Source organism: Zingiber officinale, chromosome 6A, assembly GCF_018446385.1.
Source record: "Zingiber officinale cultivar Zhangliang chromosome 6A, Zo_v1.1, whole genome shotgun sequence".
NCBI classification, from domain to species: domain Eukaryota; kingdom Viridiplantae; phylum Streptophyta; class Magnoliopsida; order Zingiberales; family Zingiberaceae; genus Zingiber; species Zingiber officinale.
The window spans coordinates 127914298-127984560 of record NC_055997.1 but is presented as its reverse complement, the minus strand read 5'-3'; the positions used below and the strand labels follow the sequence as shown (position 1 = coordinate 127984560).

At 45.2% G+C, this 70263-nt stretch overlaps 5 protein-coding genes across 5 annotated transcripts; 2 read left to right on the top strand and 3 right to left on the bottom strand.

The window, feature by feature from the left end:
• Positions 1-28002: 28002 nt before the first annotated feature.
• Positions 28003-31619, top strand: LOC121998002 (eukaryotic translation initiation factor 4B3-like). Its single transcript, XM_042552712.1, has 2 exons — positions 28003-29359; positions 31265-31619. The coding sequence occupies exons 1-2, from the start codon at positions 28044-28046 to the stop codon at positions 31293-31295; spliced, it is 1347 nt and encodes a 448-aa protein (XP_042408646.1). The 5' UTR covers positions 28003-28043; the 3' UTR covers positions 31296-31619.
• Positions 31620-31704: 85 nt separating this feature from the next.
• On the bottom strand, positions 31705-37345 carry LOC121995311 (kinesin-like protein KIN-14C). The gene is made up of 18 exons (XM_042549084.1): positions 37175-37345; positions 36982-37098; positions 36641-36905; positions 36432-36577; positions 36276-36359; positions 36112-36189; positions 35936-36028; positions 35808-35837; positions 35166-35507; positions 35008-35089; positions 34822-34917; positions 34555-34734; positions 34351-34457; positions 34079-34257; positions 33726-33890; positions 33394-33647; positions 33145-33308; positions 31705-32862 (listed from the first exon to the last, which is right to left on the bottom strand). The coding sequence occupies exons 1-18, from the start codon at positions 37343-37345 to the stop codon at positions 32401-32403; spliced, it is 3015 nt and encodes a 1004-aa protein (XP_042405018.1). The 3' UTR covers positions 31705-32400.
• A 1332-nt stretch (positions 37346-38677) lies between these two features.
• LOC121997998 (synaptotagmin-2-like) lies at positions 38678-43317 on the top strand. The gene is made up of 12 exons (XM_042552708.1): positions 38678-39058; positions 39767-39865; positions 39971-40021; positions 40117-40240; positions 40642-40760; positions 40867-40968; positions 41058-41132; positions 41690-41766; positions 41856-42102; positions 42183-42536; positions 42635-42763; positions 43031-43317. Exons 1-12 carry the CDS (start codon positions 38948-38950, stop codon positions 43157-43159), a joined length of 1617 nt encoding a protein of 538 aa, XP_042408642.1. The 5' UTR covers positions 38678-38947; the 3' UTR covers positions 43160-43317.
• Positions 43318-43669: 352 nt separating this feature from the next.
• Positions 43670-55945, bottom strand: LOC121998011 (expansin-A10-like). The gene is made up of 3 exons (XM_042552727.1): positions 55602-55945; positions 55169-55484; positions 43670-44079 (listed from the first exon to the last, which is right to left on the bottom strand). Exons 1-3 carry the CDS (start codon positions 55816-55818, stop codon positions 43770-43772), a joined length of 843 nt encoding a protein of 280 aa, XP_042408661.1. The 5' UTR covers positions 55819-55945; the 3' UTR covers positions 43670-43769.
• Positions 55946-56524: 579 nt separating this feature from the next.
• LOC121997992 (RNA demethylase ALKBH10B-like) lies at positions 56525-65051 on the bottom strand. The gene is made up of 8 exons (XM_042552700.1): positions 63885-65051; positions 63431-63556; positions 61431-61525; positions 61204-61321; positions 60041-60157; positions 59848-59960; positions 59622-59776; positions 56525-57413 (listed from the first exon to the last, which is right to left on the bottom strand). The coding sequence occupies exons 1-8, from the start codon at positions 64477-64479 to the stop codon at positions 56711-56713; spliced, it is 2022 nt and encodes a 673-aa protein (XP_042408634.1). The 5' UTR covers positions 64480-65051; the 3' UTR covers positions 56525-56710.
• Positions 65052-70263: the final 5212 nt, after the last annotated feature.

Sequence of the window (70263 nt, the reverse complement as noted above, 5' to 3'; positions counted from 1 at the left end):
CAATCCCAAATTACATTTTTGGGCTCCTTCTTATTATGAGTGTGTTAGTCTCCCTGTGTTTAAGATATCGAATGTCCACTAATTAAGTGAGTTACTGACAACTCATTTAATTAATATCTTAGTCCAAGAGTAGTATCACTCAACCTTATCGTCATGTCGGACTAAGTCCACCTGCAGGGTTTAACATGACAATCCTTATGAGCTCCTCTTGGGGACATTCTCAACCTAGTATCTCTAGGACACAGTTTCCTTCTATAATCAACAACACACACTATAAGTGATACCATTCCCCAACTTATCGGGCTTATTGATTCATCGAACTAAATCTCACCCATTGATAAATTAATGAAATAAATATCAAATATATGTGCTTGTTATTATATTAGGATTAAGAGCACACACTTCCATAATAACCGAGGTTTTTGTTTCTTTATAAAATCAGTATAAAAGAAACGACCTCAAATGGTCCTACTCAATACACTCTAAGTGTACTAGTGTAATTATACAGTCAAGATAAACTGATACCTAATTACACTACGACCTTCTAATGGTTTGTTCCTTTCCATTTTGGTCGTGAGCTACTGTTTATAATTTATAAGGTACTGATAACATTATCTTCTGCATATGACACCACATGCTATGTTATCTACAATATAAATTAATTGAACAACTACAAACAAATGTAGATAATTTGACCAAATGTGATTCTTTATTCAAGACAAATGTTTACAAAAGCTTAGGCTTTCAGTATACACTCCAACACTCTGACTAATGGTGAAAAAATAAAAGTGAATTTTAAAAAAAAATGGTGGGAAAAAACGAAAGATGCTCTTTAAACAAAAACGATATATAATTTTTTTTTTCAAAAGGAACCCCCAGCTCAATTGGTGGTTTCACCAATTCTGAGTGACCTAGCTATGATACCAATTATTAGGACCAAAAGATATTAGATATCTCTAAAATAGTATGATATTGTTCACTTTGGGCTTAAGCCCTCATGATTTTTCTCTTGGGATCTACCCAAAAGGTCTCATGCTAATAGAGATATCTTTTTCTTATAAATTTATGATCTTTTCCATGTATTTTCAATGTGAAACTTTATTTACAACCCTGCAATCCATCATTGAGAATCATTTCTTTACAAATACTCTAGAACACGTATCACTGGATAAATAAAAAGATAGTTATAAAATTATTAGATCTGGTCTCCCCCAAACGCATAACATTTAGTGAATGATAAGACAACTAACAGTTATCGTTTGGTACCTTTACTCGCTTATATGAAGAAGATAGAAGAACACACTCTATAATAATTGATGTGGAGATGCTCTCTTGATAATTATATAAATGCCCATGAAGATAATGGCAATGGATCCCTAATTTTAAATTCTAGACCATATGCTTTCCTTCTGCATCTATTTGTTTTTCCCATATATTACATCAAGTAAATCTTAACTTAAGTGTCAGAGTAGTTTGTGTAGGATCGATAATGTGCTAGAGAAGAAGGGGGTGAATAACACTTGTGACTTTTCCACTCGTTTCAGAAAATACAAAGTAAACGCAGCGAAAGATAGAAAGAAACAAGAGAACAATCGCTAACACTTTTGGTTACTTAGTTTGGAGCCTGTGCGACTGTAACGACCCGGCCCTTTTGGCCTCTTGGGTGGCCCTTGTGGTGGCCCAACTGGCGACCCTTATGTCGTCGGCCCATTTGGCGACCTCTCATGTCGTCGACCGACGACCCTTTGGTCGTGCCGTTACTCACTAGGACTTTCTACCTTTGGCCAGTGGATTTTTGCCTCCCCCGAGATTCGAACTCTAGACCTCCAGGCTTAAGTACTAGAGTTTATGAATCCTGGTAACCAAGTGAGATCATCTCACTTGGTTACCAGGATTCATAAACTCTAGTACTTAAGCCTGGAGAATCCGAGGCAAAATCAGCGGCAGTGAAAGTCTGGTGATGTAACGCGACAGGTCGTCGGCTGGCCAAGACGACAGGCCCGCCATGGTGCGGCCCATGCGAAAAGCAAAAGGTCGTCGTTCCAATAAAGCGCGTTTTATTATGTAACGGCCCTTTGGCCTCTTGGCGGCCCTTGCGGTGTGGCGGCGCCTTATCGTCGGCCCCATTTGGCGACCTCTCGTATGGTCGGCGACCCTTTGGCATGTCGTTACTCACTAGGACTTTCCACCCCAGGGTGAATTTTTGCCTCCCAGGATTCTAGACCTCCAGGCTTAAGTACTAGAGTTTATGAATCCTGGTAACCAAGTGAGATGATCTCACTTGGTTGCAGGATTCATAAACTTCAAATCCTGGGGAATGAAAAAATCCACTGGCCAGGGGTGAAAAGTCCTAGTGAGTAACGGCACGACCGACGGTCGACGATCGACGACCCGAGGGTCGCCAAATTGGCCGCCAAATGGGTCGGGTCGTTACAATAAAAAGGCACCTTTTTATTGTAACGACCTGACCCTTTGGCCTCTTGGGCGGCCCTTGCGGCGGTCCACTGGCGGCCCCTTATGTCGTCGGCCCATTTAGCGACCTCTCATGTCGTCGACCGACGACCCTTTGGCCATGGCGTTACTCACTAGGACTTTCCACCCCTGGCAGTGGATTTTTGCCTCCCCCAGGATTCGAACTCTAGACCTCCAGGCTTAAGTACTAGAGTTTATGAATCCTGATAACCAAGTGAGATCATCTGATCCCGCTTGGACGAAACGAAAGATATTGTCGATGAATAGAAGTACGTTTTGCTCATTAACATCCCGGAAATATTCCGCCATGGTTAGTGCAGTCAAACCGACTCTCATATGAGCTCCCGGCGGTTCATTCATTTGACCATAGACTAGAGCTACTTTGGATTCTGTAATATTTTTTTCATTAATTACTCCGGATTCTTTCATTTCTATGTAAAGATCATTTCCTTCACGAGTACGTTCGCCTACTCCGCCAAATACGGATACGCTTCCATGAGCTTTGGCAATGTTGTTGATCAATTCCATGATGAGTACTGTTTTACCTACTCCAGCTCATCTCACTTGGTTACCAGGATTCATAAACTCTAGTACTTAAGCCTGGAGGTCTAGAGTTCGAATCCTGGGGGAGGTAAAAATCCACTGGCCAGGGGTGGAAAGTCCTAGTGAGTAACGGTACGACCGACGGTCGACGGTCGACGACCCGAGGGTCGACGGTCGACGATCCGAGGGTCGCCAAATGGGTCGGGTCGTTACAATAAAAAGGTGTCTTTTATTGTAACGACCCGACCCTCTTGGCCCATTTGGCGACCTCTAATGTCGTCGACCCTTGCGTGTCGTTACTCACTGGGACTTTCCACCATGATCAATTTTGCCTCCCAATAGTCGAACTCTAAACCTCCAGGCTTAAGTATTAGAGTTTATGAATCCTGATAACCAAGTGAGATGATCTCACTTGGTTATCAGGATTCATAAACTCTAATACTTAAGCCTGGAGGTTTAGAGTTCGAATTCTGGGGGAGGCAAAAATCCACTGACCAGGGGTGGAAAGTCCTAGTGAGTAACGACACGGCCAAGGGTCGTCGGTCGACGACATTAGAGGTCGCCAAATGGGCCGACGACATAAGGGGCGACGGTCGACGACATGAGAGGTCGCCAAATGGGCCAAGAGGGTTGGGTCGTTACAGCGACTCCTACTCCAAGATCCGCGATCGTTGATCGCTTTCGTTGGACAATCACTATAGATCCGAAAAGTCTTTATAAAGAACAAGTACAAGTAAGAAGCTTTACAAATATTGAAATACAACTTGTTACCGACGACTTGGTGAAATCAATCTTCTAGCTTGGTCGTCGTGGAAGCAACGTTTAGACGTTTCCGGAGTGTGCACAAGAGCTCGAATTATTCTCAATTGATCATTCTGAATATGTTGTAAGTGTTGTCCGAAGCTGCTAGTCGACCCTCCTTTTATAGTCGAGCCAAACCTGATCTAGATCCACTGATCTCGGGATCAGTTTTTGATCGGTCAACCGATCCAGATGTTCGGTTGACCGAACCCTCTGAACCTGCATAGCTTCTCGCCCACATGCTTCTACTTGGATAAGAATCTTCGTTCGGTCGACAAATCCTACCATTCGGTTGATCAATTCCTAGCTCATCTGGTACAATCAACTCGGCTTAATCACGTCGATGCCTATGCACTATTAGGTCGACTGAACCCCAGGTTCGATCGAGCGATCCCTTGGTCGAACCCGATCAACTCGTTGGAATCTAATTGATCCTGTTCGAACCAGAAATCAACAGACGCTGGGCACGTGGCGCTCCCTGGCTCGCTGATGTAGATCTCCGATTGGTGGCGCGATGCTCCGGCTAACCTGCACAGAAGTCGGGCCGGGAAGGGGGTTCCCGGCGACGACCCTCCGACGCTCAAGTCAGGTAAATTACGATGAACAAGGTGGCTCCCAAAGTCTCAGAGTACGTACCCAGTATCCCCTGTCGGTGAAACCTGAGGTTCTTTATATAGAGCTGTGAAAGGTTTGGGCACGCGTACCAAGGTGCATAAGTGTCCTCTGTCCTATCCTAGGTATGCGGCTGTCAGAAAGCTTACCTGTCCTTTACTAGGTACGCGGCTGTCAGAAAGTTTACCTGACCCATATCACTACAGTCAAAGCATGCCCTCGATGGGACAGCAGAATCCCCTGTCACAAGATTTGGAGCATGACACACACGTGAAACCTACAGGTTGTCAAAGAAAGAAATCCTCTGGCCTTTTCCTTTGCTCCAAACTTGTAGTCCGAGCGGACAGATACCTAAACATCCGACCGGACATCCGCAGTGGTTTACTTGTGCTTTGTGGAGACTAACAAACAGGGGTGCTTTATGACTGTGGTCGGTCAAAAGGTCAGCTCGGTCCATGACCTTTTTAACTGAGCGTCGGAACCCCGATTTGACAGGGTGCCTCCCAACTATAAGTGCGAGCCGGCCGGACCCCTCCAGGTACTCGATTCCATCGACCGGCCGACAGTCCAATCGGACCGACCGTCTACGGCCGTCCGGTCGGACCACACTCTCCTCTGGGTGGGCGGCTGTTCCGGTGACTTCCACTTGGCGTTGACTTTGCAAGAAGGGGGGGGCCCACTCTTACTACCGGATCACTTGCCTTCCCTTCAAGTCTAGTCGAAGGAGGCGCATAGTCCGACTGACTGGACTGTGAGTCTAGCCGAACGGCTCCTCCATGCTAATACTCTCCGCCCGGTCAGCGGCAGAGATATCCTTGAATGAATCAATGATGGCTTTCGCCGGATCTCCTCGCGTTCTGCGCCAATCTTCGACATCAATGTCGATCATACCTTCATTAAATGCTCCGAATGATTGACTGCCACGTGGAGCAATGCCATCAGAGTACGGAGGCGGTTGCATGATATTTGGATGTGACCGAAGCAATTCGAAATAAACGGCTAGATGTATGCATTGATTCCCGTGACCTGGATCCGACGGTGGAGGCCGACCGGCCCTCACCCTATAAATTCTTCGTTTCCTTCTCGCCTTCACACGCCTCCGTTACCTCTACTGTTGCTCTCTGCGCTGTGGAGCTCCGGCGATCTTGTTGCTGCCTTCTGACGCTCTCCGGCGCCTTTCCTCGATTCATCTCCCCTCAGTAAGGTTTTAGATCTCTCCTCCTTCCTTTCCGGTATCTAATCCGCATTTCTTCCCCTAGCTCGAGTCTTTGAAATTCCATTCCTTCGTCTTTGGAACTTCCTTTTTTTTTTTTGATTTATCCTGTCCGGATCATGGCCAGTTCCTCTCCTCTCGAAGAACAATCCCTAGGCCCATGGTATACTACCATGCGATCCCGTTTCGAACAACGGGATTTTGATATATTGGCTGACAATTTCGAAATCCCCGAGGATATCGAAGTTCGCCTGGCTGGTCCTGCCGCTCGGCCACACAGACCGCCGCGCGGTGGTTTCTGTGTCTTTCGCGACCAATTTACCGCCGGTCTGCGGTTCCCCGTACATCCTTTTATAGCAGACGTCTGCAATTATTTTGGCGTGCCGCTCGGAAGTTTAGTACCAAATACCTTCCGTCTCCTCTGCGGCGTTGTCGTTTTGTTTAAGATTCACAACATTCCCCTCCGACCGGAGGTCTTCTTTTATTTCTATTATCCTAAGCAAGCCGAGCCGGGCACCTTTATGTTCCAAGCTCGGCCCGGTTTGGTCTTCTTCAATAAACTACCCACTTCCAATAAACATTGGAAGGACTATTATTTCTCTATCCGCATGCCCAGTCAGCCAAACTTTCCGACCCAGTGGCAAGTCAGTCTACCTCCTACTCCTGAGTTGAAGAAATTCAAGACCCAACCGGATTATCTTCACGCCGCAAATGTACTAGCCGGTCTGCGGCTCGACATCAACAAACTTCTTCACGAGGGAGTGATGTACATTTTTGGGCTGAGTCCTATACGGACCCCACTTCCGACCGGCTTCGGTAAGAATTTTGCTTGGGCACTTGCTTTAATTGCTAACTGATTTCTTCCTCTCTTCATGCAGCTGACATCGTCATGGACTCGATGATGGCCGGCGTTCTGAAGAGGAAGGCAGCGGCGCCATGGCCAAGGAAATGAAGGTATTGATGTCGGTTCTCACGAAGGAGAGCGGCTTTTCGGTGAATCGGCCGCTCGAGCCTCTCAACAACAGTGGCCGGAGCTACTCCTCAGGAACTAACGGCCCCGAGGAAGGGTCGTTCGGGAGGAAAACGCATTGCAAAGGAGCGGGTGGAACTCCATTGCGCTCGGCTACCTCCGCGGTCCAACCATCCGATCGGGCCGCCGTGGCTGCGCAAGAGGCCGAGACCATTTCGTCCGACCGGACGCCTCGAGGCCACTCCGGTTGAAGCCACTCCGGTCGACACTCTCCCCGCGCTCGCCGTTCGGTCCAACGTTCACCATCCATTCATGGGTTTCGCCGACAACCGATCCCTCGGGCGATCCTCGTCACGGCCGCTGTCTGGTTACTTTTCATCTTCCGAAGTTGCTACTGAGGACCGCCCACAGTGCTCGAGCACACCATTACTTTGAAAGGCCCTCGCGAGATGTGGGCGGCCTACGGCAGCGTGGCAATGATCCTCCGAACTTAGCCAACCACATGCAAGCTGCTACGGGGTAAGTTTGTTGTTTTTCAAGTTTTGCCTAAATATTTCAGCTTGGCTTTTAATAATGGGCCTTCTTGCTTCAGAGATGGGTGGAAGAGATAGCAGTTTCCAGCCGCTGGCTATGGCGGACGAGGAGATAAGACAACTGGCGGTCCGAGCGGCTCCCAAGGCCCATCCTACTCCGATGCAAAAGAGTCAAGAGGGCTCAACTCTACTAGCTCGAGGCGTAAGAAAACAGTGACCGGGCCACGCCCTGCCGAGTCCGAGCGGCAGGTCAAGTCGCTTGACACAAAGATAACTCGGCCACCACGGAAGAACACGGCCATCTCCGATCCGGAGAAGAAACGTGGAGGCCCGGGCCCGAGTTGAAGATAAAGGAGCCGGCTCCGACGGGAGAAGGCGCCGCTCGGCGATGCGAGAAGATTGAACGCTCGAATGAGGCCCTCACAAGCTCCCGGGCAACCTTCAAAGAATACCGGGATGCCGAGCCGAGCCGAGTCGCCGCTCTCCGACAAAGCCACATCCGATCGCCCGAGTTCTCGGAAAAAATTTGCGAGCGGATGTACTCGGCTTTCGACTTGGCCATTACGGCCACTATGACCTATCTGAAGTCGAAGGGCCTTCTTCCGGAGTCCACCAATATTTCGGCCGGTGATCAGCTGGAGCTCCTGAGCAACATTCCGAGGGACCTCTACGACTACATCGAGTAATTCTTGTAATTTCGCCGCTCGACTGAACATGAACCTTTTTGTACTTAGGCCACTCGGCCTAAGGTTTTAATTTTAATGAAATGCTTTCCTTTCGTGTACTCTATCTTTTTGCACTGTTCCCTTGCTAACACTTGTACTGTCGGCTCGTCTTCTATCACATCATACCTTGGGCATTCGAGGTGCATTCTTGCAAGTGTTTTCCCCAGCTCTTCCGTTCGGCCTAATATCATTCTGTGTTGCTAGCCAGAATCGCTTGTTATAAGCCGATCCGAACCTTTTATACCTCGAGTCTGAGCGGAAATTAGCGTCGGTCTGACTCGGCGGAGAATACGGATAATTGCAGTGTCGACGATATTCCGCTCGGATTATTTATAGACGTCGGCTCGTCTCTCTATTTTTAATGATGGAGCTCGTCGGTTCGTCCGCTCGGATTATTTATAGACGCCGGCTCGTCTCTCGATTTTTAACGACGGAGTTCGTCGGCGCGGATATTTATAGCCGGACGGCGCGGCTCTCGATCTTTAACGACGGAGCTCGTCGGTGCGGATATTTATAGCCGGACGGCGCGGCTCTCGATCTTTAACGACGGAGCTCGTCGGTTCGTCCGCTCGGATTATTTATAGACGTCGGCTCGTCTCTCGATTTTTAACGACGGAGCTCGTCGGCGCGGATATTTATAGCCGGACGGCGCGGCTCTCGATCTTTAACGACGGAGCTCGTCGGCGCGGATATTTATAGCCGGACGGCGCGGCTCTCGATCTTTAACGACGGAGCTCGTCGGTTCGTCCGCTCGGATTATTTATAGACGCCGGCTCGTCTCTCGATTTTTAACGACGGAGCTCGTCGGTTCGTCCGCTCGGATTATTTATAGACGCCTGCCTCTCGATTTTAACGACGGAGCTCGTCGGGCGGATATTTATAGCCGGATGGCGCGCTCTCGATCTTTAACGACGGAGCTCGTCGGCGCGGATATTTATAGCCGGACGGCGCTCTCGATCTTTAACGACGGAGCTCGTCGTTCGTCCTTCTTATTTATAGACGCCGTCTCGTTTTTAACGACGGAGCTCGTCGGTTCGTCCGCTCGGATTATTTATAGACGCCGGCTCGTCTCTCGATTTTTAACGACGGAGCTCGTCGGCGCGGATATTTATAGTCGGACGGCGCGGCTCTCGATCTTTAACGACGGAGCTCGTCGGCGCGGATATTTATAGCCGGACGGCGCGGCTCTCGATCTTTAACGACAGAGCTCGTCGGTTCGTCCGCTCGGATTATTTATAGACGCCGGCTCGTCTCTCGATTTTTAACGACGGAGCTCGTCGGCGCGGATATTTATAGCCGGACGGCGCGGCTCTACGGTTCAACGTCTGGGCTAGACGACCTTCAAGGCTAACTCCTTACCAGGTCGAGCGACCTTGGCCTTCCTTTCAGCAGAGGATACCCTGTGCTTTCATCTTTCTACTTCCTGCATCGCAAGTACATAGGCGGCCCAAAAGTATATAAGTTTATATTTAGCGCACTGATCCGGTAGTAAGAATGGGCCCCCCCCCTTTTTCTTGCAAAGTCAACGCCAAGGGGAAGTCACCGGAACAGCCGCCCACCCAGAGGAGAGTGTGGTCCTACCGGACGGACGGCCGTAGACGGCCGATCCGATTGGATTGTCGGCCGGCCGATGGAATCGAGTACCCGGAGGGGTCCGGCCGGCTCGCACTTATAGTTGGGAGGCACCCTGTCAAATCGGGGTTCCGACGCTCAGTTAAAAAGGTCATGGACCGAGCTGACCTTTTGACCGACAGTAGTCATAAAGCACCCCTATTTGTTAGTCTCCACAAAGCACAAGTAAACCACTGCGGATGTCCGGTCGGATGTTTAGGTATCTGTCCGCTCGGACTACAAGTTTGGAGCAAAGGAACAGGCCAGAGGATTTCTTTCTTTGACAACCTGTAGGTTTCACGTGTGTGCCATGCTCCAAATCTTGTGACAGGGGATTCTGCTGTCCCATCGAGGGCATGCTTTGACTGTAGCGATATGGGTCACAGCCGCGTACCTAGGAAAGGACAGGTAAGCTTTATGACAGCCGCATACCTAGGATAGGACAGAGGACACTTGTGCACCTTGGTACGCGGGCCCAAACCTTTCACAGCTCTATATAAAGAACCTCAGGTTTCATCGACAGAGGATTCTGGGTACGTACTCTGAGACTTTGGGAGCCACCTTGTTCATCGTAATTTACCTGACTTGAGCGTCGGAGGGTCGTCGCCGGGAACCCCCTTCCCGGCCCGACTTCTGTGCAGGTTAGCCGGAGCATCGCGCCACCAGTCGGAGATCTACATCAGCGAGCCAGGGAGCGCCACGTGCCCAGCGTCTGTTGATTTCTGGTTCGAACAGGATCAAATTGGTGCCGTCTGTGGGAACGCACCTGCATTCGAACAAGAGCAATGGACGAGGCTGGACGACAACACACGGTGGCGCTTTCAACAGAAGAACTCGAAGCTCTGGTCGAGATGATGGCTGCCAAACTAGTGGAGCAAAGACAAAAAACATCAGCCGAACGGCCAGAGCAACAAGCAACATCTGCGTCTGGTGGCCGAGCGGAAGCACCTCCAGCCACCGTCGCGTTCCATCGGGCCTTATTTCGCACTCCTGAAGCCGCACCAGCTCGGAGAGATAGAGGATCTTCTTCCGACGAAATGCCTAGGCGAGACGCCAGAAAGGGGAAAGCTCCCCGAGCGGACTCATCTCCCGAGCGGATCAATCGCCAATTCTCGGAGGCTATTCTACGAGACCCTCTACCCAAGCACTACGTGCCTCCGACGATCGGCGAGTACAATGGAATGACGGACCCGGATGATCATCTGGGTAAGTTTGATAACACAGCCACGCTCCATCAATACACCGATGGAGTGAAGTGCCGAGTCTTTCTTACCACTCTCTCGGGATCGGCTCAACGGTGGTTCCGGAGGTTGCCGGACGGATCCATCACTAGCTTCAAGGAATTCCGAACGGTCTTCCTCCACCACTTCGCCAGTAGTCGGCGTTATCAAAAGACAAGTGTCAGCTTATTCGCCATCAAGCAAGAGCCGAGAGAATCGCTTCGAGGTTATATTCAGCGATTCAACCAAGTGGCGATGGATATCCCCACGGCCACATCGGAGACGATGATGAATGCCTTCACGCAAGGCCTTGTGGATGGGGACTTCTTCGGCGCTCATCCGAAAGCCGCCCAGATTATGATCACATGCTACATCGGCCAACGAATATATAAACGTGAAGAAGCACAAGCCGCCGGAAAAGGAAACTCACCGAGCGCCAGACTGCTCATGCCGAGCGGAACAAAGACGCCTCGCCAGCCCACCCAGAGGACCGAGGGCAAGCAATCCGATCCCCGCATGTGAGGTCCCAAAAGTGCTGCTCGGCCAAAGCCAAAGAAGAGGTGGACCCCTATGTTCTGCACCTTCCACCGGATGGACACGCACAACACGAGGGATTGCCAAGTCTTCCCTTTGTGTCCAATCCTGTTCCCGGAAAGCCGACGACGGTCGCCTCCCATCGACGGGAGACGTAGGACTCATGAAGCCGACCGGACCCGCACCGAGGGGCGACATCGACAGACACCCGCGGCATGACACTCCGAGGCGTGAGAATCGCCGGCGGTCGAGAGCGGTCACGACCGTCCGCTCGGGAGGAGGAAAATAGGAGCAATACTTCCCGGGGCGAGATCAACGTTATTGCTGGTGGGCCGACCGGAGGAGATTCCAACCGAGCCAGAAAGGCGGGCGTCCGGCAGCTGCAGATCCACGCGGTCGGCTGTAGCCAAGAGCGGGCAAGTGGACCGGAAATCACTTTCGGGCCCGGGGACTTGGAAGGAATAGAAGTGCCCCACGACGACGCTCTGCTCGTCAAAGCGGTAATAGCAAATTATACTATTCACCGCATATTTGTTGACATAGGGAGCTCGGTCAACATTATATTCAAGAAGGCGTTCGATCAGCTGCAAATTGATCGAGCCGAGCTGCTTCCCATGACTACGCCGCTCTATGGGTTCACGGGCAACGAGGTTCAGCCGGTCGGACAGATCCGGCTGGCTACCTCGTTGGGAGAGGAGCCGCTCAGGAGGACCAGGACAATAAATTTTGTGGTGGTCGATTCTCCCTCGTCCTACAACGTCATATTGGGCCGACCGGCTCTCGGCGAATTCCGAGCAGTCGTCTCAACCTTCCACCAGAAGATGAAGTTCCCCGTCGAGGACAAAGTGGGAGAAGTACGGGTAGATCAGTTAGCAGCTCGGCGGTGTTACATAGAGATGGTCCGGGCAGAATCCAGCTCCGCTCGGAAGGCGCCTCGAATCGAGGTAAATGCTATCACTGAAAAGCCACCCGCCCTAATTTACGAGGAAAAAGAGGAAGTCCAGATTCACCCGACTCGATCGGAGGCTACAACTTTTATCGCCTCTGATCTGGAGGAGAAGCAGAAGGAGGAGCTGATCCAATGCCTCCGACGAAATCATGATGTGTTCGTCTGGTCGACACATGAATTGCCTGGAATTTCGCCGAGCATAGCACAGCATGAGTTGCATGTCCGACCGGACGCTCGGCCGATAAAGCAGAGAAAAAGAGATTTCAGCGCCGAACAAAACTCCATCATCCGAGCGGAAGTGGAAAAACTTCTGGAGGCCGGCCACATATGCGAGGTGCAGTTCCCGAGCTGGCTGGCTAACGTAGTATTAGTCTCCAAGCCGGGCGGCAAGTGGAGAGTCTGCATCGACTTTCTGGACTTAAACAAAGCATGCCCCAAGGACTTCTATCCTCTGCCTCGGATAGATCAGCTGGTGGACTCTACGGCCGGCTGTGAATTAATCTGCATGCTTGACGCCTATCAAGGATATCATCAAGTGCCGCTCGCCCGGGAAGATCAAGAAAAAGTAAGCTTCGTTACGGCCGACGGCACATATTGTTATAATGTGATGCCGTTCGGATTGAAGAATGCCGGGGCCACCTATCAACGCTTGATGAACAAGGTGTTCAAGGAGCAGATCGGGCGTAATTTGGAAGTCTATGTGGACGACATTCTTATCAAATCCGTCCGAGCGGCCGATCTCTTCAAGGACATGGAAGAAACCTTCCGAACGCTGCGCAAATATGGAGTCAAGCTAAATCCTCAAAAGTGCCTGTTCGGAGCAAAAAGAGGGCGTTTCTTGGGGTACATAGTGACTGAGCGGGGAATTGAAGCCAACCCCAGCAAGGTGAAAGCTCTGCAAGACATGCCGCCTCCCAGAAATACAAGGGAAGTGCAACGGTTGACCGGTCGGATAACTGCTTTGTCCAGATTCATCTCCAAAACCGCCGACCGGAGCTTACCATTCTTCAAGATCCTGCGCAAGGCTACTAAGTTCCAGTGGGATGAAGAATGTGATCGAGCCTTCGAAGAATTAAAGACATATCTTAATTCTCTGCCTATTCTTGCCAAGCCGATCGGGGGTGAGTCACTTTATATTTATCTATCGTCAACTGAACATGCTGTGGGCTCAGCACTTGTGAAGGCGAGCGGCGAAGAGCAGCCGGTGTATTTTCTGAGCCACATTTTAAAAGATGCTGAATCTCGTTACACCGGGCTCGAGAAGTTGGCCTTTGCTTTGATTCTAGCCGCTCGGCGCCTTCGACCATATTTCTTGGCTCACACCATCATTGTTCGGACAAACAGTCCACTAGGGAGAGTGCTGTTAAATCCAGAAGCGTCCGGACGGCTCATCAAGTGGACGACAGAACTAAGTGAATTTGACATCCAATACCAGCCCCGCTCGGCAATCAAAGCGCAATCCTTGGCTGATTTTGTGACCGAAGTGCAGAGGCCAGAGCCGGAAGCTCTGTGGAGGATATATGTGGATGGGTCTTCCACTCAACTCGGAAGTGGGATTTGAATATTGCTGATCTCACCTCAAGAAGAAAAGATGCACCTATCCGTCCGGCTGGACTACAAAGCCACCAACAATGAAGCAGAGTATGAGGCCCGCATAGCCGGATTACAGGCAGCACGGCATGTGGGAGCCGGTCGGGTGACTCTCTATTCGGATTCACAGTTGGCCGCTCAGCAACTTTCTGGTACCTTTGAAATCAACAGCGTTCGGCTTAAGCTCTACGCTGAAGCCTTTGAAAAACTCAAAGCTACTTTCCGAGAGGTCCTTATTCAAAAGATTCCCCGAACGGAGAACCAGGCAGCCGATGAGTTAGCCAAACTAGCAAGTTCTATAACGCCGATCGCCATTCAGCAACCAATTGAAAAAGTAATGCTGGTGGCGCACGTCGACCGGATGGAAGGCCTCACATTTCCAAGCGACTGGAGGACACCCATCATAGAGTTCCTCCGCTCGGGAGCCACACCGGCCGGTCGGGATGAAGCCCAGCTGCTCAGGAGGAGGGCCGGTCGGTTCACCCTCATCGGCGATCAGCTCTACAAGAAGGCTTTCTCTCGCCCGCTGTTGAAGTGTGTGAGCTCGGAAGACTCGGCTTACATCCTCCAAGAGGTACATCAAGGATCGTGCGGAGGACATCCGGGCGGAAGATCACTAGCCAAGAAGATTTTGCTAGCTGGATACTTTTGGCCGACCTTACAAATAGACGCCGCCCGGACAGTATCTACTTGCCTTTCATGCCAGAAGTATCACAACGTCTCCCACCGACCGGCAGAGGAGATGAAGGCATCAACCGTCTCATGTCCGTTCGATCAATGGGGAATGGATATTGTGGGTCCATTTCCTATGGCGACCGGGCAGAGGAAATTTTTGCTAGTGGCGGTCGATTATTTCTCCAAGTGGGTGGAGGCCGAGCCACTAGCCAGGATCACCGAGCAGATGGTCAAGAAATTCATCTGGCAACATATCATCTGTAGGTTCGGTATCCCTCGCCGATTGGTTTCCGACAACGGGCGGCAATTCACAGGGAAGGTGCTGGAAGATTGGTGCAAAAGCTACGGCATCGAGCAACACTTCACGTCTGTGGCTTACCCCCAAAGCAACGGTCAAGCCGAAGTAGCCAACCGGGAAATTCTCCGTATTCTGCGCGCTCGGCTCGACCACGTGGGAGGAAGTTGGCCGGATGAAGTGCCGGGCGTTTTATGGGCCATCCGAACGACGCCAAAAGAAGGGACAGGAGTCACGCCGTTCCATTTGGTATACGGCGGTGAGGCCGTCATTCCGGTCGAAGTCGGCGTCGAGTCCGCGCGGATCCAGTGTTATGATGAAGGCAACGCCGAGCGGAGAAACATGGAGCTGGATTTGGTCGACGAAGAGCGTGCCAAGGCATCCGTTCGGCTGATGGCCTATCGTCAACGAATGAAGCAAAACTACAACCGACGCGTCATTCCCAGATCATTCCAGGTAGGCGACCTGGTCTGGAAGAAAGTCAAGCCGGTCGGCGACGTCGGCAAGCTTGAAGCTCCGTGGGCAGGTCCCTTCAAAATCATCGAAAAGCTCCGCTAAGGCGCGTATTATTTGGAGGATGAGGACGGTAGGGAGCTAGATAGGCCGTGGAGCGCGAACCACCTCCAGCCTTACCGGGCGGGGTGAAAGGTGTGCCTATGTAAATCATCCTGTGTACATTTTTCGATTGATTACTGGAAATGCAGAAATGAAAAGTCAGAAGAGCGAATATAAGGCATTATCATCGAAGAACGAAGGCCCCGCGCCGCTCGGCCGGAGGTAAATGGGTCGAGCCAAGCGCTCGAGGAACGAAGGCCTCGTGTCGTTCGGACGGAAGCAACTTATTCGAGCCAAAATGCACGACGAAGTAGACCCTGAGCCGTTCGGCCATGAATACGTTCTCCAAGTTGGGTGAAAGGTGCGCTAAATATAAACTTATATACTTTTGGGTCGCCTATGTACTTGCGATGCAGGAAGTAGAAAGATGAAAGCACAGGGTATCCTCTGCTGAAAGGAAGGCCAAGGTCGCTCGACCTGGTAAGGAGTTAGCCTTGAAGGTCGTCTAGCCCAGACGTTAAACCGTAGAGCCGCGCCGTCCGGCTATAAATATCCGCGCCGACGAGCTCCGTCGTTAAAAATCGAGAGACGAGCCGGCGTCTATAAATAATCCGAGCGGACGAACCGACGAGCTCCGTCGTTAAAGATCGAGAGCCGCGCCGTCCGGCTATAAATATCCGCGCCGACGAGCTCCGTCGTTAAAAATCGAGAGACGAGCCGGCGTCTATAAATAATCCGAGCGGACGAACCGACGAGCTCCGTCGTTAAAGATCGAGAGTCGCGCCGTCCGGCTATAAATATCCGCGGTGACGAGCTCCGTCGTTAAAGATCGAGAGCCGCGCCGTCCGGCTATAAATATCCGCGCCGACGAGCTCCGTCGTTAAAGATCGAGAGCCGCGCCGTCCGGCTATAAATATCCGCGCCAACGAGCTCCGTCGTTAAAGATCGAGAGCCGCGCCGTCCGGCTATAAATATCCGCGCCGACGAGCTCCGTCGTTAAAAATCGAGAGACGAGCCGGCGTCTATAAATAATCCGAGCGGACGAACCGACGAGCTCCGTCGTTAAAGATCGAGAGCCGCGCCGTCCGGCTATAAATATCCGCGCCGACGAGCTCCGTCGTTAAAGATCGAGAGCCGCGCCGTCCGGCTATAAATATCCGCGCCGACGAGCTCCGTCGTTAAAGATCGAGAGCCGCGCCGTCCGGCTATAAATATCCGCGCCGACGAGCTCCGTCATTAAAGATCGAGAGCCGCGACGTCCGGCTATAAATATCCGCGCCGACGAGCTCCGTCGTTAAAAATCGAGAGACGAGCCGGCGTCTATAAATAATCCGAGCGGACGAACCGACGAGCTCCGTCGTTAAAAATCGAGAGACGAGCCGGCGTCTATAAATAATCCGAGCGGACGAACCGACGAGCTCCGTCGTTAAAAATAGAGAGACGAGCCGGCGTCTATAAATAATCCGAGCGGTATATCGTCGACACTGCAATTATCCGTATTCTCCGCCGAGTCAGACCGACGCTAATTTCCGCTCGGACTCGAGGTATAAAAGGTTCGGATCGGCTTATAACAAGCGATTCTGGCTAGCAACACAGAATGATATTCGGCCGAACGGAAGAGCTGGGGAAAACACTTGCAAGAATGCACCTCGAATGCCCAAGGTATGATGTGATAGAAGACGAGCGGACAGTACAAGTGTTAGCAAGGGAACAGTGCAAAAAGATAGAGTACACGAAAGGAAAGCATTTCATTAAAATTAAAACCTTAGGCCGAGTGACCTAAGTACAAAAAGGTTCATGTTCAGCCGAGCGGCGAAATTACAAGAATTACTCGATGTAGTCGTAGAGGTCCCTCGGAATGTTGCTCAGGAGCTCCACCTGATCGCCGGCCGGAATATTGGTGGACTCCGGAAGAAGGCCCTTCGACTTCAGATAGGTCATAGTGGCCGTAATGGCCAAGTCGAAAGCTGAGTACATCCGCTCGCAAATTTTCTCCGAGAACTCGGGCGATCGGATGTGGCTTTGTCGGAGAGCGGCGACTCGGCTCGGCTCGGCATCCTGGTATTCTTTGAAGGTTGCCTGGGAGCTTGTGAGAGCCTCATTCAGACGCTCAATCTTCTCCGCATCGGCCGAGCGGCCTGCCTTCTCCCAATCGAGCTGCTCCGTCAGCTCCTTTATCTTCAACTCCAGGCCCCGGGCCTCCACGTTTTTCTTCTCCAGATCGGAGATGGTTGTGTTCTTCCGAGTGGTGGCCAGAGTTATCTTTGTGTCAAGTGACTTGACCTGTCGCTCGGACTCGACTAGGGCGTGGGCCTGGTCAGCTGTTTTCTTCTGCTCAGCAGCTAGTAGAGTTTAAGCCCTCTTCAGCTCTTTTTGCAGCTCGGAGTAGGATGGGCCTTGGGAGCCGCTCGGACCGCCTGCCGCCCGCAGTTGTCTTATCTCCTCGTCCGCCATAGCCAGGCGGCTGGAAACTGCTATCTCTTCCACCCATCTCTGAAGCAAGAAGGCCCGGTTGTTAAAAGCCGAGCTGAAATATTTAGGCAAAACTTGAAAAAACAACAAACTTACCCCCGTAGCCGCTTGCATGTGGCTGTTGGCTAAGTTCCGGAGGGGGATCACTGCCACGCGCGCCCACATCTCGGCGGAGGCCCTTTCAAAGTAATGGTGTGCTCGGGCACGGTGGGCGGTCGGCCTCAGCAACTCTTGATCGGAAGATGAAGAGTAACGACATTACGTGATCGGGATCAGAAGCTGGCACCGTGAATGGATGGTCGAACGTTGGACTGCACGGCGAGCGGGGGGGAGAGTGTCGACCGGAGTGGCTTCAACCGGAGCAGGCAGCTCGTCCCAGTCAGAAGGCGTCCGGTCGGACGAAATGGTCTCGGGCACAGGCTCCTTTCCTTTAGCAGCCACGGCGGCCCGATCGGATGGTTGGACCGCGGAGGTAGCCGAGCGCAGCGGAGTCTCCACCCGGCGCCTCTTTTGCAGCGGCTGTTCTTCCTCCCGAACGGACCCTTCCTCGGGGGCCGTTAGTTCCCTGGAGGGAGTAGCTCCGCTGGCCACCTGTTGTTGAGAGGCCTGAGCGGCCGATTCAGCCTGAGTGCCGCTCTCTCCTTCGTGAGAACCGACCGGCTGAATACCCAGCGCCTTCATTTCCTTGGCCGCCGCTGCCTTCCTCTTCAGAACGCCGGCCATCATCGAGTCCATGACGATGTCAGCTGCATGAAGAGAGGAAGAAATCAGTTAGCAATTAAAGCAAGTGCCCAAGCAAAATTCTTACCGAAGCCGGTCGGAAGTGGGGTCCGTATAGGACTCAGCCCAAAAATGTACATCACTCCCTCGTGAAGAAGTTTGTTGATGGCTAGTACATTTCGGCGTGAAGATAATCCGGTCGGGTCTTGAATTTCTTCAACTCGGGAGTAGGAGGTAGACTGACTTGCCACTGGGTCGGAAAGTTTGGCTGATGGGCATGCGGATATAGAAATAATAGTCCTTCCAATGTTTATTGGAAGTGGGTAGTTTATTGAAGAAGACCAAACCGGGCCGAGCTTGGAACATAAAGGTGCCCGGCTCGGCTTGCTTAGGATAATAGAAATAAAAGAAGACCTCAGAGGGGAATGTTGTGAATCTTAAACAAAGCGACAACGCGTAGAGGAGACGGAAGGTGTTTGGTACTAAACTTCCGAGCGGCACGCCAAAATAATTGACGTCTGCTATGAAAGGATGTACGGGAACCGCAGATCCGTGATGAAATTGGTCGCGAAGACACAGAAACCACCATGGCGGTCTCAGGTGGCGAGCAGACCAGCCAGCGAACCTCGATATCCTCGGGGATTTCGAAATTGTCAGCCAATATATCAAAATCCCGTTGTTCGAAACGGGATCGCATGGTAGTATACCATGGGCCTAGGGATTGTTCTTCGAGAGGAGAGGAACTGGCCATGATCCGGACAGGATAAATCAAAAAAGGAAGTTCCAAAGACGAAGGAATGGAATTTCAAAGACTCGAGCTAGGGGAAGAAATACGGATTAGATACCGGAAAGGAAGGAGGAGAGATCTAAAACCTTACTGAGGGGAGATGAATCGAGGAAAGGCGCCGGAGAGCGTCAGAAGGCAGCAACAAGATCGCCGGAGCTCCACAGCGCAGAGAGCAACAGAAGAGGTAAAGGCGAGAAGGAAACGAAGAATTTATAGGGTGAGGGCCGGTCGGCCTCCACCGTCGGATCCAGGTCACGGGAATCAATGCATACATCTAGCCGTTTATTTCGAATTGCTTCGGTCACATCCAAATATCATGCAACCGCCTCCGTACTCTGATGGCATTGCTCCACGTGGCAGTCAATCATTCGAAGCATTTAATGAAGGTATGATCGACATTGATGTCGAAGATTGGCGCAGAACGCGAGGAGATCTGGCGAAAGCCATCATTGATTCATTCAAGGATATCTCTGCCGCTGACCGGGGGAGTATTAGCATGGAAGAGCCGTTCGGCTAGACTCACGGTCCACGGACTATCGCCTCCTTCGACTAGACTTGAAGGAAGGCAAGTGATCCGAGTAAGAGTGCCCCCCCTTTTCTTGCAAAGTCAACGCCAAGGGAAGTCAAAGGGCCCACCCGAGGAGAGTGTGGTCCGACCGGACGGCCGGAGACGGCCGGTCCGATTGCCAGCCGGCCGATGGAATCGAGTACCGGAGGGTCCGTCCGGCCGCACTTATAGTTGGGAGGCACCTGTCAAATCGGGGTTCCGCCGATAAAAGGTCATGGACCGAGCTGACCTTTTGACCGACCGTAGTCATAAAGCACCCCTGTTTGTTAGTCTCCACAAAGCACAAGTAAACCATTGCGGATGTCCGGTCGGATGTTTAGGTATCTGTCCGCTCGGACTACAAGTTTGGAGCAAAGGAATAGGCCAGAGGATTTCTTTCTTTGACAACCTGTAGGTTTCACGTGTGTGCCATGCTCCAAATCTTGTGACAGGGGATTCTGCTGTCCCATCGAGGGCATGCTTTGACTGTAGCGATATGGGTCAGGTAAACTTTCTGACAGCCGCGTACCTAGGAAAGGACAGGTAAGCTTTATGACAGCCGCATACCTAGGATAGGACAGAGGACACTTGTGCACCTTGGTACGCGGGCCCAAACCTTTCACAGCTCTATATAAAGAACCTCAGGTTTCATCGACAGAGGATTCTGGGTACGTACTCTGAGACTTTGGGAGCCACCTTGTTCATCGTAATTTACCTGACTTGAGCGTCGGAGGGTCGTCGCCGGGAACCCCCTTCCCGGCCCGACTTCTGTGCAGGTTAGCCGGAGCATCGCGCCACCAGTCGGAGATCTACATCAGCGAGCCAGGGAGCGCCACGTGCCCAGTGTCTGTTGATTTCTGGTTCGAACAGGATCACGCACCTTTCACCCAACTTGGAGAACGTATTCATGGCCGAACGGCTCAGGGTCTACTTCGTCGGGCATTTTGGCTCGAATAAGTTGCCTCCGTCCGAACGGCACGGGGCCTTCGTTCCTCGAGCGCTTGGCTCGACCCATTTACCTCCGGCCGAGCGGCGCGGGGCCTTCGTTCTTCGAGCGCTTGGCTCGACCCATTTACCTCCGGCCGAGCAGCGCGGGGCCTTCGTTCCTCGAGCGCTTGGCTCGACCCATTTACCTCCGGCCGAGCGGCGCGGGGCCTTCGTTCTTCGATGATAATGCCTTATATTCGCTCTTTTGACTTTTCATTTCTGCATTTCCAGTAATCAATCGAAAAATGTACACAGGATGATTTACATAGGCACACCTTTCACCCCGCCCGGTAAGGCTGGAGGTGGTTCGCGCTCCACGGCCTATCTAGCTCCCTACCGTCCTCATCCTCCAAATAATACGCGCCCGAGCGGAGCTTTTCGATGATTTTGAAGGGACCTGCCCACGGAGCTTCAAGCTTGCCGACGTCGCCGACCGGCTTGACTTTCTTCCAGACCAGGTCGCCTACCTGGAATGATCTGGGAATGACGCGTCGGTTGTAGTTTTGCTTCATTCGTTGACGATAGGCCATCAGCCGAACGGATGCCTTGGCACGCTCTTCGTCGACCAAATCCAGCTCCATGTTTCTCCGCTCGGCGTTGCCTTCATCATAACACTGGATCCGCGCGGACTCGACGCCGACTTCGACCGGAATGACGGCCTCACCGCCGTATACCAAATGGAACGGCGTGACTCCTGTCCCTTCTTTTGGCGTCGTTCGGATGGCCCATAAAACGCCCGGCACTTCATCCGGCCAACTTCCTCCCACGTGGTCGAGCCGAGCGCGCAGAATACGGAGAATTTCCCGGTTGGCTACTTCGGCTTGACCGTTGCTTTGGGGGTAAGCCACAGACGTGAAGTGTTGCTCGATGCCGTAGCTTTTGCACCAATCTTCCAGCACCTTCCCTGTGAATTGCCGCCCGTTGTCGGAAACCAATCGGCGAGGGATACCGAACCTACAGATGATATGTTGCCAGATGAATTTCTTGACCATCTGCTCGGTGATCCTGGCTAGTGGCTCGGCCTCCACCCACTTGGAGAAATAATCGACCGCCACTAGCAAAAATTTCCTCTGCCCGGTCGCCATAGGAAATGGACCCACAATATCCATTCCCCATTGATCGAACGGACATGAGACGGTTGATGCCTTCATCTCCTCTGCCGGTCGGTGGGAGACGTTGTGATACTTCTGGCATGAAAGGCAAGTAGATACTGTCCGGGCGGCGTCTATTTGTAAGGTCGGCCAAAAGTATCCAGCTAGCAAAATCTTCTTAGCTAGTGATCTTCCACCCGGATGTCCTCCGCACGATCCTTGATGTACCTCTTGGAGGATGTAAGCCGAGTCTTCCGAGCTCACACACTTCAACAGTGGGCGAGAGAAAGCCTTCTTGTAGAGCTGATCGCCGATGAGTGTGAACCGACTGGCCCTCCTCCTGAGCAGCTGGGCTTCATCCCGACCGGCCGGTGTGGCTCCCGAGCGGAGGAACTCTATGATGGGTGTCCTCCAGTCGCTTGGAAATGTGAGGCCTTCCATCCGGTCGACGTGCGCCACCAGCAGTACTTTTTCAATTGGTTGCTGAATGGCGATCGGCGTTATAGAACCTGCTAGTTTGGCTAACTCATCGGCTGCCTGGTTCTCCGTTCGGGAAATCTTTTGAATAAGAACCTCTCGGAAAGTAGCTTTGAGTTTTTCAAAGGCTTCAGCGTAGAGCTTAAGCCGAACGCTGTTGATTTCAAAGGTACCAGAAAGTTGCTGAGCGGCCAACTGTGAATCCGAATAGAGAGTCACCCGACCGGCTCCCACATGCCGTGCTGCCTGTAATCCGGCTATGAGGGCCTCATACTCTGCTTCATTGTTGGTGGCTTTGTAGTCCAGCCGGACGGATAGGTGCATCTTTTCTTCTTGAGGTGAGATCAGCAATATTCCAATCCCACTTCCGAGTCGAGTGGAAGACCCATCCACATATATCCTCCACAGAGCTTCCGGCTCTGGCCTCTGCACTTCGGTCACAAAATCAGCCAAGGATTGCGCTTTGATTGCCGAGCGGGGCTGGTATTGGATGTCAAATTCACTTAGTTCTGTCGTCCACTTGATGAGCCGTCCGGACGCTTCTGGATTCAACATCACTCTTCCTAGTGGACTGTTTGTCCGGACGATGATGGTGTGAGCCAAGAAATATGGTCGAAGGCGCCGAGCGGCTAGAATCAAAGCAAAGGCCAACTTCTCGAGCCCGGTGTAACGAGATTCAGCATCTTTTAAAATGTGGCTTAGAAAATACACCGGCTGCTCTTCGCCGCTCGCCCTCACAAGTGCTGAGCTCAGTTGACGACAGATACAGATAAAGTGACTCACCCCCGATCGGCTTGGCAAGTATATGCAGAGAATTCAGATATGTTTTCAATTCTTCGAACGCTCGGTCACATTCCTCATCCCACTGGAACCTGGTAGCCTTGCGCAGGATCTTGAAGAATGGTAGGCTCCGGTCGGCGGTTTTGGAGATGAATCTGGACAAAGCAGTTATCCGACCGGTTAACCGTTGCACTTCCCTTGTATTTCTGGGAGGCGGCATGTCTTGCAGAGCTTTCACCTTGCTAGGATTGGCTTCAATTCCCCGCTCGGTCACTATATATCCCAAGAAACGCCCCCCTTTTGCTCCGAACAAGCATTTCTGGGGATTTAGCTTGACTCCATATCTGCGTAGCGTTTGAAAGGTTTCTTCCATGTCCTTGAAGAGATCGGCCGCTCGGAAGGATTTGATAAGAATGTCGTCCACATAAACTTCCAGATTCCGCCCGATCTGCTCCCTGAACACTTTGTTCATCAGGCGTTGATAGGTGGCCCCGGCATTCTTCAATCCGAACGGCATCACATTGTCACGAAGCTAACCTTTTCCTGATCTTCACGGGCGAGCGGTACTTGGTGATAGCCCTGGTAGGCGTCGAGCATGCAAATTAATTCACAGCCGGCCGTAGAGTCCACCAGCTGATCTATCCGGGGCAAAGGATAAAAATCTTTGGGGCATGCTTTGTTTAAGTCCCGAAAGTCGATGCAAACTCTCCACTTGCCGCCCGGCTTGGAGACCAATACCACGTTGGCCAGCCAGCTCGGGAACTGCACCTCGCGTATGTGGCCGGCCTCTAGAAGTTTCTACTTCCGCCCGGATGATAGCATTCGCCGACCGAAATCTCTTTCCTCTCGCTTCACCGCCGAGCGTCTGTCGGACATGCAACTCATGCTGCGTTAGGCTCGCGAAATTCGGGCAACTCATGTGTCGTCCAGACGAAGACATCATGATTTCGTTGGAGGCATTGGATCGCCTTCTGTTCTTCCTCCAGATCAGAGGCGATAAAAGTCGTGGCCTCCGATCGGGTCAGATGGATCTGAACTTCCTCCTTTTCATCATAAGTTAAAGCAGGAGGTTTCTCGGTTATGGCGTGTACCTCGATTCGGGGCGCCTTCCGAGCGGAACAAGCTTCTGCTCGGATCATCTCTATATAGCACCGCCGAGCTGCTAGCTGATCTCCACGTACTTCTCCTACTTTATCCTCCACGGGGAATTTTATCTTCTGGTGGAAGGTTGAGACAACCGCTCGGAATTCGCCGAGCGCCGGTCGTCCCAAAATGACGTTGTAGGACGAGGGAGAGTCGACCACCACGAAGTTTATTGTCCTGGTCCTCCTGAGCGGCTCCTCTCCCAGCGAGGTAGCCAGCCGGATCTGTCCGACCGGGTGAACTTCGTTGCCCGTAAACCCGTAGAGCGGGGTCGCCATGGGCAGCAGCTCGGCTCGATCAATTTGCAGCTGATCAAATGCCTTCTTGAATATGATGTTGACCGAGCTCCCTGTGTCAACAAATATGCGGTGAATGGTGTAATTTGCTATTACCGCTTTAATGAGCAGCGCGTCGTCGTGGGGCACTTCTACTCCCTCTAAGTCCCCGGGTCCGAAAGTGATTTCCGGTCCACTTGCCCGCTCTTGGCTACAGCCGATCGCGTGGATCTGCAGCTGCCGGACGCCCGCCTTTCTGGCTCGGTTGGAGTCTCCTCCGGTCGGCCCACCAGCAATAACGTTGATCTCGCCCCGGGAAGTATTGCTCCTATTTTCCTCCTCCCGAGCGGACGGTCGTGACCGCTCTCTGGACGCCCGGCGATTCTCCTGCCTCGGAGGTCTGTGCCGATCGGGTGTCTGCTGATGTCGCCCCTCGGTGCGGGTCCGGTCAGCTTCATGAGTCCTACGTCTCCTGTCGATGGGAGGCGACCGTCGTTCGGCTTTCCTGGGAACAGGATTGGACACAAAGGGAAGACTTCGGCAATCCCTCGTGTTGTGCGTATCCGTCTGGTGGAAGGTGCAGAACATAGGGGTCCACCTCTTCTTTGGCTTGGGCCGAGCGGCAGCCACTTCTTGTACGTGCGATCTGGCGTGAGGGGATCGAATTGCTTCGGCCCTCGGTCCTCTGGGTGGCTGCTGAGCGGCGTGCTGTTTCCGCTCGGCATGAACAGGTGCGCGCTCGGCTGGAGTTTCCTTTTTCCGAGCGGCTTGCGCTTCTTCCACGTTTATATATTCGTTGGCCCGATGTAGCATGTGATCATAATCTCGGGGCGGCTTTCGGATGAGCGACCGAAAGAAGTCCCCATCCACAAGGCCTTGCGTGAAGGCATTTATCATCGTCTCCGATGTGGCCGTGGGGATATCCATCGCCACTTGGTTGAATCGCTGAATATAACCTCGAAGCGAATCTCTTGGCTCTTGCTTGATGGCGAATAAGCTGACACTTGTCTTTTGATAACGCCGACTACTGGCGAAGTGGTGGAGGAAGGCCGTTCGGAATTCCTTGAAGCTAGTGATGGATCCGTCCGGCAGCCTCCGGAATCACCGTTGAGCAGATCCCGAGAGAGTGGTAAGAAAGACTCGGCACTTCACTCCATCGGTGTATTGATGGAGCGTGGCTGTGTTATCAAACTTACCCAGATGATCATCCGGGTCCGTCGTTCCATTGTACTCGCCGATCGTCGGAGGCACGTAGTGCTTGGGTAGAGGGTCTCGTAGGATAGCCTCCGAGAATTGGCGATTGATCCGCTCGGGAGATGAGTCCGCCCGGGGAGCTTTTCCTTTTCTGTCATCTCGCCTTGGAATTTCGTCTGAAGAAGAGCCTCTATCTCTTCGAGCTGGTGCGGCTTCAGGGGTGCGAAATAAGGCCCGATGGAATGCGACGGTGGCTGGAGGTGCTTCCGCTCGGCCACCTGACGCAGATGTTGCTTGTTGCTCTGGCCGTTCGGCTGATGTTTTTTGTTTTTGCTCCACTAGTTTGGCAGCCCTCATCTCGACCAGAGCTTCGAGTTCTTCTGTTGAAAGCGCCACCGTGTGTTGTCGTCCAGCCTCGTCCATTGCTCTTGTTCGAATGCAGGTGCGTTCCCACAGACGGCGCCACTAATCTATTTGCTTGGAGGTTCGGTCGACCGATCTCCAGTTCGATCGACCGATCAAAGTCGAAACTAACCTTGCACAATTATTAGTTTCTCTACAAAACAGAATTAGACAAATAACAAATAATAAAAAGACAATATATGACTTTTGATAGTTTTCGAACTGTCCGGTTCTAACTTTCGAATTTCACTAGAAATCCTAGGTCGAACCAATATCTACTGTTCCTCTTTGGGGAATGCGTCCTCACCTACTCCTCTCAAGAGAGTTTACCTTTTGCCATACCGGTCCTCCAGACCGACTGGACATTTTCTCAACGCTCGAGACTTCATATTTTCATACTGGGCATCCGCTCCACAACCCGTCCAGACTTTCACCTGGTTCGTGACCATCACGATTTTCACCTAAAGTCTCGACTCTAGGATTTTGCCCAAAGTTCACGACCTATCAAGACTTTCCACCTAAGGTTACCATCCTCTAGGATCTAGGATTACCTCCCCTAGGACCTAGGATTACTTTCCCTTAGAATTTTCCACCTACCTAATATCCATTAAGACTTTTATCTAAATATACATAAGACTTTCCTACAAACTCAATCACATTTATTAAATAATAAGACAACTTAACTTTAAATTTTTTACCATTATCAAAATATAAATTCAATAATCTAATATTTCTTATACCAACAGTCTGCCATTCAAATCCATCTCACTTTGTCTACCGGCCAGAGACGGCCATCTCTGGAGAAAGCCCACATCAATATGTTCGTTAACGGATGACATGATCATTATGCCATGAAACAAGGTGCCCTCTTTCCTCAGCTGTTGGTATCAAATAATCCATTTGGTACTGCTGTAGGCCACACTACCATTCTCCGAAAGGCTTGAACACTCCATGGCAATTAAAAAATATATATTTTAACGCTAATCTCTTCCATAATTAATTAAGCGTCCATGGAAATTTCCAACAATGCCGCACTATAACACCTCATGAAATGCTCGCTTATTTAAAGGGTGGTATATTTGTTATAATATGGCATAAATCAATTATCATCGACGGACGTTCAGAGAAAAATTTCTAACACCCCTAATTATTATTTGAGATGAGTATAATCATTTTGTTTTATAATTTATTCCGATAGCAAAATTGCAGTGGACGGGAACGTTCTCCTTCAATCAATTCAAAGAGGTAGGGATACTCAACTTAAAAAAAAGTTTTCATGGAACAATCCTGCACCTCCTTTTCTTCTCCTCCGTTGCTCCCTCGACAGCATCTTCATTCTTCCATATCAAATCTTTTCCTCTATCTCCGTCTGAAAGAAGAAGACAAGTAGAGATCTAGATCTGTTTCCACCAAATTAAACACTCCCATCAAGACAGCCCATGCATCGTCTTCGACCGGCTCGGGTGGGAGCAGATAGAAAGAATCCACTCATTTAAGAGTTAATCGAACTCTTAAACCCCCTTTTGTCAGCTGAAAGAAGAAGAAATGAGCCACTGATATAGCGCCCAACCTACCGGCTCGAATCCGATTCCCCATCCGATCCCTTATCGACGCCACGTCACCACTCACACCCTCACGGTTCATCCTACGGCGCACAGTATGCGAGGCAGCAAACATGCAAATGACGTATCATGAGTTGGTAATACGGTGGGTCCCATGTGAATATGAATTTCTATTGGGATAGAATTGTGTAAACGAGACGAGTCGGTAAATCCGGTTCGGAAATCCTTTTAATTCGCTTTGTATATAAGTCAAGGAATGCTTGCTACCGATCCGCCAAAACTTTCGCTCGGTTACTCAGAGAAGATCGATGGCGTCTTCCGTCTCGGCGTGGGCGAAACCAGGCGCGTGGGCCTTGGACGCCGAGCACGAGGCTTCCATGGGCAAGGAGGATGACGGCGATGCGTCGCTGGCGCAGCAACCGCAGCAGGAGTTCCCCTCCCTCGCTGCCGCCGCTTCCTCTAAGACATCCAAGAAGAAGAAAAAGGCGCAGCCCATCTCCTTTGCGGAGTTTACTACCGGGAAACCCGTCGCTCACGGCACTGGCGGTCGATTCGCATCCTCCTCTTCATCCAAAGGCCTCACGGCCGACGAGCTCATCCTCCTCCCTACCGGCCCGCGCGAGCGCTCTGCCGAGGAGCTCGAGCGCTCATCCTCCAGGGGTTTCGGATACACATCGTACGGCGCCGGCGGTTCCCGTGGCCGAGCTGCGTCGGGTGAGGATTCCGACCCCAGCCGTTGGGGTTCGTCTAGGGGGTCCGATGATGCGAGGAGAGGAGGTTTCGGCGGATCTGGAGGTGGATCTGAGAGGGAACTTGGCCCATCCCGTGCCGACGAGATCGACGACTGGGGAGCGGCGAAGAAATCCCTAGTGCCCGAGAGGAGGGAGAGGGGTGGAACAGGGGGTTTCTTTGACTCGCAGTCGAAGGCGGACGAATCCGATAGCTGGATCTCGAGCAAAAGCGTTGCACCTCCGGTGGACGCCCGGAGGATAAGTAACAGCGGATTTGATGCGCCCAGGGAGAGGAGAGGGGGGTTCGACATGTTCAGCAAGGAGGGATCTTTCGGAGCTGGAGCCGATTCCGAAACATGGGGTAGGAAGAAGGATTTCGTTACTGATCCAGATACAGAGAGGAGGGAAACAGAACGAAATAGTGGGGAGAGGCGTAGGCTTGTGCTGCAGCCTCGTTCTTCCCCAGCGCCCGATGGAAACAGCGAACAAGAAATTCAAGGGGAGCAGCATAAGCAGCTAATAGAGAAGAGAAGCAAAGGTTCCAACCCCTTTGGAGAAGCTCGCCCACGAGAAGAAGTATTAGCAGGGAAGGAGCAGGACAACGAACAAGAAATTCAAGGGGAGCAGCATAAGCAGCCAATAGAGAAGAGAGGCAAAGGATCAAACCCCTTTGGAGATGCTCGCCCACGAGAAGAAGTATTAGCAAGGAAGGGGCAGGATTGGAAAAAGATTGACGAACAACTGGAGACCATCAAGATTCGGGATGTTCTCTCTGAAAGTTCTTCATTTGGCAGAAAGGGACTTGAAGCAACAAATGAGACTCAACGACCACCGGAGAGCCGTGCAGATAATGCCTGGAGGAAGGCGGATGCTACTGTTTCTTCTCCTGCAAGGTCTAGTCTTTTACCATTATTTGCCATGCTGTTTTGATATGATGCCATTTCCATTATAATGATTTCTCTTTTCTGCTAACTTTGATTTAATTAGCATGTGAGGAGATGTGCCTTTGCAATTATAGTAGATCCTAGTATCTTGTTCTAGCAAACTGCCATGCTGCCACAACATACACTTTTGCTTTATAAAGCACGTGCAATGGCTATTGAGATATCTTAGGTGTCTACACAGAACCCAGAAAAGAGAATAAAACTCAATCCAAACACTTGAGATCACAGAAATATTTATATTTGCTTAGGATTATGTTTTGATCTTTCTTCTTGTTGTTATATGCTTATTAAGCTATACCATATAGCATCTTTTGGGAAAAAGTCATACATTCTTGGACGTCCTTTCCTGTATTGATACTCTAGTTATTCAGGAGCAGAAGATTTTGAGAAATAGTTTAGTTTATATTTTAATTCATAATTGAAGACCTAATGCTGATAAAGATACATTTGTCCATTTTATATTTTGAAAAACGCAAAACTTGCCAGACTTTTCATAAAGAGATCATGAATTCATGGAAGTTATTCTAATTGAGCATTCCTACACTGCCCTTGTGTGTTTGGCTTGCTTGATATTACTATTTTCAAAAGTTCTAGTGGTATTGTTAAGGAGATTTGAATTCTAAGAAGGGAAGTTGAAGACTGACAAATAGCTTAGGTTGGAAGAATCTAGTTCTCCATATATTCTTATGTTATTGTATAGACTGAATTAGGGCTAATCATTAGTTCTGTTCTATATCAAATCTTCATTGTATCGGCAATCTCCAAGACCTAAGATATTAGGAAACTACCCCATTTATGTATTTCTTCCCTAAGATATGTTTCGAAATAAAAACTTTGGAGCTACTTCAGAGGTGCACCTAAATCTAGTAACTTTTAGGTCTATAAGATATGGCCTGTTGCATCAATGTATATGATATAGTTGGACTAACAGTATGATGGTTTTATCACCCAATATATCAACGTATTGGGGTACATGGTGACATCTCGAGATATAGCCCTATGTCATTATGTTGAGCTACATATAGAATCTGAGATTATGCCAACGAGCTTTGTATTCTTTATTCGAAGACACTTGTATAAGGCCCATCAGGTAAGCTGTTGCACATGGTTGAAATACTGTAAAAATTATTTGACATCAATGCCTTTCAATGCATGATGATCAACACAGACAATCTAGCAACTAATCGGAATGTTCTTTTGCCAATATCCCTAAGTTTGAATGTGATCCACAGAACACTGGTGGTAGGATCAACTTGAGTAGGAGCCCTCACGAGACCAATCAGTGGGATTCTTCACTTATCTGTAGACCATACTGTGAGATTTTGCTAGTTATTGTGTCATTGTAAGATATTTAATAAAATTTTCAGCATTTATTATTATTACGGCTTTGTATATTTTTTAGTGGTGCTATTTTGTAGTTGTAATTCAGTGGTGGATATTATCATGAGTATGAAGCTTATCCCTGGTATAGGAATAGTGCCCTTGAGTGAATGTAATTTCCTAAGAATACGTGCTCTACTTTCCAAATGCGGTTGTGATTTCAAGATTTACTCATTCTGAATATTTTTGGTGTAGTAAATATTCCAACAGCACAACCTCTGTCGTGGACCATGGTGGATTTAGCTGGCTGGTCAGCCACTTCTTCAGCATTACGGATTCAATTTTCAGCCTTTTATTATACTTTTTATGTTTGACCTTAAGATTCGTAGTACTTGTGTTGGGCATCACACCTAGGATAGATAGCAATGCTAATGTGCAGTGTCGTTGCAGCATCAACTTAAAAAATGATTCCCTTTTTAAAGTGTCTGTATATCTTGTTCAATCTCATACTTCTCTTGTGATTGCCCTTTGCAGAGAAAACAAAGTGGATGATCCTAACAATTGAAAATATAGACCAGGACCATACCAGTGCAGAATCATCTGAGGGTTTATCTTCGTTGGTCTTTGAAAAATACCCGTGGTGGTAAAGTTTCACCAGGAAAAGATGAAAGTTTGCTAGATTTTATGGAAACGGAGTAAGTATTGACATCATACCTCGAAAGTTCATACCTTCCTCAGCTTCTCCACATTTGGAAGAATTTTGTTTTCTATGAATTACTATTAACATTTGTAATAAGGATGATGTGGTTTCATTCCAAGGATTTAGTATAATTGAAATGTACGAACAAATTATTGATTGATCTATAGATTATGTTGGCTTTTTCACTAACCTTCACAAGTCTTTTTTATCAACTTTATTTTTTTAGTTGAAGCATTCTCTAAGTTATGAGATATTTTTTCCAGTCACATTTCATCTTTGTTTTTTTTTTAAAAAATGGTGATATCAAAAAGGATAATGATAAAGAGAATAAACAAGAATAGTAATTACAATGTAAAATATTTAGAGACGTATTTTTTCCTTATTATATGTATTTTATTTGTTTACATATCTTTGACATGTGAAATAAATGCGACTGGAAATTTTATCATAAATGAGATTTGATTAAGTAGCAGCATCAAGTTCCCTATTGCCAACGTCTGGGAGGCTTGGATGAAGCCACTGTTGATCGGCTTGTGCTTTTCCGTGCACCTTTATTATTGGAAGAGAAGTTGATGAGCAAATGTATTCTCAGCGAGACAACTAGATCACAGGTATGAAAAAAGTGATACTAAAGTTTTTTAGGAGTGAAATCTACATACTTGGAGGCTTAATTAAGTCTCCTCTTGATCTTGTTGGGAGTATTGGGACTTGTCCAGTCTTATATGAAGGTGGTTTAGATACTCTTGATGTTTTTCTAGACCTGCATTTAAGAAAGGCTGTAGTTAATATATTGAAGTGAAGTTATAAGAAACTATACCCTGTTTCAGCAAAGAGATTGGTTGTAGTAAACAATGCAACTTCATTAAATGAATGAAAATATGTCTATCGGTGTTTGTTTGAATTGAGCATATGTTGAAAAAAAATCTCATATAAAGTTCGAGAAAAAAAGGAACATAAAATTCTAGAGATCTTACACTTTCTCATCTTTCATGTCTTCTGGTGACTTGACTTGCCCATGGAGATTAAGGTCAGTAAGACTTGTTATTGAAGCATCTGTTTCTGTTGCCATGGAAATAATGCCATCTGATATTTCACTTAATCTTTCCTCTGAATCTGCATCACCGAGACTGACAAGCTCCGGATCAACAGTAAGCTCAATAGCTTGAAGCTTTAGGTGCCTTCTACCGTCAGTCGACCACTGAGAACCGGATTCAGAATGCTCGCCACTTTGGTCGGAGTAGTTTTCTTGATCCAATGCGACCTTTTTATTAGCCTGTACCCTCTCCTCGTAAAAATTCCTCTTGTGTTCAATTGTATAAGAGGCTGAGTGACTCAATGAGTTGCCATTATACCCAGAACTAGTGTCTCTTAACTGTTGTAATTGTTCAATTTCCTCATCTTTATTAGTTATTACATCTTTAAGTGTTGCTATCTGCAAGGCCAAAGCAACGATAAATGAAGCATACAGATTATTACACGAGCACGAAACTAGATTCGTATAATTCTTTCTCAGTTCTACTTGGAAAATCAAAGAACTAGATGAGACTCCACTAAACATTAATAACCTTTAAGCCTTAAAGGCACACTCTTTCGAGCATACCTTTTAATTTACTTATCAATGGCTTCATTTTCCTCAAAAATTTCAGATAGAGATCATAGAAGATAAAATCAGATCAATGCAAACTAGAAAATCATAAATTCTAGAACAAATCACCTGTTCCATCAAATCTCTAATATCTTTTCCTTCCTTTTGACTCTTTGCAGCACCCAACTCCACTCCAGACACCCTCTCAGCAAATTTTAAGGTACTCAATGTCTCAGAATAAGATCCTATCTCTGGGTTTATCTGTACAAACATAAGTGTCTTAGCATGTCCACCTGCATAAAAAAAATAAATAAAGCTTTTACTCAACTTAGATAGAAAATGTGTAGAATCTACATTATAAGATAATGCAGCAAGTACCGAGAGAACTTTGTAAAATTTGGGTTAGTTTGCTGTTTCTGTAAGGTACATGAGAATTTTTCTGTGATAGAGAAAATATGACATCTCCGAGAGCCGACAAAGATCGGTTGATATGTTGAGCTTCCTTCAATCTATCACCTATGGCCTCTGAACGTTCAACCCTCTCACTTCCAGCAAGATCTACTAGATGCAGAGAGCCTCTTAACGTAGCTCCAGTTTTTAAATCCACACCTCGTACATGAACTGTCATGATACTGCGAAAGAAATGGTATTTGACTACATCAGTAATCTAAGAAATGTGCATTTACATGTTGATGTGAGGAAAGGAATACCTGTGTGATCTGCTGCTTCTTTCATTAAGAGCTGTTGCACCCACTGCCCTGTTGCTGTTTCCCATTTGCATCTGTTTCAGGACATCGTTCGTAGACGCAACAGGGTGCATACTTGCATCAGGGACAGCAAGTCCATTCGGTTGCGAAGCATTCAGAATTCCAAGTGTACGCAAGTTAAAGAAGCAGTAATTTCATTAGTTGTTACCCGTGGTAGGATAATGAAGTTTAACAAAGGAATGAAAGGATTTATAGTATGATATTTAACCTTTGTAGACATTAACTAGGATAAAAATCATTAAGAAGTTTAGCACTTGTTAATTGGAGTAATGAGATCACATGGGAAGAAAGGATATTTCTTTTGTGAACCATCATTTGCAAGCAGATCTCTGACTTGCTCATTGTAGATTTCAATCATCTGAACACCCACCTCATACATATAGGTGTCTCTCCTGTTTCGGGATATTTGAAATAGGTCATTTAGAGCTCGACAATTGACGCCCCATTCTTCGTCACTTGCTCCATTTGGTCCACTCTACACAGTATAGTAAAAGGATGAAATCATTAAGTATGATAGAAATGTAACTGAGATAAAGTGAAAGATGAAAGAACATTAAGGAATGTTCACCATGGTATAAGTTTTTCCTGATCCGGTTTGACCATATGCTAGAATGCATACATTGTAACCATCAAGAACTGAGCGAATTAATGGTTGAGTGTCAAGGAACACCTCCTCTATTAGAACATAAAAAAGTTTTTCTTAGTATCAATAAAATATGCTTCAGAAAAAGATTGTACGATCGATAAAAGTTTTAAGTATCCATTTTCAGACCTTGAGTAGAAGCTGGACCAAAGACCTTATTGAATTTGAACATTCGTTGTCCATCTTTTCTTTGCTTGGAGGGATTTGCAATAAGAAGCTCACCATTCTCGCCAATGTACTCTATTGTAGTATGCTTCTTGTCTTCACCAGAAAGAAATGGTCTTATACGGCAATAGACTCTAATGTTCCCTAAACAAGATATAAAACAATAATAGCAGAGTTATAAAATGGCATGAAAAAACATTATGTGAGATTATATTTCAAAACAAATGACACCTTTTAGCTCTTGAACTTCATTAAACAATTTTCTGTTTTCAGCAAGGATGCTATGGTAGTTGTCTGCAGCATCAGTCAGTACTTTCAGTCTCTTCCCTGCAGAAAAAAAAAGAGAGTAAATCAAATACATGTGTTCCAGTTGTTTGAAATTTTTGTCAAAATGGAGTATCTCAGAGCACTTGGTACCAAAGGCAATTGATTCTTCACACCATTTCTTTTGTGAAACTGCAAGTTCATGCTTAATTGAGTCATAGGATGACCTCAACTCCTAATGGAACACAAAAAAAAATCAGTCTTAAGAATCAAAAGGAGAAGTATAGAAGTACAAGCGAGGAATATAATACCTTCACTGATTGCTGTTGCAGATTTATGAATTTCTGAAAAACATGTTCCTTGTGATTCCAATTTTGGGTCTTGGATTCTGAAATTGCCTCTAGCTCTTTCATTCTGCTTCTTGATTCTTCCAAATAGGATTCAACTTCTTTTAATTTTTGTTCGAACTCCTCCTGATTCTCCTTTGATTTTGTTTCCATATGCCGATATTGCTCTTTGTATGCCCTTTTTATAGTCTCTAACTCCTTAGCAAGTTCTGAAGTATTTTTGTCATTTTTCTCCTTCTCCTTCAGCAACCTACCTATATTTTCTTCATCATGTGTGTTTTTCTCTTCAATTTTATGCTTTTCTGTCTGAACATGCCACTACAGTTACAAAATGTTCCACTAGATTCTCAAATATGTTGTTTCAAATGACACGAAGATACTTGCAAATCTAAATAAAGTAAAAAACATAATTTCAACTGTCCATTATTTCTTTCCGGTGTCTGGTTCATTTCAAAGTACTTTCTTCATCTAATTTTTCGTTTACTTTCAGCAGATAAGGAAACTGTTGAATTAAGTGCACATAAATTATACAAGAAAGGAAGAGTAGATAATCACAAAAAAGAGTCCTATTTATTAAGTGCTACAAAGTTTAGACAGGAATCAGACCTTCAGAAGTTGGAGTTGTTCCATAACTATCTGAAACAGAAATGAGACTAATTTTACTCCAACATCTGAGAAACAACAATGAACCTTGGAATTCATTGAACATAATTGTTGCAGTTAATTGATGTCACCTGTGTTTCTTCATTTGTACCCATTGCTAATGCTTCAAGCACTCTAATTCTTGATTGATACTTCTCCTCCCTGGTTTTGATAAGATTATTTTGCTGCAGAAAAGATGAACTGTTCTTGGCGACATTTCGAAAGAAGCACAAACATATATTTGAAAAAATATATATATAATTCTTACATTGTGTATGTGTTCGGCTTGGGTTGCAATACGACGTTCAATCTCTTGCGCTACTCTTTTCAACAAGGATGATACACGCTAGCAAGCACAACAAAGAATTATGTACTAGGAGTAGAGCTAAAGAGTAGGTTCTTGAGAACCAAGAGTTCCTCTGGTGTACATACTTGAGGTATATCTCCGTTCTTCCTCTCAATACTTTCATCAAGAATCCCATTCATGATGCTTAAAAGAGATTGAGTCGGGGCATTCTATCGACAAAATATTCATCAAAGGTTAAAAATAATTTTGAAAGAAGAAATACCAAAATGATGCAATTTTACATCTAAGCTATTTGATTTCATCATATCAGAGATCTTTGATGCCTGAATATCATAATAATGTCCTTGTTTTAGTTGGAAAACATCATGGAACTTGTGACCACCATAAGGAGATTGTGGGGTTGATGGCTCTGCACTCACAGAAGAAGCTAAGCAACAATGTAATTGAGCTCAAAATGTTCAGCAAAGAACTTTTGTCCAAAATAACATACCCGAAATGTGAGTGTTCTGAGAGTAATGTGGCGATCTTAGCTCATGGAAGCTATGCCTTCTTTGTTCTCCAATGGAAGCAGGGCTGTGACCATTGCCATCCCCAACCACAACACTGAGTGGGGCAAACCTTGTGCTTTGAAGCACTTTGGGCTTCGCTCTCCCCTCTCCTCCACTTCTAACAAGCGAGTTTCCGTCCTGGCAGACGTCCGAGAGGAGGTGATCCTTGAGAGACCAAAGGCAGTACACCACTGCAGACACTGCCCCCTGCATCCAAGTTGATCAATCCAATACTTCAACTACATGGTATATACTAATTCTTCGAAAGTTATTATTGAATTACCTGTTCTAAATCGAATACGTTGAATCCTGGCAGTCCCATGTTCTCGACAACCGATACAAACTTGGTTATGTTTTCCGAACTGTTCTCGGGGGTAGAATCATAGTTATCGTTCCTCATCTGCAACGACGGTGCTTGGAAAGTTGAGATTGGGAAATGAGTATAATGAGTTGCCGCGGAAGTTTGATGAACAAACCTCATTGGAGTAGCCGGGGCTCAACCTCCTCAGGATGCCGCAAAGAAGAGATCCGTTGAGCAACCGCGCCCGGAGTTCCTCCTCCGACGCGTCGACCGGCATACGGAGGCCAGGAAACAGGCTGTTGAGCCACTCGATGACGTCGGACCGCCTCTTCGCTGAGCGAACCATCAGAATTAATTAGTCCAGAGGAGCAGAGAAAAGATGAAAAGCAGGTGAGGTACAGAGCACGCACCCATCTCGGCGTCGATGTAGAGGCCGGCCATGCCCCGGTGGCTCACGGGGGTGTCGCCGTTGGACATCTCGAGCAACGCGCCGAGCTTCATCGGAGCAGAGGAGGCGAGGGAGTCCCGAGCCACTGATGGAGTTCTTGAAACCTTCCTAGCTTTTGGTTATGGCTTTGAGGTCGCCACGTTCATGAAACCGGCCATGACTCTCTGTTTTCTCCTGATTTCTTGACAGTTATTTGTGGGAATGGCAATGGCAGGTGGCCATGTTCGCGCCGCGGTGGAATAGATTTCACATGGAATTGGCGCGCACGTTGTGTAACTGCCGAGTATTTGAAAAAGGCTGCGTCGCGCTATGGCAGTGGCATCGAATCACTGGGAACTGCAATTTTCTACTGTCTCGTCTTTGTTTGAAGTTCTTAATCTTTGATTAATCATTTCAGCAATTAGCTATGAGATTAGATCTATGATTTCCTATTATTTTTAATGCATTTTCTCCAGTCCAATCATATCTCTCTCAGAGCAACTTGATTGCTTTGAGAAGGTAAAAACCAAGGGAGCATCTTCACCTTCGAGAACCAAGCATCAATTAGGGTTAATTGGATTATTTCTAGAGAGGAGGTGGCTAGTGTCTCTGTAAATTTATCATGATGCATTTCAACACAAACTAGATACACTGTGGACAAGAGATTCCAGGAGTGATGGGTAATACACACCACCTGGCCTTTGATAGTGCATTGGAATAAGCATTATCAGTATGACACAGAGTAGTTTTGCCTAGACAGATGATCACAGTAGAAGAATTTGCAAATTATGTCTTACACAAAACATTAAAGACCAATATAGAAATATTTAACCCTCCCACCCCCGGCCAATTTGGCGGTCGGCTGTAGTTAGTAGTTGGAGTTGCAGTTAGACCCAACTGTAATGCTTCCTTGTTCTTGTTCATTTACAGTAAGTAACTGGAGTTGCTTTTAGAGAACACTGTGATGCTTTTGTCCATTTCCAGTAAATCGCAATCCAATCTATCGAGCACCTCAATTATTTGCTCAAAGTCTGGTGAAGCAAACGAAAGTCAGTGTCCATTCATTTAAGGTCAAGGCATGCATCTACTGCAAAATATCAATCAAAATAGAATCATGGTTATTATGTACGTAAATATCCGTATAAAAATGGAGAAGAAATACTGTATTTATTAAAATGAAGGAGTGTGTGGTTGTGGAAGTAACAGGCGGCGCTTTCAAACTCCATGCGTTACCGACAGTCCCACGGGGCGGGGCGCGCGCACACCCACTCTCCACATCGATCTTCTATGGCTGCCATTAAATTTCGCTAGCTCTAACCTCGACAGCCTAATAAATCCCACCTCTTCTCTGCCCAACTGATTCCGCTTCCTCCATGTGGAATTTGGGTTGGAATTCTGCGTAGGCGATTTGGGTGATTGTGGATTTCGACGTACTCCGGAAAAGTGGGATCTTGCCCTTTTCTTCTCTTCTGTCTGCCTTTGTTGATTTTGTTTGGCTAGGTGGTGGATTAGATAGTGGCAATGGGGTTCCTCGGCACGGTGTTGGGTTTCTTTGGCTTCGGATGGGGGATCGCCCTCGGCTTGGTCATCGGCTACTACCTGTTCATCTTCTCCCAGCCCACGGACGTCAAGGTGCCTGCGATGATTTTGGTTCCTCTCTGGACGGTTTCTTTAATTTTGCTTCTTCCATATTTCGGTTTTGCTTTGCAAGAGTTGCGGTTGTTGCGGAATTGTGCTCGCTCTTTATGAAAAAGAAATACTAGTGACAATAACAAAAATGATTCCTTTCTTGATTCTTTAGATCAATGCAAGTTTGAACGAACCTGTAATCTGACCTCTTTATGGAATTCCGAGCTGTGTCATTGTTCCAAATATCGAACGTTTCGGAGGGTCTCGGGTCAGTTGATTTTTGTTTTCTTGTTCCTGATGAGTGATGATCAAATTTTTTGTATGAACATTTTGAACATGTGAAGATCAAGGAATGTCATGTTGATACAATAAACTTGTACCACTATGGATGCCTACAATTTGTTTATGTAGAGATGTAGTTTTAGTGTGACGTGATCAATTTTATGTTAAGGAAAAGATTATTGGTTGATTTGTGATAATTATAGTCTGCCAACATTAATAGGCCATGGGATATTTTTCATATATTTCATCCTTACATATTAGCTTTGTGATTTCTGTTATGAGCTTATCACTTCTCCACAATAAATAAATAGCTTGGTATACTGAGAGGCTAGATTAAAGGCTGTTTCTACTCACAGAAGGAAGGAAACTCAATGGAATATGAACAGTATTGCATTTTGTGTTACTCATTATTGACATTCATATTATCAGGATCCTGAAATTCAGCCACTTGTTGAATATGATTCTACTGCATTGGAGAAAATGTTTCCAGAAATTCCCTTATGGGTGAAAAATCCAGACTTTGATCGAGTAAGAAAACTCTCTTTTTCTCACTACAATTTAGGTTCTGATTTTTGTTGGCAATTTCTCTGACACTCACTTTCAAAATTAGACTTATTATCATTGTCCTTTTAGGTTGACTGGTTAAACAAGTTTCTAGAGTATATGTGGCCGTATCTTGACAAGGTGAATGCCCTTTGAATTCTAGAAAATAATCTAATGTATTTATGGATGCGATAGAATTTCTGTATTCAATAATTATCTTCACAATGCTTGTGCAGGCGATTTGCAAAACTGCAAAGGAGATAGCAAAACCAATTATTGCTGAGAATACTGCCAACTACAAAATTGACTCTGTCGAATTTGAAACACTCACCTTAGGTTGTTTGCCACCTACTCTTCAAGGTCAGAGTTTTTCTCACTGTTACATGACTTCTAGACTTGTTTTTTGCTAATTTCAAATTCTTAGATGAGCTAATCCTTTTTGCTGAGAATGCTGCACCATCTCACATTTGATCTCTAGGAAATTATGAAACGGATTATTGGACTTTGTTAATGCATTTAAAGCTAAGAATGATCATATATATTTTGTTCATGTCATTTCAGTGAACTTTATTATATATTTTTTTTACTGATGGAACTTTGACTTTGCCTCTTCCACTTTTTTGTTCATTTGAACTGTCTGCTGTGAAACTTCAGTAATGGTTTTCAATGGAATTTTATTCTCATTTTATCTTAACAGTTACCTTAGCATCTATATATATATGCATGTAGAATTCTTTATGTACCTTTACATTGTATTTCAGGAATGAAAGTTTACACTACTGATGAAAAGGAACTGATCATGGAACCATTGTTGAAGTGGGCTGGAAACCCTAATGTGACCGTTGTGGTTAAGGCATTTGGATTAAAAGCAACAGCACAGGTCTGGATACTTTAGGTTCAACCAAAAGAAATACCATTTTTTTCTCATAAGTAATTCACCGTTGATGTTCGGACTTGATTATTTCCCCACTTTGAATTCATTTTAGGTTTTAGACTTGCAAGTCTTTGCAATTCCACGGATTACATTAAAGCCGTTGGTCCCAAACTTCCCTTGTTTTGCAAAAATCCTTGTATCACTCATGGAGAAGGTAAATTGGGAGAGAAATATTTGGTTTTCATTTTTGTTTAACCATTTTCCTACATCCTTCAAGTTTTGATTTCTTGTAGTCTCTTGCAGCCTCATGTTGATTTTGGACTAAAGCTTCTAGGAGCTGATGTTATGTCAATACCTGGTCTTTACAGATTTGTTCAGGTTTATCATTATTGCTATTTTTTTGTTTCTTAGACCTTACCACCGCTTCCTTTTCGGTTATAATCACAATCTTGAAAAATGTTTATATATGTTTGAATCACTTTTCTCATCTCATAGAATAATATGAATCAACCTGAAACTTTCTTTCACCTAACTATCCATGTGGCATTTTGATAAGGGACTTAATAGGATTTAGGAAAATATCCAAATGCCCTTATAGAATACATTAGTTTTTCTAACTTCAGTGTCACTTCTTTAATGCTATTGGTTTAGTCTTTCCCCTCTCCTCTTCTTATAGCCTATAGGTTTCATTTCCTTCCCATGATCAATAGATGGAATCTGTTGATGAGTCATGAAAAGAGAACCTTCTTATCTCTGTCATAATGGGTGACACAATTACATCTAATCTTGCCAATTGCCAACATTTTATCAATATTGTCAGTAGCTCGAACGATATGTTACACAACTTCTACCCTTGTGTTTTTGTTTTAAACCTGTTCAGATTTGTATGCAGCCTTCTTTTCTCCCTTCCTGACATATACATTTTTCCACAACAGGAGACCATAAAGAAGCAAGTTGCAGCCATGTACCTATGGCCTAAAACACTAGAAGTCCCGATAATGGATCCCACGAAGTAGGAAATGAGATTCTACTCATTATTTATTACATTATCAGTCGCATTTAACTACCAGCACTGAGTGTCTTTTCATGTCGATCTTGCAGAGCTATGAAGAAGCCCGTTGGTATTCTGGAAGTGACTGTTGTCCAGGCAATGAAATTGAAGAAGAAAGATCTTTTGGGTAAGTCGGATCCATATGTAAAGCTAACTCTTCAAGATGATAATCTGCCAGCAAAGAAGACCACTGTGAAACGTAGCAATCTTAATCCTGAGTGGAATGAGGAATTCAAGTTTGTTATCAAGGATCCAGAAACTCAAGTTCTTGAACTTAGTGTCTTTGATTGGGAGCAGGTACGTATACCTTCATCCCTTTAGCAAAATACCTATAACTTTTATTGTTCGTGTGTTATGAATGTTTATTTCTCCTCCAGGTTGGCAAACATGATAAGATGGGTTTGAATATCGTCCCACTGAAAGATCTTACTCCTGATCAGACAAAAACTCTAACTCTTGACTTGCTCAAGACCTTGGATCCTAATGATCCTCAAAATGACAAGTCACGTGGACAGATGGTTGTAGAAGTCACCTACAAGCCATTTAAGGAAGGTGACGTTCCAAATGATATCAGTGATGAAGAAGGAGAAATGGAGAAGGCACCCGAAGGCACTCCGGCGGGTGGTGGTTTGCTTGTGGCTATGATCCACGAAGCTCAAGATCTTGAAGGGAAGCATCACACAAATCCTTATGTTCGGATCCTGTTCAGAGGAGAGACAAAGAAAACTAAGGTAGCATGAGTGAAGAATGTTTTATAATGATCGTTCATATTGATAATTGTGGCACTCTTAATTCCATTTTACCTTCTTTTTTTTTTGTTCTAATGTAGTGCATCAAGAAAAATCGAGATCCAAGATGGGACGAGGAGTTTCAATTTGTTTGTGAAGAACCACCTACAAACGAAAAAATGCATGTCGAGGTAGTTAGTCGACCACCTAGTATTGGAATCCACTCTAAGGTACCATCATTTGCATTTTGCATTTTGAATGATGTCTATAATATTCCAAGCAATTTTCTCTCAATCCTTTATCTTCTTTGCACTTCATGACCTCGGTGCTATCCTCACTTCTCATGTACCCACAAGGTGAAAAAAGAAAGTTAAATGAAGCTTATATGAAAAGTAGTCTTATACTTGCATATACTTCAGCCTAGATGGATAGTTCTTATGCTACTTCGAGATATTATTTGGGTTTTCGAACGATACTGATATCTAGTTACTTGTCAGGAAATGCTAGGACATGTGGTCATCAGCCTTGCGGATGTTGTCAACAACAAGAGAATCAACGAGAAGTATCATCTTATCGACTCAAAAAATGGTCGCTTGCAAGTTGAGCTGCAGTGGAGAACATCATAGTCCAGAAACTCATTCAATTTCATGTCATCGGATGTTCAATAATTGGAGAATATTTTTTCTGTAAATAACTAAATCAAAGACTATCTTTTGTCTTCAGAATCTCTGTTTTTATGTTTCTGCTGTCGTATTTTTCATAGATGAAGAGAGTTTTTGTTTGAAATTTTATTGAATTCTTTGGAGATTGATGGAAGCGCATGGCATTGTGGTGCCCTAAACGCTTGCTTCCTGTGTGTAATTTCATCATTTTGTTCCGTCTAAAGTATAAGTTAGCCTTCCTTCTCCCCCATTGCACAGGCAGACCTTGAAAATGAGTTCTTAGATAAACTCTAAATTACGAAAACAACTCTTAAGGCATTACAATTGATGAGGTGAAGTGAAATAAAGGGCAGACCATTGTCTATGCAGCCTTAACCTGCTTTACAAGCAGCAGAGGTAATTTTTGAGACTCGAGCCACAACTTCTAGGTCATGGCAGCAACTTTACAAGTAAAGTGGAGAAGAACACTTGAACTGAATACAGAAAATTGGATTTCTTCGTTAGTAACTTGGTTCTCAAATGTGTACAGACAAAATACAAGTACAAGAAGAAGGAAAACAATGGATACTTATATTCAGAATGGGAATTGCTTGCCCACGTAAGTCTTGCCAAAAGCCCAATTCTTAGGGGCAACATTGTAGGAGGTGAGAGTAACACCATCACTGCTGGAGACCTCAAATGACAGTGCTTGGCCCTGTAGGTCAGCACTAATGTGCCAAATTTGGCCCCAATTCCGACCCATAGGAAGCCATCCAGTTGCCGACCCCTTAATTTTCACAGCAACAATGTCACCTGCACCTGCAACATTACTGATCAGCACATTGTAGAAGAATCCCTTGCCATCGATGGTAAAGCGAACGCCGCCTTCTCTTACACATTTCACCCTGTAGAACCCCATGCATAATTAGTTCTTGTAACAATAAGCAATGTTGCATAGGGCAACTGCAATATGTCAAAGCCACAGTGATAAGCCTTTAAAAATTAACAAAAGAAGAAAGAACCATTACATTCGATTCACAGTGGAAATGGAAAGGAACATAATGTTCGTTCTTAAGAAATGAAATAATGTAGGAAGAACAAGAACATTGTCCTTTGGTTCATTGGCAAACAATTCCAACATATCAAAATAATTCCATTCTTGATACCATCAAAATATTATTCTGAAAATACCAGAATTGGCTCGCAAAGTTTTCAGCATTCAAAAATAACCTTTAATGTTGTACCATAAGTTGGAAGGCACTTTTCGAGTAATGTAGGAACTTTATAGTTACATGGTCATGACACACATAATTCCTAAAAACTAGGAGTGTAAATGAACCAAGCATTCGTGAACAAGCTTGATGTTCGACTTGGTAAGAGTTTGTTTATATTCGTTTAATATACATAAGATTAATTAAACAAACAAACTTGAACAACTCGTTAAGCTAAATAAACAAGCTTGAACACATATGTGTTCAACTCGTTAACGTTCGTGAAGAACGTTCGTGAACAACGTTCACAAACAACGTTCACGAACCGTATTCATTAATAAAACTCTTTTCAATATGCTAAGTAAATAATAAAATAAAATAAATAAATTTAAATTATCAAGCTCAATAATCAATCAAACAACTAAAAGTTTCAAACAATCAAACAAACTTGAATTGAGAGCTTGATAACATCTAAACGAACCAAGTTCGAACCAAGCTCAAGCCAAGTTTAAATTGAGAGCTTGATAACATCTAAACGAACCAAGTTCAAGCCAAGCTTCAAACAAGCTCAAGCTCATAAAAAATAAACCAAACCAAGCTTGAACACTCATTTCAAAAGTTTGACTCATTTTAAGCTCGGCTCGGCTTGGTTACCTTATCAAACAAGATTGAACACCCCAAAGCTCGGCTCGGCTCGGCTCGACTTGTTTACAGCCCTACTAAAAACTAATTGATCATGCAAATAACTATAAATACCTTGGGTAAGTTTTGATGTGATCGGGTTAAGTTGGGCTCTATGTTTTTGATGTCTTGTGTCTAAGTGTGCACAGACTTACGAATACAAGAAGTCAAGCGAAAGACACGCTAGTGAGAAGAATGACACGGGAAGCGAGTCGACGGACTCGATGCATCCGAGGGATGAGGTGCTTGGAAGAGTATACTAGCAGATGAGAAAGATGTGTGCGGCGCTTCCAAGAGACGAAAAGCCAGAGCGGAAGACTGGTCGAAGAGAAGGCCGAAATTGGGTTCGAGTAAACTCAACTCTGGATGGCTTAAAAATCACCCAAGTAACCGGAGCAGATAAGTCAACACTCGAACCAGGTTTGAGCGCCCGGACCAGTCTGGTACAGAACAGGAGCCTCGTCGAGTCATTGTTGCAGATGATGTTCAGAGTCCACGTCAGCAACACTCCAGGTGCTCGGACCGGTCCAAGTGCCTAGGCAAGGATGAAGTTTGATCATCAAGCCATTGAAGAGTCGTTGCGAAGCAGATAAGGTGCACCGTTGAGGCGCCTAGACCTACTCCAAGCCCCCAGAGCCGCCACGTCAGCCAATAGATAAATTTGACCAGTAGACTATAAATAGAGCCCTGGTCCTATGAGTTTTCCATTTTGTTTTCGTATTTACAATTCATGTTTTCAAACGTTGTACGGGGCTTCTCCGCCTCCAACTTTGCTCGAAGAAGAAGACTTTGCTAGTGCTTACATTGCCTTAGATTAGCAACCTTCCCAGTTGCAAAACAAGTAAATCTCGGTAGCCTCGTATTTATTTATACATATTTTTTTATTTATTAAGTGTTTGTCTAACTCAAGTTAAAAGAACGAGAAGAGTATAATCGTAATTTCAAGACAATTCATTCCCTCTTGCCGGCCACACCAAGACCAATAATAACAAATGAGATTTCAGGTTTAGTGACTGTGAGGTAGTTTAGTTCTCTTAGCAGCCTTCTATATTTCATTTTTGTATTTAGTTTCTTTATGCCATTGTCATTATACTTGACACCACTAAACACATATGAGCACTTTCGCATTACTAATGGTTGCATTGTTTTGTGTTTGTGTGTGAGAAACGAACGAATTGAACTCAGTGTCTACTTGCCCTTCTCTAGTTGGATCATCAAGATCCTATCACATGTTTTGTCAATGTCAACATAAAAAAAATTTTAAACTAATGCAACTGAGGTTGTGGTATGATATGGCTTATATTTGTCAATAGATCTATGCTCATGTAGTCATCGACTTAGAAGATCTCCCTAGACCACATAATGTTTGTGTTTCTTATTGATGTTGTTTTCTTTCATTTTGGGTCTCTCTTCTTAATGTTTAATGTATTTCTTACTTACTAATCCTATCCGAAAATCGAAGAGACAGAAATCTGGGAATGTGACGCTCACGCTGACCTCTTGTGGACTCCGCGCGGACCTACAACTACATCAGTGCCGAGCCAAGGAAAGGGTCCCCGGTGTTGGCCAAGGAAAGAGTCCCCGGTGTTGGCCCTCCGACGCTCAAGTCAGTCACCGACGATGAAAAATGAAGCGGAGCAACAAGAAGACTGTAGCGCAAACAGTGAATATCACATATCTCCGCAGATGCTTGGACCCCCCTTTATATAGAGCTCTGGTAGCGCGCGTGCACACTTCCCAAGGCGAGCACACTTCTTAAAGCTTTTCCTGAAAAGACTTGTAAAGTGTCCCTGACACAGTACCTTAACAGGCCGAGCATATCTCTAAAGTGACAGTGGAAGCTTTCAGGACAGTCCATGCCCAGGGTCGGCGACACCAATTCTCAAAAGGATATCACTGGATATCATCAGGAGTGTACTGCTAGGCCGAACAGGTAGGCCGCTTGATTGAAATTCCGCCGCCCTGGTGTCCCGTTGGTCAGCTAGAACCTCGCTGTTCCTCAGTGTGTGTCTGCTCGACCGAAGGTCCACTTTGATATTGCCGAAGCCTGCTGTCAGGCCAAGCGGGGTAGCCGCTCGGCCGAAGTTGAACTCCGCACACATCAAGCTCTGCTGTCTGGCCGAGCAGGGTAGCCGCTCGGCTCGGCTTCTGCACATCGTCTCCCTTAAGCATCGGTTGTTTGACTTCTCTTCGTAGCGAAGGTGACGACGGGTCGGAGCCCTCTCCTTAGTAGGGGCATTCTTCGCCCGACCGGTCGATGCCATCTACGTGTTGACCTCCTTGACTTTGACCTCCTTTGACCTCCACTGTGGCAGCGGGATGGGGCCCTTTATCATCACCGTATCACACAAGCCTCCCCTTAAGTCTAGTCGAAGGAGATTGTAAATCCGACTAACTGATAATTGTTTGAGCATATTTCCTCCTGATCGGCCTTCAGCATCAACTTGGCTTCTAATTGGGGGGCGCACGCTTCTTGCCGATCGGCCTGTTGAGGTTTGTCGTTCGGGTGTAGGTATGCTCCCTCAATCCGATCGGCACGACGAAGGTTTGTATTTGTGAAATCTTTTCTTGGGCTGTCTTAGGCGAGCGCGAGCCAGACTTATGTCACCTAGATTTCTGAGAAATCGTGCAAATTTCTTCGCATTAAGGCTGAGCACGCGCCCATGCCCTCATTAAATGCCGACCTGTGGCAATGCACTACGTGTCCTGCTCTCTGCCGCCGCACGCCTGACGTGACAGGTAGATATCCGCTGTGATGTGACGTTTGGCGGTTCAAATTCAATGGTAAGATCTTGGCCTGGGTTTCTGCGACCTAGATTGGACGGCTCCGGTCGGCCGACCCCAAGCTTATAAGCCCGTGCGTGTCGCCGCATTTGCGCACTTGAAGCGAATTCTTCGACGACGCCCCTGCGCTCCGGCGACATCCTTCTTTTTTGCTCCTCCGGCTTTCTCCCCATCTCCCCTTGTTTTCACGTCTTCCGACGTCTGTTTTTCCTCATTCTCAAGTTTTTCGGCGTCTCAGTGTTCCGATGACAATTCCGCCACTTTATTCCTTCTCTTGCTTTCTTGTTTTGCAATGGCAAGTTCCTCGCAACCTCCCGCCGACATCTCGGGGCTCTGGTACACTTCTACCGAGTCCCAGTTTGACGTCGGCGATGCTGAGAATCTGAAAGCCGCTTTTGAGCTTCCTCCCGAATATGAAGTCATCCTTCCTTCCCCTTACGATCAGTCGAATTCTCCGCCGCCCGGATGTATTTACTTCTTTAGGGACTATTTTACCGCCGGTCTACAGTTTCTCATCCATCCCTTTTTCCCCACCGTTTGTAAATATTTCCGCATCTCCCTCCACCAGTTAATGTCGAACTCCTTTCGGCTACTGTACGGAGTGGTGGTTCTTTTTCACTTGCACAGCATTCCCCTTACTCCCCGGCTCTTTCATTACTTTTATTATCCCAAGTCGTCCGAGCCAGGGACTTTTCTTTTCCAAGCCCGAGTGGGCTTGGTTTTCTTTGAAAAATGTCGACCTCCAACAAACACTGGAAGGAGTACTTCTTTTTTGTGCGCTTTCCCGAACGCCCGGACTTCCCAACAAGCTGGCAACTCGACGTGGCGACTCAGCCTCCCCTGAAAAAGTACAAGAGCCAGTTGAACTATCTCAACGTCACTTCCATGCTGGTCGGTTAGAAGTATGACATCCACAAACTGCTGTTGGAAGGTATCCTCTACATCTTTGGCCAGAGTCCGATCCACAACCGACTTCCGTTCAGCCTAGGTATGCTACCTTCTATGATTCTAATTGATTTTTCTTCCTTTCGTGCAGCCAAAGTCATGCTGCGTGCACGTCTGGCAGACAAGGCGAAGTTCGCGGATGCCGCGATTAACACGGCCACTGTGGAAGAACTGGGGAGCCGCGGCCTGCAGCCAGTCAGCTCACAAGAGGAACCGCAGGACGAGAGCGAGGCGACTCCCGCTCTGGCAAGTGGTGGAGCGACCGGTGACTCCCAACCTCCTTCTGAACGGCAGCCAATCGTTGAAGTTGAGGGGGCTTCGGGCTCAGTCTCCTCAGCCGAGCCATTGATCAGGCGTAAGAGGCACCGGGCGGAGCCTTCACCGCGCTCCGCCACTACCGGAGTGTAGTCTGCCGAACGGGTGGAGACGTTGACCCCTGCTCCCGTCCAAGAGTCAACTGCCCCTAAGTCGTCGGATCGGACACCCTCCCTATCCGGTCTGCCTCAGGGGGCGGTCTGCGTGCCGTCGGTGGCCTTCTTGCAACCAAAATCGAAGACCAAGAAGTCGGGCATCCGACCGGCCTCTTCATCACGGTTGTCCGGGCGGGCCACTTCTGCACAGTCAGCCCTGAGCGGCCAACGCCACATTACGACGATTCTGCATCTGCCGACCGAGGAGTGGCGCAAATCCAGCGCCGAGAACCAAGCTCCGGAGCACCAAATTATCATCGAAGGGCCGCTCGCCCAAATATGGGCCGATGCCTGGGCCCGTGCGGCGATGATGCCTTCGGGAGGGCGCTCACGGATAGCTACACTCAGATGTCTACTGGGGTAAGTTTTAATATACTTTTTAATCCATTCCCGTTCAACGCTTATATTCTCCTTGTTGCTTGCAGTATTGGGTGGAGAGACTGGCCATGTGCCAACGGCTGACATTTTTGGAGGAGGAAATGAAAAAGATGAAGGCGTTGAGCGATCAATCCTCCACCGCTCAAGAGCAAACAAACGCCGAGGTGGCCAAACTTCGAACCGATCTGGCGAAGAGCAACAAACTGCTCGAGGCCGAACAGGAAAAGAGTTCGGGGCAGGCCACTCTTCTGGCTCGGCTTAATAAGCAGGTCACCACCTTCTACAATAAGATCGAGTTGGCCAACGCGAGGAAGAATCGGGCCATCGAAGACCTCGAGTTGAAGAATAAGGAGGCCCAGGCCCTTGCCCAAAAACTCAAGGAAGCCGAAGATTTTTTTGTCGCTGAGCGGAAGAGTCGGTCGGCCAAAGAGCTGCTCTTCGCGACCAAATTGCGGCAAAAAACGATGAGCTGGCCACCTTCAAGGATGAGCTAGAAGCCTCCCGAGCAGCCCTGAAGACCTACCAAGAAGTCGAGCCTAGCCGTTTTGAGGATATGAAGAAGAATTACCTCCGCTCGGATGCTTTCAACGAGAAGGTCGCCGATCGGGCTCTGCGCCTCTTCGATCTGGCCATCGATGGGGCGATCGACCAGCTCCGCGAGGGAGGCTACCTTTCGGCCGCTCTGACAAGTAATATCATAAGCCGGGACAAGCTTACCTCGTCACTACCTAATGATGTCCTGGACTACCTTGAGTGAGATCGAGAGCTCTTGTAGAATTTTTGAAGTTTCTTGTAATTTTTGAAGTCTTAATGAATTCTTGTCCGTACAAGCTTTATCTCCTTGTATGTTTTTAAACTCTTTTGAGCATTGCAAGAACTCATGGCCTCGCCACTCCGATCGTCCATGATTAGTCTATTTAGCCGACCGATCCTTTCTTATTCAGAGTTCTGCCCACCTCCAATCGGCCCTAGGAGCATTTCGAAGAATAGTGTCGAACGATCACTAAACTTTGAAGACTTTGAGCATTCGAGTAGCCCAAGTTCACGATCGGCTATTCATCAATGTTTGCCCTCTCACTGAGCCAAGGGTTTAAGGTTGTCACTTAACAGTTGATAAAGGTTATGTGAACACTGGGGTTTAAGGTCGGCGCTCGACCGTTGAGGTAGACCCGGGTTTAAGGTCGCCGCTCAACCATTGATGACGACTCGAGTTTAAGGTCGCCGCTCGACCACTGATGTAGACCCGGGTTTAAAGTCGCCGCTCGACCGTTGGTGGAGACAAGGGTTTAAAGTCGCTGCTCGAACGTTGATGGAGACAAGCGTTTAAGGTCGTCGCTCGACCGTCGGTGGAGACAAGGGTTTAAGGTCGTCGCTCGACCGTCGGTGGAGACAAGGATTGTCGCCGCTCGACTGTTGGTGGAGAGGGTTCAAGGTCGCCGCTCGACCATCGATGGAGACAAGAGTTTAAGGTCGCCGCTCGACCGTCGGTGGAGACAAGGGTTTAAGGCCGCCGCTCGATCGTCAATGGAGACAAGGATTTAAGATCACCGCTCGACCGTTGAGGGAGACACATTTCAAGAGGCCTTCACTTTTTATTCATATTTTGTCCTGCATTCACGAAACATACAAAAAAAACATAAATTCACTCGCACACCTCTCATCCTGCCCTGTAAAGTTGGAGATGATTCGCGCTTTACGGCCGCTCTGCCTTCTTCTCAGGTTCCCGATCGACCGTAATTAATATGGTGGCCTCCGCCCGTCTTGGGCGACTATGGATTTCCTTTTCTTCGTAGACCAACCCGTGAAGCTTTCTGGTGACGACGTTTACCTCCAAGCGCGGATTCTTCCGAGCGCTCCTAGCTTCAGACGTGACCATCTCAACATAGTATCCCCGAGCGGCCAATTGATCGCCTTTGACCTCACCCATCTGGTCGTCTACCGGCAACTTTATTTTTTGGCAGTAAGTAAACACCACCGCCCGGAACTCATTCAAGCCGGTTGGCCCAAGATAACGTCGTAGGCCGACGATGTGTCCACCACGATGAAGTTTGTGATCCTGGTTCTCCTCAATGGCTCTTCCCCGAGCGAGACGGCCAGTCGGGCCTGTCCGAGCGACAGCACTTCATTGCCCGTGAAGCCGTAGAGAGGGGTCGTCATGGGCAGCAACTCGCTCCGATCAATTTGTAATTGATCGAACGCCTTCTTGAAGATGATATTCACCAAACTCCCTGTATCAACAAAAGTCCGGTGAATAGTGTAATTAGCGATTACCGCCCGGATGATCAGCGCGTCGTCATGAGGGATCTTCACTCCCTCCAAGTCGTTCGAGCCGAAGCTGATCTCGGGCCCTTCGGCCTTCTCCCTGCTGCATCCCATCGCGTGAATCTCCAGCCGTCGAGCGTACAACTTTCTGGCTCTATCGGAGTCGTCGCCGGTCGGCCCTCCGGTGATCATGCCTATTTCTCCTCGGGCGGCGTTGCTTCTGTTTTCTTCTTCTCGAGCGGAAGATCTATTTCATTCGGTAGGGACTCGAGAAGGATCGACGTTATCCCTCCCCTGGTGCCGATCGGATCGCTCGGGCATTCGTCTTTCTTACTCTCGTCGCCCGGCAGACCGTTGCCTCTGTCGTCGATCGGGAGTTGGAGATCGGCGGCGATATCCTCTAGGGGTCGATTGGCTAACGATTGACGTTATACCGCGGCAATCACGCGTGTTGTAAATCGGAGATTGGTGAAAGGAGCAGAATATAGGCATCCACACCTTGCCTCTTGTCATCTTTCGCCGACCGGAGGCCACATGCTGCACAGCATGTGTCCTAGCCTCCTAGTATGGTCGCGCTCCCTCCGCTTTCGGCCCTTTAGATGGTTGGTTGTTGCTTGCAGATCGCCGCTCAAGCACCGGCACGAGCTCGGCCGACGTTTCCTTCTTCCTTACTGCCTAGGCTTCTTCCACATTTATGTACTCATTGGCCTTCCTGAGCAAGTGATCGAAGTCCCTAGGCGGCTTCCAGATGAGCAATCGGAAAAAATCTCCCTCGACAAGCCCCTGAGTGAAGGCGTTCATCATTGTCTCAGATGAGACCGAGGGGATGTCCATAGCTACTTGATTGAAACGTTGTATGTACGCTCGGAGTGCTTCCTTAGGCCCTTGCTTTATGGCAAAGAGGTTGACGCTCGTCTTCAGATAACGTTGGCTGCTGGCGAAATGGTGTTGGAATGCGGCTCAGAAGTCTTTGAAGCTTCATATTGAGTCGTCCAGCAGTCTTCGGAACTAGCGCTGCGCCGATCCGGAGAGGGTAGTGAGGAAGACTCGGCACTTTACCCCATCTGTGTATTGGTGCAGCGTGACTTCGTTATCAAACCTATCAAAATGATCATCTAGATTAGTCGATCCGTTGTATGCCCCGATCGCCAACGGGGTATAATGTCTAGGCAGAGGATCTTGTAAGATCTCGGAGAACTACCGGTTGATCCGTTCGAACGACGCATTGCCTCGGTGCGCCTTGCCCTTTCGTGTGTCCCAAACGGGAGCATCATCTAAAGACGATCCTCGCTCTTGATTCGCCTAGGCTATTTCCGAGGGGGTTTGGAACAAGACGCGATGGAAGGGGATCAGCGCAAGCGACGCTTCCCCCTGTGTGTCGGTCGGCCTTCGGTTCTACCCCCATACGAAGATTTGCTCCGCTCGGTCTTCCTGCCCCGCTCGTCTCCCGGCTGCCGATGTTGCAGGATGCAGCGCTTGTCGATCGGCTAACGCCTGTTATTGCTGTTGCTCGATCATCTTTGCCGCTCAAGCTTGAACGAGCATCTCAAGCTCCTCCTGGGTGAGCGTCACGATGGTGAGTCATCCAGCGTCCTCCATCTTCTTGGCTCGGATACAGGTGACGTTTCCACAGACGACGCCAAATATGATCCTGTCCGAAAATCGAAGAGACGGAAAGCTGGGGATATGACACTCACGCTGACTTCCTGTGGACTCAGCGTGGACCTGTAACACAGACTACGTCAATGCCGAGCCAGGAAAGGGGTCCTCGGCGTTGCCCTCTCACGCTCAAGTTAGTCACCAGCGATGAAGAATGAAGCGGAGCAATAAGAAGACTGTAGCGCAAACAGTGAATATCGCATACCTTCGTCGATGCTTGGACCCCCTATAAATAGAGCTCCGGTAGCGTGCGTGCACGCTTCCCAAGGCGAGCACGCTTCTCAAAACTTTCCCTGAAAAGACTTGTCAGTAAGATGTCTCTGACACAGTACCTTAACAGGCCGAGCATATCTCTGAAGTGAAGCTTCCGCGATACGATCTTCAAGCAATCCATGCCCGAGGTCGGCGGCACCAATTCCCAAAAGGATATCATTGGATATCATTAGGAGTGTACTGCTAGGCCGAGCGGGTTGGCCGCTCGGTCGAAATTCCGCCGTCGTGGTGCCTCGTCTAGTCGGCCAGAACCTCACTGTTCCTCAGTATGTGTCTGCTCGACCGAAGGTCCATTTTGTTATTATCGAAGCCTGCTGAACTTCGCACACATCAAGCTCTGCTATCTGGCCGAGCAGGGTAGCCGCTCGGTTCGTCTTCTGTATATCGTCTCCCTTGAGTGTCGATTGTTTAACTTCTCTTTGTAGCGAAGGCGACGGCGGGTCGGAGCCCTCTCCCCGGCCGGGGCATGCTTCGTTGGACCGGCTGATGTCATTTACGCGTTGACCGCCTTGACTTTGACCTCCACCGTGACAGCAAGGTGGGGCCCTTTATCATGCACTTACAAAATGCATAATAGAAGTATTGTTCTCCTAACAATCGTTATCATAGAATTGATGGATGCCCCCCAAAATGTAAACATCCTTTTTCAATTCTATACCTACTAATCGTTACCTACTAATATCGTAGAATTAATGCACTTAACTGTTCAGAAATGTTACATCCCTGCATGTTAAGCATCCAAAGTGGCTAGTGACTATGAAAGAGATAATTGCAGTGATGCTTAACATGCTGAGATTTCAGTCATCCATTCAACATGGGGTTCCATCTATACACAAAATGAACAAGAGCTACCTACTAATAGTTAGATATAAATATATGTTTCTAGTTTTCATAAACTAATGGATGTATAGATAACATATAGTCAGGTAGTAAGTTTTTACACGATTATTTATTACCTGAACGATGACAAATCTTTACAAAACTACTTGAACTGAAATTACTGATTGAGACAGTCCGATTAATGCATACAGAGTAGAATCATTGCACACACAGTTTTATCAGATTCCTCATAGTATTCTAACCTTTTAACAAGAACTACGTACTTTCACAATATTCCAAATTTCCAAACTAAAAAAAAATAGCCTAATTTTGCATGATTCTAAACAAGTAATTTCATTATCCGTTCAATTTTAACTAATATCAACAAAACAAACGAAGATATCGTATTCCAAACTGCCACAAATTTTCACTTTCCGTTTTTTTTGACAGAAAACTCTTTGGCCTTGTAGCACTTTGGGAGTAAAAGCAGAGAGAAAGCATAGATTAGTGACCTGCGATACTGTATGGGCATGACTCCGGCCTTCCAAATGGCGATCTTCTCGAAGGCCTGGATCGGCATGAGGATGTGATGGTTGGGAGAGTTGCAGATCCCACCGGCGTCGGCAGGGAGACCGTAGTTAGGGGCGCAGAAGTTGGTGACGGTGAGCACCATAGAGGTCCCAGGCAGGCAGTACCGAAGCTCCTCCACACACCTCACCTCGTAGCATCCTCCGCAAGCCGCTCCCTTTTCAAACAGCGCCTCGCTCAGCCCCGCGGTGGCCATCCCATACCCGCTCTTCCCCAAGTCCCCGTACCCACACGCACCCCCTGCATAAAATTCACAGAACCCATGAGATCGCCGATCTAGAAACATGAGCAAAAAAAAAAAAAAAATTGAAAAGAAAATTAAAAGGGAATGGTGGGAAATTGAGATCGAAGTCGGACCGACGGTGTCGAGCGGGTCGAAGACGGCGTAGTAGGAGGCGTGGGCGGAGCGCCATTCGGTGAGGGCGACACTGCCGGAAAAAGATGAGCTCTGGTGAGGTGCGGCAGGGGGTGCGAGCAGAGTTAGCGACAGCAGCAGGAGCGCTAGATCACTGCGGTGGAGAAGGAGAATGAGAACGGGGAAGAGGCGGCGGGGAGGAGCGAACAAGAGATACATCGGACGGGGGGAGCGCGACGGCAGTGGCGTCGGTGGCTGTTAGACCGTGAGACTCCAAAGCGTCGTGCAGTAGCTTAGTGGAGTGGAGTGTGTGTGAGAGAGAGAAAGCAGTGAAGGGAGCCGCTTTCTTTAAAGCGATGGCGCATGTGATGAAGCCTCAATCAAGGGTTGTCGTAATACTGACTCGAGCTGTTTTGGAATTTTGCTCATCAAATTTTTGTTGCTTGGACGGGCTGCCATGGAATTTTGCTCATCAAGTTTTGTTACTCTTCTTCGTCGCTTGGACGGGCCTGGGAACGCCCAGCTTCGTACAAGTAGAGCTTTCTTTGTCCATGGAATCAAGATTTCAAAAATTGTACAACTACGTGTTAGATCTAACAGACCACGCTCTACTGTGGTACATCATTAACTAATTCGCCTCATTGAAGGATTGCTAAGGTGACTACTTGCCCTTGTACCCCAATGGCGACCAGATGAGTTTTTCACCACGGAGAGATAATTTCACAATTGCAAATCACTGAATTTGAGAACCTAAATTTGTCATTTGAAACAACAGGATCTAACAAAAGACACTAAAGCGGCTTTAAGGTCATCTAAAGACATCAGACTGTAATTTAGTCAAAATAAACCAATCCACTAGCTCCCTGGCGAGGAAAGGAATCAGGAGACACACCTATGGCAAAGTGTATTTGTCATTGATAGTCCCTTTTTGCCAATCTATGTAGCCATTGCAATTGCAATCTAGAAAAAGCAGTCAGAATGTACACAGTCAAAGTTTAAGGAAATAGATTAGATATAAAGACTGTTTTGTCCTAACGTGTGAAAAGGAGTAGAAATTGCATAGTAATTCTTCCGCCGCTCTTCACATTGCTCCGAAACTTCTTGTAGTTTGCTATCTTGCTACTTCTCGAAAAGAATCAAGTTTCTCGTCGACAGCATTGCGCTGTTCTGGGTTGGCAGCCGCATTACCAATGGTCAAGCACCCATTGCACTCCGGATCAGGCTCAGTGACCCCTGTCGCAATCTTTGGGGAGGTCTTGCAAGAAGTATCATTGATAAAACTCAGATTCTCTGTACAATTTTTACCAGAGAAGGCCAAATCGTTTGGCACATAGGTAACTTCAGCAGAAATTGAAGCTCCTGGTAGCTGCTGAGTTTGAGGAAAATGTACAGATCCTGGCGGAATGAAGACTCCAGTGCCTGGAACAGGAAGTCGAGGAGCAGTTGGGTGTCTCGGAGGAGCTGCCATAGTCCACCCAGAATTGGCATTAGGTATCGAGGTGGGCAATGGGTAAGGAAGAACTGGAGCAGCAACCACCGGACCAGCCACAAACAGCTGTTGAACACCGTTAGGAGGAGAAATATTTTGAGGGGCTGGCTGAGCTTGCACCAAGCCATTAGCAGGTATGACCCCATATTGCTTACGACTTAATGGATAACGCGAAAAGCTTGATGAACTGGAGATATAGCCATCTGATGGAAGAGTCTTCTTTGGTCGAAATTTTCCAAAAGTTAAAAGTATTCGTGCCTTTGTAAGGGAAGGAATAGCACGTTTAGCTAGATCTGCACTTTTCCCATGCATCACAAGAAGAGACCTGGAATATATCGAAAAGGTAAGAATTTTATGATGACAGCTCAAGTAAATATTACATTATTCAAAAATTGTTACTCAAATTTTGAAGAGAATGGTATGAGATGAGCTTTGTCATCAAACTGCTGGACTACTTTGCTACAACTTTATACTTCGTTGTTATCAAATTCCTGAACTCATAATCTTTGAAAAGCACACAAATGAAAAGGAAGAAAACAACTTTTGCAAACTTCCAATTATTTATGTTTGTTACAGAAATGAAAGATAATTGTATTGAATGAGGTGGAACTTTGTATATATGCAAGGTTGCCATTAAAATATGTAATTTCAGTCATGGTTTAAAAAATATGTAGTAGTTTCAGTCATTTAGTTTAATGAAGATATATACAAGTTAAGTTTCTTAATAATCGTTGAAGAATCAAAAACCATGCCCCTTGATAAAATTCAGGTCTAATTAAACTTCCAAATTGGGATTAAAAAATGCAACACTATACAGAGCCGTCCATTGTTACAGAACCTAGACAAAATACTTAACCAAATTTATCCAAAAAAAAACAACCTTAGTTAATTTATGACTAAAAGCTATTAGGTTTCAGTATCAGCTAAAATTATTAGTATGCAGTCAAGTATGATTAGCGGAGTCAACAGTGCACACATATGAGAAGTATAGCTCAGATAAAATGGGAAAACAAAATTAAGATAACAGAAGGCAAAGACAATTATAGTTAGAGAACTTCAATCAATTGGAAGTTAAAGGTGAGAATGAGGAAGACTTTGAGTTGAACAAAATGAAAAGAGAAAAATATATGGTGAGGGCATCATTATTAATAAATAATATGAATCTACTTTGCAAATAAGATTCATCTAGTCGACTCCAATAGTTGGGGATAATAATTGTTGTTGTAGAAAAGTATACACTAATTTTTATTGTCCTATTTCATGCATGGACATATAATGTCACGTAGCCAATTATCTTCCACGTTCTCATAAGAAAATTACTGTTCCCTGAGGCTGCCCAAAAAAGAGGTTCCTCAAAATCTTTCTCAGAAAATCAGTCGTAATACAATATTTTTTTAATTCTGCTGCCAGTCCATGACAACTTTTAACGGTTTTATGCAATCTCAAGAGAAGAGATTTTACTCAATATATCCCTCTTAGTCAGTTTGGGAGGAGGTGAGGGAAGGGTAAGTAAAGGCTCAAATGGCCTATTTCCTTACAATCTGATTTGAGGTGTAAGGAAGTTACCCTCCCCTCCCTTTCCATTAATGAACCTCCCCTCACCCCATCCAAATCCAGGGGAAAGAATTTGTCCCGCATAAACACCAAACTGAGCTCAATGCAGGAGATCAAAAATAGGAAATTACTTCATGTCTTGGTTGTTGAGAAAATTATCTAGTAAGATACTGCCAGACTACATAGGTGTCCATTTTGTGATGTGTGACAATCATTGATACCAAGGCACAACAGTTCTAGATCTTCCTTTTTCCTCATTTCCCTTAAACATTTCTTATAAAAAAGGAGAAAGAACTACTTTTCACAGTTAAACTTGCTGGTAGTGAATATTATATTGCTTTTGTTATGAAGGGAAAATTACATGTATATAGATAACTCAATCTGAAAAACACCAAAGGTTCCATCATCCCCATTTACTCGTCTCTATAGAGGAGAGGAAAGAAAAAATTGCGACCTTGACTCATTCATGACTTCACCGAGCTCGCCTATTACCTCGAGCTCTTCAAAAGTGAAGTTCTCCTCTCCTCCCCTAAACATTTTACTGGGATGCATAGGTCATAAATCTAAAATAGTGATGTGGGATTACATCCACTTTTCTGGCAAGTCATCATGCCACCGTTTTGAAAAATAAAAAAAATTAAAAATAATCAACTGATTGGCACCAAGATGCATTCAAGCTAGTTTCCGAGTAGAGGCCAAGTGAAGAATACCTCATTGGAAAATCCTATAAATCTGGGTAAGGACTAAGGTGAATACGAAATTGCTCATGTTGTAAGGAGATAATTACATGACTCAGAGCCCTAAACTTAAGGGTACTAATGTGGAACTAAAACCACTAAGCCAAACAACCCTATTGACTTACCTCTGACATTTATCATAGAGTTTTAAAACATAGAAACCAAATCCAATAATTTGCATTTAAGAAATGACAATAAAAAAAATCAAACTCGTAAATTAGGAAAACTAGTGAGAAGCATACCCTGGTGTGATGTTGAGCTTCAGAGAACCATTGTAGTCTCCCCTATGATCTGAGCCCATTGTTCGGCCATATACAATGTCACAATCAGTCAAAAATAAATTACAAAGTGGCCTACCATACCAAGATGGCAATGTGTGAGGTAGTGAATAATCCCCCTTTATAATAAGAACAAATGTCAGCTAACTCAAAAAAATTCGCAAAGACAATAACATTAAAAAAAGCTTACCTCATGGAAAAAGTCAATCAAGCAGAAATCAGGTTTCACTGGCAAAACTTGCAGCTGAACCAAGCAGTCAAAGATACCATCAAGCATACTAGGAATGGCCTCTATCTTCCTCTCTAGAAAATAGTATTTGCCCTATCAAGGATTTATATACATTTGAAGAAAATTAATACTAAAATGTGTTTTTAACAATTACCTCCAGAGGTCAGAATTGTATTTTCTTCTATAGGTTCTTCATTAATGAGAACACCTAGCTGAATCATCTCTCTACCATGCCCCTTCATTGGTCTTTTCAGTGTTACAAGTGTTTGCCCTGTGTTTTAATGATAGCATGTAAAAAATGGTAGTGATATTGGTATTATTTCTAAAATGTTCTTGAACTAATTTTAAATTTTTTCCTTAAAATAAAAGTTCCTTTAGAAGAAAATAAAATAAAACAAAACCCAGAAAATGCTTTATCCAACACATGACAATGATGTGAACCTAAAAGAAGAAAGTAGTCTAGTGGATAGATAAATAGTCATCCATGGAAGTCAAAAAAAAAACTGAACTAATACTGCATAAGCTCTTACCTTCTCTAATCAGTCAATGCTATTTATGTTATACCAATGTAGTGAAGAAAGCATTACATAAGATCATCGTGATAGATGGTCCCTCATAAGCAGGTGTTTTAAAAGTCAGCCTAGCAGGACCACTTTGGCTGCCTAGGAATGGAGTTTAGGGTAAGAAATCAAGTTATACTAGGTGATGGGTTCATTTGTTAATAAAAATTAAACTTAAATTTATAATCTGTCACTTGACACCTCACTTCATCCAAACCTCCTGCTTCTATTGACACCAAGACTCCCTCTTCATACAACGCAGGCCATTTTCCAGCCAATTTCCAGCTAGATTTTCTTTCTTGTCTTATCTAGGTTTGTTCTCTCTCTTCTTTTGTTTCTTTTTCCTCATATATTCATAAACTTCAGCATTTATTTTCAATACTTTTTTTATTTCCAGATTTGTGTCTATTTTCTCCTTTTTATTCCACAATTATCTTTAAGGTCATACTCCTCACAATGAGGTACCTTTATCCTCTTCTCCATATTCTTCTTTAGTTTATTTTTTTTACCTTATCCTCTCAATTAATTTTCCTTTGATGTTATCTTATTGGGTTGAATCCATTTAAAATTCTATAACAAGAACAATTTACATGCTGTGCTGTGCAAAGTTTGTGGGAACACAACCACGGAAGGAATCTATATATTTAAGCAACGTCTAGGTGATATTAAAAGTAACAGTGTGGCCTGTTAAAAGGTGGCCTGTGAAGCTAAAAAGATTTGTCATGAATACATAAAGCCAAAGAAAGAGTATGCCTACCTGGAAGTTCTCCTCTGTGGCCAGCAGCTCTCATTTCATTAGCTAATGAAACAAGTTCAGTGACTTCTCTGCTATCCAGAAAATTCTCATAAAGTTTGAGTCCCTCGACTACATTTACCTACAAAATTTTATAAGGTAACCTAATAAATAAATTGTACCATATCAATTCTCACAATCATAGGAAGCAGTTGAATGCAACAGCAGTTTTCTTATATAGAAGAGCATACCATCATGCCATCACTTGTTTCTCTGGCCAGGAATTCTTTTGGAGTTGATATTTCTTTCAGAGTTCCATATTGATCTGAAGTCATAATTGTCTTGTCTGTTGCAGAATCATTCCCAAATAGCCAAATATTTAAATTAATGCAAAAGAAAAGGGTCCAAATTTAAAATCAAACTAAAAGCAAATTAAACAAGGTAGAAACACAGGTGTTGATATTGCTAAAGGCATACTCATAGAAAGTTAAACAACACTACTATCATTCAGTGAAATGTAATGCTAGACAGAAAATGTTCCTAAATTTAGCAAGAACATCCACTAGCAAATCATTGCTAATGGATCATAAGATAATGTTGGTACATTCCAGATTGAATGAACAATCCTCCCATCTGGTACACATTCCATCCAGAGTGTACTCAATTGTCAATGATGGATGAAACCCTTAGGAGGAATCAGTCAAAGAAAATTAATTTAAATAGAGAGGAAGTTCAACAGTCTCTTGGGAGAAAGTTTTGCCATTCATGACTTGAAGGTCCAAAATCCATCTGACCAATCCAGCTTTACCAGTCTAAGATGATCAATGAGTCTCATCCAATTCAAGAACTTCTAACCCATTGAGGGATTGTAGAGGATTGAAATGGATTGTAAAGACTTATGACCCCTAGGGATTCGATGTAAAAACATGAGATCAAAATCATCCCTCCTCTGTCATCACAATTAGTGGGTTCTGGCTCCCCAGCGGAGTAGCAGATCTCTCACAGCAGTAACAATCTGCCTCTCACCTCACATAGAACCAACCCATCAGTTATGAACCTAAACCTTAGCAACAAAAACAAAAGGGACCCTTCAAACACCCATTGAAAGGAAAAGGAAAGGCTATAGAGTAGTGGCAAGCCTAGATCCCCAAGAAACGAGAGTAGAAGCCCCACTCTCCTTTAGTCAACCATCTTCAAAAACAATCAGGAAAAATAATGAAATATCGCAATTATGAAAATTGGAGACCTAGAGAATCAATCTTAACAAGACAGAAGCTAGCTCCTACCTTGTGATTATTCTTATGAAACTAAAAGACTCTTAATTGAGCCTCAGAGACATAATACTAAATTGGAAAAGCATCATTGATGTTTTGCACTCATAAAAATTGAAACTTTATCTCACTAAATGACCAATTCTTTAAGACCAAGAACCTTCAAGCAAATTGTAGTACCTCACCCAAAAAGAGTCTCTTGATAAGACACCCTTTAGAAAGCATGCAATACAACCACCAATCATAGGGCATTTAGTGGCCCATCTATTGAGAACAACAATCCTTCAAAAGTAGCTATAATTAAAACCTAAAGGTATCACCATTTCTTCTATAAAAAAGCTAACAAGAAAAGTAAATCCTTCAAATCATGCATCCTAAAAAATAATATAAGCATAGTACATTTGGCACTTTGTAATGAGCATGATGCAGAAGGAACAAAAATGGTGTCCTACATCTCACACTAAATATAAGAATGTGAAGGATAAAGCATTCTAATAGGCATCACAGCACATGGAAGACAATATTCCACTACTCAAGATATAAGACTCCAGATAAAAGAACATATCTATACTCGGATTCAATATAAGTGGGATCCAATAATCTGAGGGCAACATTCAAGTCAAAAATAAAAGAACGGATGAAGTCCAACAAGAACCTATCTATACTCAGATTCAAACTAATTGGTTTGCCCCTGTAACAATCAACATGCAGATCAAATTCTGCATATCTTGACATATGCATTTTTCTACCTAACTGAATCTTGATTCAGTGACCAATGAAATAAAATTAGTTAAAATCTACAAAAGAATAAAAAGGAATCAATTTATACCATAAGAAATTAATTGAACTTCCTAAAAAGTTAACTTAGAACATGTAAATTTAGTTGTACAATGCGGCCACTCTTTCACCAAAAATGCATGAAGTACATAATACAACACATGCTGGTTAATGATTTTTTTTATTTTTTAAAAAAAACATACCTCCACAATCTGAATCTTGATTACCATGCACACAACCATCTTCCGACTTATTATCACTGGTTCCAAATTCATTCTTTCCATCCTTCAGGCAAGAGTTGTCCTCTGAGCTATGTGGATTGCAGTTTCCTGAATACATTTATTTACAGATCAATTATAGTTATCTTTGAGCATTCCTATGAATGCATACCAAGATATTAAAAAAAATGGAAAAACCCAGATAAGTGCAGATATCTGTAAAAAAAAGCCATGTTAGATATTGTCAATTCTGAAATGGAAATCTTCTGTTGTAGATGTGACTAAGCTACGAATGACAGTATGGAAAACACAAAATACTCATTTTTTGAAATTTATTTATTCTGACATCTAACAATCGTTTTCCTAATATGTGTCATTGATATAAGATTATACACTTCTAGCACAAGACACTCCTAACCTGAAAGGCTGAAAAACTCACCGTCCTTTTCACTGAGAGGCAAGGAATCCTTGACCGATGACATCTGCACATCGTTCTGCTTTATGTCTTCGATTGGGTCATCATTCTTCTCCAAATTTCCAACTTCAGATACAACCGTGCAGGAAGCCGGACATGCATGACTCTCACGAACCCCACTGAAACGATGGCCGTATCGATGCCCAAAACCGGACTTCCTCCCATCCTTCTCCTTCGGGCCGTAAGAATACCTCAGCGGTGTCTGCTGATGTTTCCTCCACTCCACCTGCTGCAGTGCGTAGCCAACGTCCACAACCGGAAAATACTGCTGCATGTGGAGGATGTTCGTCCAGTGGAATCGCCGCTGGTGGATGCAGCCCGCAACGTGGTCGTACTCACCGGGCTCGCCAGTAACCCTGAGGTGATTGAGCAAGAGATCAACGATCGCATTAGCCGCCGCGAATTCCCCCCGCATCCACGAGATGAACCCGTCCCTTTCGTCCATAAACCACTGCCTTGGAGCCTCATTCCCGCCGCCGCCGCCGCCGCCGCCGCCGCCCACTGGGAACTGCAACGGATCCACCGGCACCACCACCGCATTACCGGAAACTGCCGCCATAACTAATGCCTCTAGTTCAGCAGCATAACCCGAGATCCAACCCCTTTCACCTCGAAATTCCCAATAAAAAAATTCGGTGGAAGAAGCAAACAACAATAATTAAGGCAAAAATAAAACAATCTCCGATCCTGGATACCGAAAGAGATTTCCCACGACGCGGAAGGATAAAGAAAGTTGCCGATTCTCACGCCTCTCAGGTATTAACTCAAAACGATCGTACAACTTGTAATAAATAAGAATCTTGTAATAAATAAATTCTTGACTGCGATAAATCGAAAATCAGAATCCGAGACAATGCAGCTAATAAAAATCAGATCTTTTCGCACAATTAGTTTCCATTCGACGCATCAAAACAACAGAGAAGGGATAGAAAGTAGATTTTTGGAACGGGTCAGAGAGCAAGAATAAGAGGTCTCTGTACGCACAAAAATTAATTGGAGAACTACTTAGAATTTAAGATTAACTAGGGAGAGATCTGGATGACATGGGAGGGGAAGCCTAGGGTTTGGTGATTGGCTTGTGCCGCCTCTTACTTCTCCTCCTCTTTGTAGAACCAATTTGCACCGCACTCCTTTGCCAAAAATTGGTTTTTTTAAATATCAATTATTTCAAATAAATCGGTCAAAATTTTAAAACTGAATTCGATTATATCAATTTTGTATCCATTTAACTGAAATTAAATTATTTTAATTTTTAACAGATTTAATTGATATTTTAAGTTTACTCGATTTTTTTTTTACTTTCGGTCGATTACATTAGATTAAAAAAATCAATTTATTTAACTTTGATTAATCGAATTTGATCGATTGAGTCACCTCTATTTTCTATCTCATGTGAAATAGCACGATTGACGATATCTGGCTGGTCCACTAGCGTATACCGGACCGGCTCAGTTAAAGTCTACATCTAACTTAGGGCATCTCTCATTGTTAAAATTTTAAATAATTTTTTAAAATTTTAACATGTCACATCAATATTATAAAAACTCATTAAAATATTCTTAATCGTTAAAATTTTGAATGAATTTTTTTTAATTATCTCCGCATGTAGTTACATAACTCCATGCATATTATATCAATTTCAATACAAATCTACTATTCTCTCCGTAATTAAAAAAAAATCTGCATACAATTTTTTTCATTTAATATTTTTATATAATTTTCATTTGATATTTTAATTAATTATAATTTTTAATTTAATTTATTTATAATTACAATTAATATATTAATTACTTTATAATTTTTAATTTAATATAATTTATCATTTTATTTAATATTTAATTATTTTATAAATTTAATTTAATTATAGTCATTTATATTTTTTTAACTTATTTGATTTTTAAAAGGAAAAAATATAATTTTAATTATTACTAATTATTTATAAACTGAAATATTATAATTAACTCATCAAATAATTTACTTTTTAAATTATTTTAAAAAGTTAATCATGTACATTAGTTATTGGCTTCACTTTCAAGAAAAAAACAGGTTTGAAAACTCAAACCTACTCGTGAATTAAAAATTTCAAAATTCATCTACACAATCATTAAAAAAAAAATTTAATGAGATTTTTAAATTTTACAAATCTTTGACAAATCTTGCATTGGAGATGCTCTTAGCACTCCTCCAATCAAGTGTGGATTCGTTCGGATTCAACTTACGTCATACCAGAGTAGATAAAAAATATTTAATTAAATATAATTTTTTCTTTTTTTTTAAGAAATTACATAATTTTTAAAAACATAAACATAAATACGGCACAAGTTTTAGAATTATTCTTAAATTTAACACTATCTTTAAGACTTACTAACTTGAGTTTTAAAAGTTTTACTATATCAACTTATTAAAAAAGTTTTAGAAAATTGTACAATCTCAAATTATTAGATTGATTGCGTAAGTTTTAAAATTTATAAAATACTTATAAAAAACCTTCTTTTTTTTTACCTAAAATTTTACTAGACTTATATATTAGCCCTAATATTAAAATATTTTCAACTTTAAGCAAATCAATTAACTAATTTGAAATGAGAGACATCCTCAATCAAAAACCAATTTATTCTTGAGGGTGCGTTTAATTGGGTTATGTTTGATAATTTTAATTATTTATTTAAGATTATCAATAAAAATTTTATTTGATTTAATCTGGCATCAACATGACATGCAAACTAAAATTAAAAACCCTAAAAAAAAATGAGGTTTTTTTTAAAAATTTTAGGGTTCACAAAATATTTTAATCAAAAATACCCCTAAAACTTTTTATAACTAAAAATTTTATTTTAAATTATAAAAGTAAATTTAAAAAAATATGTGATATTTTATTAAATAAACAAAGTTGTATTTTTGGAAAAAAATGTAAAAAAGTAAACTTCGTAAAAAGAGAAAAACGTAAAAACAAAAGAAAGAAAAAAAAACGTAAAAAAAAATTAAGTTTATTTTTACAAAACGTCAAGATGAGGAATATAATAATAATAATAATAATAATAATAATATTATTATTATTATTATTATTATTAATTATCATTGATTTTATAACTAAGTAATACAATAAATTATTAAATTAAATTATACATTAAAATCTTTAAACAAATAAAATTTTATTATATTAACTATGTTAAACTAAATAATATTAAATTATATTTTATTTTCTATAACTTTAGATAATCAAAGTTATATATATATATATATATTTTGATCCTGTCCGAAAGCTGAATCAACGGACGCTGGACACGTGACGCTCTCCGAACTGTTGACGTGGACCTCCACCCGGTCGTACGGACCTCCGGCGAACCTGCAAGGAAGTCGGGTCGGGAAGGGGTTCCCGGCGACGACCCTCCGACGCTCAAGTCAGGTAAGCAGACAACAAAGAAGTGGTTCCGAAAATCGCAGGATGCGTACCTCCAGTGAAGTGTGAGGCTCCTTATATAGAGCTTGGAAGGAGCTCATGCACTCATACCGAGGCAAATACGTGTCCTTAGCCCATACTTCTGTAAGGGCTTGTCAGAAAGCTTACCTGACACCATACTGCTACAGTCCAGGCACGTCTTTGATGGGACATCGGAACCCTGTCATAAGATCCGGCGTATGGCTTGCTCGTTGGTCATACCACTGTCAGAGGATGTTTCCTTGTCCTGTTGTCTCTTCTTATTCCATGCCGAGTGTCCGGCCGGTCGGCACTCCTTGCGTCCAGCCGGTCATATGTGCTGGTCCACTTAGAATATTCCCGGTAGTGTGCTATGTGGAGACTGTTCGCAGTATTGCTACCTTATGCATTCGGCCGAGTGGGATACCCGTTCGGCCGTACAATCATGTTCAACAAGCGTCGGAATCCTGATTTCTAGCCGGGTGCCTTTGACTTCGATGAGACTCCGTTCGATCGGCCGGTCTCCCCCTTCTCCGGTCGGCCGTTTGGCCCTTTGACTCCACGTGACGTTGACTTCCCTCAGAGGGGGGTCCCTGTTCTTACTACCGGATCATATATATATATATATATATATATATATATATATATATATATATATGATAATTTGAATCAAATATCCTATGAGATATTTACTACTTAAACCGTGTTAAACAAAATGAACCAACAAATTCAAACAAATCGATTAAATCGAAAGTTTCCGATTCTCACAGTATTAACTCAAAATGACTTAGACAACTTGTAATAAATAAGAATTTTTTAGTAAATAACTTCTTCACGGCGTTAAATCTAAAATCAGAATCAGAGACAATACAGCTAATAAAAATCAGATCTTTTCGTGGAATTAGTTTTTGATGGTAGCCGGGTGTTACCTAGGGATATAGTAGATTCTTTAATAATATATCACTGAGCAATAATTTCAAATTTTAACAGAGCATTCTTACGAAGATTCACTAAATAATAATAGCGGGAGTTTTTTGGACGAACATATTCATTTTTTTACCACCACTAAATAATAATGTAAGGATTCAATGGGGCAATCTTATGGAGGTTCGAAGACCAATTTCATCAAAGAGCAATCACATGGAGCTTCTCAGAGCAATATATCTAAAGTCCCAGAAAAATAATATTATTGATGCCCGTCAAGTAATAATGCTTAGTTTCATAGAGAGTGTGATCTCATTAAGTTTCACATGGAAATAACACTAGGATCCGCAAAGCAATATTATTAAATGAGTATTTTGTCATGAATCTTCCAATTAGCATAAGTGGTTATGGTTGAATAGAGAAGTGGCAGAGTCGGTTACTTTGATACACAGTGATTTATAATTGGAAAGGCGATTTTCTGGATTCCTTCATAATGCGTGACAATCAGTGAATAAGGATGAGTAATGGGTATCAAAAGAGTCTTCTTCACTTTATGTGACAGTCAAGGATTAGAAACATGATAACGGATCATCATAAATTGCGTCTTTTAATGACTCAGGCGAAAAGAAATAAAAAGGCACGAAGATAGATGACGTGAAGATTCCTTTTTAACAATTATATAAGTACTGATGGTGACTTCTAAATACGTTGATATTTTATTTCTAACCAGTGGAGATAACTCTTCTCCCTTTATTTGTTTTTTTATCTCCACTAGTTATTAACTTGAGTGTTAAAGGTGTTGAATAAGTGTGAATGGAGAAGAGGTGGAAGAGAAGAAATTCCATTGTGAATGAGACTTTAGTCCCATATTGAAAGTTTCAAGGTAAGATTGTTGGTTTATATTGATTCACATGCGTTGAGGATGTGATCAAATGCATGGGGAGAGGCTCTCTCTCATGCGTGGGTACATAGGGAGGGTACAAATACAGGGTCCGGATTGCATTGAACCAAGTTGACTCGAGTGTGACCTGCGCACACGAATGCTGGACCGGTGGGGGCAACATTTTGCCACATGTATTTTTTTGCTGCTTGTGTAACAGATGCATTTAAGGAAAATTAATGCATAATCAAACCGGCCAAGTGAAAAGCTGGCGTTGAGTAATAATCATTAATGGTGTCCTTTGGTCTTGAGCTCTTATATAAGGAGGTTGCGACCTCAGGCAAAAGGTTACGCAGATAACACAGCAGAAGCTCTCCTCCTCATTCCCCTTCTCTGTCGTGCAACTCCTGCTCGACAGATTGCCCGCGGTAGCTTTCGGGTACCACTTAGTTCACCGTGACCACCGGTGCTTGGTGGATTTCGCGGTCAGACCGTTGTATCCTGGGAAACAGACCTCCCAAATAAGCCTTGAAGCACAGCCGGAGGTGGGGGCGAATCTGTTTCAAGGAAACTACTACTTGCAGACCTCGGTCAGCTTGCCCGGTCGGGATTTTGCCCGACCTTACTGCTCTGTCGAGACTGCTTTGTAGACTTGGTCTTCTGTTTTGCAGATCTGCTATGAACAAACCTGGTCATTCTACTCAAACAGACCTGATCTTCCTTTCTGTCAAGACATGTTCTGCTGCACGCCGACCCAGCCGATCGCCGACCCAGCCGACCGATCGACCTGCCAACCCGACCGACCCGTCGACCCTGCCGACTGACCGACCCGCCGACCCGGCGACCGACTGACCTGCCGACTCAACCGACCGACCGACCTGCCGACCCGGCGACCGACCGACCTGCCGACTCAACCGACCGACCGACCTACCGACCCGGCGACTGACCGACCTGCCGACCCGACCGACCCGCCGACCCGGCGACCGACCGACCTGCCGACCCGACCGACTGACCGACCCGCCGACCCGGCGACCGACCGACCTGCCGACCCGACCGACTGACCGACCCGCCAACCCGGCTGACTGACAGACCCGCCGACCCGGCCGACCGACCGACCGACC

Excerpts from the sequence above, each read along its gene's own strand:
- LOC121995311 (XM_042549084.1), bottom strand. The coding sequence starts at position 37,345 with ATGGTTCGCTCAGCGAAGAGGCGGTCCGACGTCATCGAGTGGCTCAAC. Across the intron at positions 34,918-35,007 it reads TGAAGAATCAATTGCCTTTG|GGAAGAGACTGAAAGTACTG; the intron begins GTACCAAGTGCT and ends TTTTTTCTGCAG. Across the intron at positions 34,735-34,821 it reads TGAAGTTCAAGAGCTAAAAG|GGAACATTAGAGTCTATTGC; the intron begins GTGTCATTTGTT and ends TATCTTGTTTAG.
- LOC121998011 (XM_042552727.1), bottom strand. The coding sequence starts at position 55,818 with ATGTATCTCTTGTTCGCTCCTCCCCGCCGCCTCTTCCCCGTTCTCATT. Across the intron at positions 55,485-55,601 it reads CGACCCGCTCGACACCGTCG|GGGGTGCGTGTGGGTACGGG; the intron begins GTCCGACTTCGA and ends AATTTTATGCAG. Across the intron at positions 44,080-55,168 it reads ATGCCCATACAGTATCGCAG|GGTGAAATGTGTAAGAGAAG; the intron begins GTCACTAATCTA and ends GGGGTTCTACAG.
- LOC121997998 (XM_042552708.1), top strand. The coding sequence starts at position 38,948 with ATGGGGTTCCTCGGCACGGTGTTGGGTTTCTTTGGCTTCGGATGGGGG. Across the intron at positions 39,866-39,970 it reads AAAATCCAGACTTTGATCGA|GTTGACTGGTTAAACAAGTT; the intron begins GTAAGAAAACTC and ends TTGTCCTTTTAG. Across the intron at positions 42,537-42,634 it reads GAGAGACAAAGAAAACTAAG|TGCATCAAGAAAAATCGAGA; the intron begins GTAGCATGAGTG and ends GTTCTAATGTAG.
- LOC121998002 (XM_042552712.1), top strand. The coding sequence starts at position 28,044 with ATGGCGTCTTCCGTCTCGGCGTGGGCGAAACCAGGCGCGTGGGCCTTG. Across the intron at positions 29,360-31,264 it reads ACTGTTTCTTCTCCTGCAAG|AGAAAACAAAGTGGATGATC; the intron begins GTCTAGTCTTTT and ends TGCCCTTTGCAG.
- LOC121997992 (XM_042552700.1), bottom strand. The coding sequence starts at position 64,479 with ATGGCGGCAGTTTCCGGTAATGCGGTGGTGGTGCCGGTGGATCCGTTG. Across the intron at positions 61,322-61,430 it reads AAACAAGTGATGGCATGATG|GTAAATGTAGTCGAGGGACT; the intron begins GTATGCTCTTCT and ends AAAATTTTGTAG. Across the intron at positions 59,777-59,847 it reads TGATTGACTTTTTCCATGAG|GGGGATTATTCACTACCTCA; the intron begins GTAAGCTTTTTT and ends CTTATTATAAAG.